This window comes from Lathyrus oleraceus, chromosome 2, assembly GCF_024323335.1.
Source record: "Lathyrus oleraceus cultivar Zhongwan6 chromosome 2, CAAS_Psat_ZW6_1.0, whole genome shotgun sequence".
Taxonomy (NCBI): domain Eukaryota; kingdom Viridiplantae; phylum Streptophyta; class Magnoliopsida; order Fabales; family Fabaceae; genus Lathyrus; species Lathyrus oleraceus.
Window position 1 is genome coordinate 491955443 of NC_066580.1, and position 72089 is coordinate 492027531.

Below are 72089 nucleotides of genomic sequence, written 5' to 3' on the forward strand. Positions count from 1 at the left end.
GTTCTTGCCTTGAATTGATGAAACAGTTCTTCAATGATGATTGTAGAAGAGGATCCAATCAAGAACCAGCCAAATCGATGCAGAATTCAAGGAGAAATGATGAAAAATGTGTGTGAAAATTTTGGAGAATTTGGAGGTTTTGGAGGGAAAAGTTGTTACAATCTTGAAATGTGCAATCTCATTACCACTTTCTGTTACAATTACTGTTATATACCAATGCCTTAATCCATTCCTTAATCACAATTAGCAAAATTGGATTGGATTAGTGAAAATGAGTTTTAAGTGAAATGTCAAAAATGTCTTTTCATTATGCATCCAATGGAACAGTAAAACCATTGCAAGCAAATTCTATTTGGCATTTGTGAAGTGTTGGAATTGGTCTTGTGTGCATAGGCCTTGTATTTTGAAATTTCACTATTCCACACCAAAAATGCTAAATAGTCCACTTGAAAAATGACTTTTTGCCATGACCATTTTTGATGAAATATGACCATGCATCATGAAATTACATGTGAAATGTGGTTTGCTCAAAGAAAGATCATCCAATTTGGCCATTCCATGTGAAAGTTATGCCACTTTGAATTTAGGCATTTTTGGAAAATGATTTGATCACAACTTGCCAACCATACATGAGAATTTCAAGTTCTTGGACTTTTTGGAAAGGTGAGAGCAAGATCTACAACTTTCATGTTGAACAAAATTTCATTTGAAGCATTCTTGGACATGTAATTTTGAGGTGAAAAACTTTCCATTTTTGGAAACTTTCAATTACAAGTCACTTTCCATGTTTGGAAAGTTTTCTCCTGACTTTATTTTCTTCATTCTTGATGTTTGAAATGTCAAATGAAACTTGTTTCAACATGAATGAAGTGTATCCAACTCTCTCCCACCTCCAAATCCATAAAATCAAGCACAGTTGACCACAGTTGACTTTTCTGACTGATAGATGAATTTGGCCATGCACTGGTCAAGTTGAGCTTCAAACTCCCGATGAAATGGCTCAATGATGAAACCCTAACTTCCATAAGCTCAATATAATCACATGATGATCCCCATACCCATCGTAGACCCCATCTCCTTGCCAAGCCCTGATTAGCCCTATGCAGATGATTAGGGTTGACCAGTGGTCAAAACCCTAATCTCAAGGTATCTGATCAATCTCTTGAATCCCTGGGATGATGACAAAACCATGATGATGATGATGTATCATAGCAACCAAGATCAAGCTCAATCTCCTTGAGAATCAAAACCCTAATTTGAATTACACATCCTCAGATGATTAATGATCAATTCAATGAAAACCCTCAGCTTGCATCTTTCAACCTCTTCATCTTCTGATCAAGACTTGGGAGGAGGACTTGCACAATGTTACCACATGATATGCAATTATGCAACGCCTGATGACCTAAGAAATGATATGCAATATGTTAAACTAGTCCCAAGAGAGGAGGGCAAATTTTGAGGTGTTACAGTTGGCCAAAGGTTCAATGTTCTAAAAGGTCCTTAGAGTCATGGACCCCTTCAAAATGTTGAAGCTTACGAAGTATTCACCTCGGACGATAATATTTGCAAAAGGATATACTCTAAGTGAGGTTCTCATACCGACTCTTACGAGGTATTCACCTCGGGAGTCTGTACTACTCAACCATCATCCTATCTTATGTTTTTTCACTCTAGACTCGGGTATAGAGTCTTTGCAACAAGGTCACAATCAGAGTATCGAAGTATCACAACATAATGGAAACAATAGAATAGATTATCAATATGACAATAAAGATAAATGGAAGCAATAAAGAAAATCCACACAAGTAAACAAACAAAGGCACACAAACGACCTAACTAGGCTTGACCCATTTAGGGAATTGTTTCCCCAACAGAGTCTCCATCTGTTGCACCTCAAAAAAAATGAGAGAACACGATCTAGCGAAGCGCAATTGCACGCTCGCAATGATGGACTGGACAAAGTCTTCACCGAACTTTATTTATTTCCTAAAAGGAAAGGGGAAATATCAATGAAACCCAAGAAAGTACGACAATGATTATGGTCGTCACAACCAATATCAGGGTTCGGGAGTCGATTACGCGAGGGGAAGGTATTAACACCCCTCACGTCCGTTGTACTCAATGGAAACTGTAAGGTTAGTTGTGTGCGTTAGTGTTAGTTTGAAATGTTAGGCTTCTCGAGTTATTAAGTGGGAAAGAAATAATAGAAGAGAGAAGAATGTTTTTGGACTTTTAATGAAGGGGATTAAACCTAAGTTTTTTATTAATGGGCCTGACAAGATTTACAAATCCTGCTGCTACGTATCTCCAGGTGCAATAGAGAACTCGAGGCTTACGTAGTTCTGGGTAGGAAATGTTTATTTGTTGGTCGATTTTAGTGAAATCTACTTTGTGTCAATCGATGGAAACATTGTTGGACTACCCAAAACAAGTGGAGAATGGGATGTTCGCATCACAACTGAATGGATTTACAAACCAACATTGGTGGGCAATGTTGCGGGCTTACTCACATGTTCAAGTGAACGAAACATTTATTTGCATTGTCTTGAAACAAAATACCTTTAGTTTGAGAAAAAGGGTTTAAGGGTCGATCGCACGACGACGAGAAAAGAGTTTGATCAATTTGAATGTGTTTTGAGTAATGGAGAGAACTTGGACGTGCGAGATATCCATCTCAAATCCTAGTCTCGGGAGTGTGTGGTATCCACCATGTTCCATTTCCATCTTATTTGCAAAAGTATTTAATGAGAATTAAGTTTTTTTATTTGATTGAGAAAGGGTTTGAAGAAACCGCATTGACAGTTTCGAATGATGGCGAGAGCTAAGATGGATGCGATATCCATCTCAAATATTAGTCCCAAGAACTCGTGGTATCCACCCCGTTCCATTTCCATCTTTATTAAAGAATGTTGATTAATGGTTAAGTATTTTTGAGTTTTTATTGTAAAAGTGTCTTGACGTTGGATCAAGCAATTGATGAACGATTGAGAAAGATTTGAATGAAGTGGTTTGAATGAAATGGAATGGAAGGAAGAAATGGATTGATTTGTTTTTTGGGAAAATACTCGACGTGGATCAAGCCTTTATTTTTTTTAATTTTGGAAATGGTTGATTTTATTCTTGTGTTAGTACTAACTAAACAATCAAGCAAATAAAGAAATAAAAACGTTAAAATTATTACACATCATGGGAATGGGGTACATTTTGTCGAATAGGGATTCAAGATAGTGAAATAATCGGTCCCAATCAACAAACAAACAATGCATGAGTGTAGGTGCGAGAGGATGGTCTCATTGTAAGAAGGCCCAAGAATAAGCCACGTGAAGAAAAATAATTTAATGCAACAAGTTAAAATTACGAGATATTCAAAAATTAAATTGAAAAAAAGTAAAATCAGGACGTGCACAGATTAAAATCGGGATGCGAGGATGTGAATCAAAATCACATAACGCAAAGACATGCAAGGAGAATGGGAAATAAGGAACAAGAAAAAACATAAGTAATGTGCTCAGAAGCCGGTTTGTGCATATTGGCAATAATTGGAATGTTATATGCGATTAATTAAAATGCAGTGAAATACTATCAATATATCGATGAAAATAATCATGGATAAACGACATGGGAATTGCCGAACCCATAAATTAAAACTTGATGTTTAAATCAATGAAAATAAATCAAAGATTATCATTAAAAAAAACAAAAAGTGTCGGAAAGCAGAGAATAAAACCTAAAAGATTAAATGAAAAAATAGGAAATAAAAATAGTAACAAAAATATTGAAACAAATAGAATGTGAATTGTACAAAGGTCAAACCCATGACCTAGCAGGAAGCACCAGATGCCTCTACCGTTAGGTCATGGATGAATAGTCATAAACCATATGACCCTATTAATATGTAATATGAATCTCGGAAACATGAAAATAAAATGGAAATCAAAAAGGGACATAGGGTATTGAACCCGCAACCTGGGGTTTGCCAGACCACACCCTTACCGACTCAACTAGGATCGCTCGTTGATATTAACATGCAACATAATAACATATGTAAAATAGGAAAACCATAAAACAAATGAAAACAAAACACAACAATCAAAAGAAACAGTAGCAGCAAAACAAATAAATTCTACCATCTTCGGCAAGTCATCGCGAGCAAAAATACAACACAGTTAAAACAATGAAAATGCACATGGAAACAAATTGAAAATGCAAATCCATAAAATGCAAGGGAGAAAAGAATACCAAGACAAATAATACAAACAAAACAGCAGCAAAATGCAAACGGGAAGACCAAATAAACGAACATGAGTTAACCTCGGATGCTACTACTTGGAGCCAAGCTTCTTAAGTTGTCGTTGCGATGTTGTTGGATAACGCGCAGTTGTTAACTCAAGGGCATATAAGACTATTGTGCTTGACAAATAAATAAAACAGTGGAGTCCTCTTTAACTCCAAGGGATTCAACAATGTTTCGTGGTGGTCGGCACCGACAACAGAAGGTGGTGCGAGTGTGAGTGATGGATCCGACGACTTGAATGTGATGTTTCGAAAGGTGGCGTAATATTGTTTCTTAACGAGAAGAGATTGTTGGGTTTTAGGAAGCAAGGTGTTTTGCGTTTTGCTTGTGAGGAGTTTGCAGCGGATGGTATGTGTGTTTATGGATTGAGGGAAATATGAGTGACAGTTTGAGTTTCTCACAGAAGGAAAGCGGAAGAAGGTTTTGTCCGACTATATGGTGCGGTGAGGTTGTTGTTTTTAGATGATGAGTGAAGGTAGGGATTTTTTTTTCTTTTGAGAGAAATGTTAAGGAGAGAGAAAGAGATGATAATGATGATGAAGCCCCCAAATGGAAATACTATCATCTCCCTTCTTTAACGTCGGCCGCATAACATGGGTTGATAAGTTATTATAAAAAAAATCCTTTTTCCTTTCTTCAATTTTTTTTCAACGTGTCTCCTCCTCTTTTTGTTTTTTTATGTACATTTGCTAATTTTTTTGGGTGGAGGAAAGGATATTCCCTTTTATGAGTGATCCACGCGCATTCAAATTAATGGGAAGGGGCAGTTGTACTATTGGTGCTAGTTGTCCTCATCACCCAATTGCAATACCGAAAAAAATGGAAAAAAGAAAACCTTAACAACTAAAGGCCATGTTCCTCTCTCTCAATTAGTGGAAGTCCTTCAATATTTTTCTTCATGAGACGCCTCCAACATTTTTCTTCTTCCAACTAGGCTAGGACACACGTCCTTTTTTGGAAATGAATAAGGATGCAATGCATAAATTATCACTTTGTTTTATTTTAAAATTATTAGAAACAAGATTTACTAATTAAAAATAAAACCAATTTCTCAAAAATAAATTTAATCTAAATATCCAATAAATCCTAATTAGTTACACTAGTTATTCCGACTAAAAGAATAAAAATAAAAGGACAAAAAATGAATAAAATTGGGCGCAAAAGTGCTCGAAAAATCAATATGATTGTAGCACAATGATCAGTGTGAAATAAACGACTCGGAAACATACAGGTTTTTGTCAAATTTTGAAATGGAAAACGCCCGGTTAAAACGCTCAGACGGGTCAAAAAGTGACCGAAAAACTAGCCGAAAAATAAATTGAGCATACCGGATTAAACTACACGAAACGTAGAATAATAAAATTGATGTCTGCAAGCTTGATTTTAAAATTTTTCACCCACTGATTGACGCACATCTTTCAATTAATCCAACCGGTTTTCCTGTAGATCCGAAAAAATATTTTGATTGATATTCTAGGAACTATGCGGTATGGAATGCATGTATGCGATGCAAAGATGCAACAACTATGATGAATGTAATGGATCGGTGAATCAAGGTCAAAATCGGGGTGTGACACTTGTTAGTCAAGATTCAAATTTTGCGACATGAGCCTTAAGTAACAAAGAATGATGAGAGTGAAGAAATCCTATCCTTGTCTAGGGTATCCTTGGATACAGGACGGATGACCCAGTTGCTCAAGGTATTCGCCTTTGTTCATAGACTTTAGTATGATTCAAATCAAATGATTATCAAGTCTCCCTTCACAAAGCAGCAGTGCAACAAATAGAGGAGTCTATCAGCAAATTATCAATCATAATTCAAATTGTGTGACATGAGCCTTAAGTAACAAACAATGATGAGAGTGGAGAAACCCTATCCTTGTCTAGGGTATCCTTGGGTACGGGACGAATGACCCAAATGCTCAAGGTACTCGCCTTTGCTCATAGACTTTAATGCAATTTAAATTGAATGATTGGTAAGATCTTCATCATCAAAAAGAGCAACAAGGATTCTTATTCAACAAATTGAAAGTTATGATGAGAATAATAAGCCAAGTGTTCTTCATCTTCCATTATCAAATATCATACCTCTTGCCTCCTCGGTCTCTAGCTGTTTTCAATCGTAGTGGACTGAACTACGAAAGCTCTGACTTTCTCATTGCATGGTGAGAATACGCAGGCACGAGGATTCGGATTCTCCGCGAGCTACCTTATTTATCATTATTCATTCATCAATCAATAATATCCTTTTGAGATTAAATACATTTTTCCTGGATTCCATGTACATCCTTTTAGGAAGACCTAGTCAAAGTCCACCTTGTGAACCAAGAGATGTTTTCCTTAAGGTCAAACACCTAATTCCTTGTTTTTGGTTATGACAATAGAGTGGGTATGCCTGGTTTCCTCCATATCTTAGTCTGTACCTCTTTTACTCTTTGGTTCAAAGTTTATTCCTTCATGGATCCAATATACCATTCTTCTTTGGTTTGAAATTGATTGCTCCTTACAGTGATATATTGTTCCTTGTATCAAACAACACTTTCTTGTGGGTCTCATACCTACCCTTTTAGGACATTTGTCCATCTTGTGAACCAAGAGATATTTGCCTTGATGCCAAACACTTAATTCCTTGTTTTATGGTTATGACAACAGAATGGGTATGCCTAGTTTCCTCCATATCTTAGTTTATACCTCTTTACTCTTTGGTTCAAAGTCAGCTTGCCTTTACGGTTTCCCATGTTACCATTATGTTGGTACAAGTTATATTATTCATCACTACAGTCATTCCCTTGAAGTTGTGTTTGTCTAGTTAGTCCTAGTTGCGTAGGAAAACACATATTTGTTTCTTCCCTTTGTTTTTGTGGATCCACGAACTACGAATGCTCTGACTTTCTCATTGCACAATGAGAATACGTAGGCACGAGGATATGAATCCTTGGCGAGCACATTCCTAATTATTCCTTCTGTCTTAGAGCACCATCCATATCTTTCATGATTCATCAATTACCTTCAATCATCAAACCATTCACCTCAGTGACATAGTATTTCTTTGAAACCAAATACAACTTCTTTGGAATTTCATATACACCCTTTTAGGAAACTTGTCCACCTTTGTGCCAAGAGATGTTTGCCTTGATGCCAAACACTTAATTCCTTGTTTTTGGTTATGACAATAAATTGGGTATGCCTAATTTCCTCCACATCCTAGTCGTACCACCTTTACTCTTAGGTTGCAAATGCAATTTCCTCTATGGGTTCCAATACACTTTTACCTTTGGTTTCGAACCATACCTTTCAGTCACTTTCACCAAATACCTCATTTCTTGAACTTTGGTTATTTTTCTATATTCCTCCATTCATCTCCATGACGAATTCATAATCTTCTACCTTCATTCACTTCATGTAAAATAATCTCTCTTTGAGCCAAATACACTATTTCTTTGAGCTCCATCCAGTGTCCATCTTCTGAATCAATATCCCTTTATTTTTGGCTTGATGTTAGGGTACCCCTTTTGTTTTGGCTTGATGTTAGTTTTCCCGTTGGTTCAGACATACCTAACTTTTTGGGAGTTCAAACCATATAATCCTTTGGTTCAGAACATACCTTAATCACATTTCTTTTCACCTCCCACCATTAGTTCTATGAACTACGGAGCTCTGAATTCCTTATTGCACTATAAGGATACGTAGGCATGAGGGTCTCAATCCTCACCGAGCACTTTATCTAATCTTTTTCTTTTTCCCCTTTCATGAGTAATATTTAGATATAACACTCATTCAAGCAAGAACAATTAAAACGGTTCCGGTTAAGTACAACAGATGTAAAGGGTGCTAATACCTTCCTCTTGCATAATTGACTTCCTTATCCAGTTTCTCTTTCCCTGGGTTTTATCGATGTTTTCCCTTTCCTTCGGGAATAAATAAAGTTCGATGCCAACTTTGTTGTATGTTCGAGTGTGCGATGCGTTCGGGTATATTTTCGCTAACTTCAGTAGTTCAACTCAAATTTGTTTTTTGTTGTTTAATGAAGTATGTTGTATTATTTATTTTTGGTATTATATCTTAATTGTTTGAACTTTATTTAGTTATTATATTCTATTATTTTAATTTTGATTTGAATTAGTTTAACTTATTTTATTGTAATTCTTTAATTTGGTCAAATTATTCTTAAATAAAGGTTGAAATGAAGTGTAGAACTATGTTATGTTATTATATGTATTATCGATATTGTTGTCTTAACTTTGTAATAGATTTTTGAAATATTTATTTTATTAAGTTGTGAATGTATGATTATGTGTGATATATCTATGAAATTTAGTTTCATAATATTAGTTTATTTAATAAATGGTTCGACCGTAGGTTTAACCGGTTGAATAAATTAAACCTTAAACTGCAAGTTTCACCGGCTTGATCTCCGGTCCGGTTTTTAAAATACTGGTTGTAAGGGTCTCATCATTAATGTACCAGGTCGATATTATTCGCCTATGACAAAGAAATTGATACCTTTTGTGGTGCTCTTCTTTGGTGAATATGAAGCCATGGGGATTGATGTTTAATGAATCTCACCTTCTTCTTTTGGGTCTTGAGCTTTCCAGTTTCTTTCCTTTATCTGCCTTTTTGGGTGCCATGGTTGAACATTTTTGAATAATTTTTCAAAGTACTTGGAAGTGAGGTTTGTTTTTGGTATGTGGTTTAGAAGATGATTTTGGGAAGGTTTTTTTGAAGTGAGTTGGTGATTTGGATAGAGGAAGGTGGTAAAGTTTGAAGCTTTGTTGTTGGGTTTTAATGGAGTTTTTAGGGATTTATGTTGGACATGAGAGATGATAAAGATGAAGAGAGATGATTATTTTTGATAATGAGTGGAAAAAAGTCAAAAATTCAGACTTATGGGGGCGTGTGAGGTTGTGTAGTAAGTGATGATTGGGCTAATTTATGGGTGGTGGATCCCATGGGAAGAAAAGGAAAAATTTTGGAACAAACGTGAGTGTTGACACAGGTCGTGTCTGGTAACACGGGTTGGTTGTGTCAGCCCCAGGTTTTACTATGGGCGAGGTATTATAGAGGGGGCATACTTCTTGGGATGACATAGGTCGTGTCCCTTTGACACGGGAAGGCCGTGTCAGCCTCAGTTTTCTCTATGAGGGCCATTTTTCTTTGTTTTTCTGGCCATGGTTCGTTGGTTTGACTTGCACTTTGATCAATTCTAAAAAGGTCCTTCCTCTGATGGCTTTTTCATGAGTCTCCCTTTTATTCAACCCTCCAAAAAACAATAAAACATAACTTAATTATAAAAATGTGGGTTGCCTCCCACACAACGCTTTGTTTAATGTCGTTTAAGCTCGACGGAGTTGAGTGTATAGACACTCACGATGGTTCATCCTTTTTCTTAGGGCTCCACGCCTATTTTGCAATCATATTCTCATATCTACCATTCTCTTTTTCTTGTGTAAGGTGATAAGTACTTCTCACTCGTTTTCTCATTCATCCATCCATCTTCTTCTCTTGTAATCCTCTTGTCCAACATTTTCCTCCCAATTAATTTTTTTCTCCTGACTCTGGTGGCTCTTGTTTTGCCACCTCAATCAAATAGCAAGATACCTCCATGTAGGGGTCTTCCTTCATGGTGGTCATTATAAAATCCAATATCTCAATCCCTACTTCCATACTCAAAGTCCATATCTTAACATCAATAATTGCACATGTGCTACATAAGAATGGCCTACCCAAAATGATAGGCACATAAGGGTCTTCCCTAATGTCCATGCCAATGAAATCAATGGGGATATAGATATGTACTACCTTGACAAGAACTCTTCTAGCATCCTGATTAAAAACTTGACAGATCTCTCTGCCATTTGTAGAGTCATACTCGTAGGTTTGATTATCATTTCACCTCCCAATTTCTTGTATATAGATAGGGTCATATTCCGCTATCTATGACAACAACTATCAAATCACTCTCAATAATCAGATCTCTTTTGATTGTTTGAGGTAATCCAATAAATTTCTAGGATCATGTCGTTTGTATGTGAAAGTTTTGATTTTGGGAAGCTGAGACAACACCTTTCATGCTAACAAGTTTTTCTCTTTGTTGATCATTAAGTATCGCAACAAAACCATTGAAACTTCTCTTATAATTTTAATTAAGAAATCTTGTATATTGCCACCATCAAAGACTTGTTGCAACATGTTCAAATGATGAAAGGTTGGAGAATATGATCCTTCTTTAGGAAGTTAGCCCATGTATACAATGTATTCATTACCACTTTGAGTGGCATCACAAACCAAAAAAATTATAGACACACATAAAAAGAATAGAAAATTATTATGTTTAGTCATTTTTTGTAGTTTCGAAATGATGAATAGTTAGCTATAACCCAAGTTATTATATACACGCATAAAAAGCAGAAAAAAGACAAAAATATATCTTATATCCAATAATAGTAATTTGTTTAAAATTCTATCTTAAATATAAAATCACCAATTAAAGAGGCTAAATCAATTTGTTTTATAATATAAATGAAATTATGTTCAATTGGTTAAAAAATAAAATTTTAATAAGTATTTTTCTTTTAATGAAAAAATACTAAAACTATATATATTATAAAATAGTTATAATAGCTATTTAAGCTATCCTAATTTTCATTGACAGTTGTATCATAAATCAATTAAATATGATTTAATAAATAAATAAATATTTAAACTTTAGAAGAAAAATAAAAACCTACTAATATTGTGAGGTATATTTAGTAAAATCTATTTTTGAGACATATAGTTGTTAACAAATAACTTATTACCTAGTATATAACAATTGAGTTAAAAAAGTATTTGTGATTAGTAATTTTTTAAAATCACAAATATAAAATCCACTCCCAAATCATATCATTATGCAGCAAAAATAATACTTTTTGTCTATTAAGATTTTGTCTAGGATAAGTCTTGACCTTGACTTCTGAACTTCTAAGAACTTTATATATAACAACTTTGAGTACTGAGTTCTTCAAAACCTTTGAATTGAGGGCCTTAGGTTCTAATTTACTTAGAACTTTTGACCCTTGAGTCTGAGATCTTAAATCCATCAGAACTTGTGAGTTATCTATCACATGTTCTAATTGGTTCAGAATTCTACCATTTCAGCAGCATGCATAAAGTAAGCATTCACCCCCTTTTGAGCAGTGCTTGAAGAAGAACAGTCTGATGGTTTCATCAAGACATCAGTCCTTAGATTGTGATGTTTCTGATGATAACCAAGACCTTCTCCTTTGCTCTTACTTACTCCATAGATCATCGAAGAAAGTTTTCTTCTTTCAAACCCAAATATAATGAAATCTTGAAGAGTTAATTCATTTTTATCCAGAGATTTGTCAGGCATATCTTTTATTGAAGCAATTTATTATTTTTCAAGTTTTTTAATTTTTTCTTTAGAAATATTTAACTCGTCTTTTAAAAGATCATATTGCTTCTTTAATGTTTTCATATATCTGGATTTCTATTGGCATTTTCCATAAGATCATGACAAAGAGTACTCGAATTAGTTTTAGAGAGTTCAGAAAGTACATGTTCTTTGTCTTTTGACTCTGAGTCAGAACCAGCTTCAGACTATAAGTATGAAAAAGTTGAGGCCATCAAAGCAAAATTATATTTTTCATCCTCTCCTTCTTTGTCAAGTTCTTCCCATGTTGCCATGAGACTTTTCTTGAACTTGCTTCTAAAGTTGTTCTTCTGGAAGCTTTCCTTCCTGCTTTTATCTTTTTGAAGATCAGGACTTCAGCAATTTGAAATAATCAGGCTTCTTACAGTTGTAACAACCATCCTGATATTTACTCCCGGAACTTGACCCTTTGTAGCCATCTCTTCTACCAGAGAATCTGTTTTTCTTCCTAGCCAAGTGTTGAATTTTTTTAATGATAAAGGCTAATTCATTATCATCAGATTCTTCATCAGAAGCTTTATCATGAGTGGCTTCTTTGAGCTTTTTAGTTTGAGGGGATTTCTCATATCTCCTAACAAAATTTAAAGCCACAATTTTAACTTGCTTTTCAGGCTCATCGCCATTTAACTCCATTTGATGGCTTTGGAGATTGATAACAAGAACTTCAAGACTTAATCGGTTAAAACCTTTAGCTTCTTAAACAATAGTTACTTTGGGTCTGTATTTGGCAGGAAGGCTCCTAAGAATATTCTTGACATAATCCAAAGTAGTATAACTCTTGTTCAGGACCTGAAGCCCAGACACAAAAAATTGAAATCTTGAGAACATTGATCCAATGTTCTCATCATCTTTCATTCTGAATAACTCGTATTGCTAACCAGAAGATTTTCTTTAGCTTCTTCAACTTGTTGATTACCTTCGTAGGTAGCACATAAAGATTTAAAGTTAGTCTTAATAGTAGACTTATCAATAATCTTTATATACTCAGAATGAGGAAAGGCATCAAGAAGAACTCCTCTCACTCTATGATATTTTCTATAAATCTTTTTCTGATCAGGAGTGAGACACTTTCTGTCAGAAACCATTCCAACACCATTAACTTGAAAGTCAATGCCATTTTCCAAGATATCCCATAACTCATCATCCAAACCAATGATGTGAGTGTACATCTTGCTATTCCACCATTCAAATTCAGTAGAGCCGCCACTGAATGTTGGTGGTCTATCAATATAGTTGTTTTGACCATATGTGCTTTGATCATGGTTTTTAGTACCATGAGGATAGCCTCCAGCAAGGCTAGTTACTTCAGAACTATCAGTCATGATTGAAAGATTAATTTTCTCAAGATCTTTTCTGTACCACGGTTAAGTATTATAGTATAAACCAGGCCCTGATACCAACTGAAGGTGAGAGAAATAGACAATAAGGAGGGGGGTTGAATTGCGTATGCCAAAAATTGTTTTGCTTCTGATAATGCAACTTCAGAATCTGAACAATATTCAGAGTATGATATCAAAAATAGTAACATCAACTGGAATAATAATTACCAGAAGTAAAAGAAAGCAACACACAAATATTATCCTGGTTCCTCTCCTCAATTGAGAGTAGTCTAGTCCCCTTACCTCAACAAGAGTTTTTCACTATAATCAATAGCTTACACTTTGCTCAAGCACACTTGCAAGAGACTTCACTTGCTCAATAAACCTAGAAAAATACTTTTAATCAAGCAACCTTGTAAGAGAATTATGCTCAATCAACCTAGAAAGAGACTTCACTGCTCAAGTACATAGACAAGAGACTTCAATGTTGGTGTAAGCCCTAGAGGCCAATACTTTTGGTACTTGTATCGAATTATTTATTAATAATAAAAGGATTTTTCTTTCTTATGTTTGTTTAATAAAGTCCTTAGAATAGCTAGTTCGTCTAATGTATCAAGTGTGACTTGATCATGAGATCCCATTAAACATAAGGACATTATTCTTAAAGTGTCTGTAGTCGAGCTTTATTGAGAAGTGGGATAACATTAAAGCTTTAAGAATATTATGTATATAGACTGATGATCACATCTCATGGATCATGGATAAGGAGTTATCAAGTCTTAAACATAGGTATGAATATTAGGAGTAATATTTATACTAGATTTACCTGCTATGAGAATACTACATAGAATATTATGCAAAGTGTCATAAATTATTCTCATGGTGATAGTGGTGTATACCACCCTTCGACCTGAAACCACTATGGACCCTATATGTAGAGTCGAGTGCTTTATTGCTAATCAAATACTGTCTGTAACTAGATGACCATAAAGATAATGGATGGATACTCCACAAAGTATGTTAAGAGACATGAGTGACCTAGATAGAACTTTCCCATCCTGCGTAACAGGATAAATGTCTAAGGGCCCAATATTGAACTGGACAAGGATGACATGGTTTATGCCTTGTGTTAAATATAGGCATAAGGGCAAAAAGGTAAATTGTACACACAAGTATTATCACAAAAAGGGATTTGTCATATCACATGATATTTTCGTGTATTAGGTAGCAGTGATGTGTTGCTAGATATCGCTCACTGTTTATTATGTTAAATACGCGATTTAATATAATTGCCAATGTCGTAAAAACCTACAGGGTCACACACAAAAAGGACTAATTGATGAGAGATAGAGTAAATAAGGAACACCATAAGGTACGGTGCACTTAAGTGAATTGTAGAATATCGTAAGGTACGATGCACTTAAGTAGAATACGAAATAAAGTAAGATACCACACGCTTAAGTGATTTTTGGTATACCATAAGATAGGGGCCACATACACTTAAGTGGGATTTTTAACTTGAAGCCCACACAAGTGGTTCTATAAATAGAATCCTTGTTCATAAACATTTTGTAGTGGTAAATTCGTGACCATCAAGTTATGGATAAACTTGACGTCAATAAAACCAGAGTCGCCACCGAGCTTTTATTGTTTCCAAATGAAGAGGGAAAAGCACGAACAAAACCCAAAGATAAGAAGTTATCAAATTAAAACTAATAAAGAGATTACATGTAAGGGGGTTGGTTACACAAAGGTAAGGTGTTAGCACCCAAAGTATCCTAGGTACTCCTAGGGTGCCCTTTTTTATGTGCAAGTGTTTTTGGTCTAAATGATGTTTGATAAAATATAGAATGGGGGGATGAGAAAAGAATGCATTAATTATATTTTTGTGTTTGACAAGACCTTCGATCTTATGCCTACGTACTAACATAAGAATATCAAAACCCCTTAGTTCGTGGTAAAAATTTCAAAGAAATTGGTGAATTGATTTTAACAAAAGTTTAACAAGAAAAGGCATAAAAGGCCAAATATTTGAATGAGGTTGTTAGTTCTTTTTGTCCTTTTGAAATTAAAGTCAATATGGTTAAGTTTATTCATAAATTTGTTTTAAGAAATTTTTAAAAAATTCAATGGTATAAGGCCAAAGTTTCTAATCTTTAAAACATGTCTAAGTTTGAAATCACAAGCAAAATAAGGTTTTTGAAAGGAGGGAGAAATTTGAAATTTAAGAAGTGGGAGGAGATAAAGGGGCTATCCTAGACCAAAATTAAAAGTTAAGAGTTGAAAAGATTTGGCCAATGAGATGCAACCCAATAGACAAGAATGTCATATAGAAACCTATTTTCCTTTGGACTTTAGCAAGTAACAAGCATAAGCAATATCCAAGCAAACCATATGAAAACCAAGGCATCAAATAAAGATATCCATAACATTCAAGCAAGAACTACAATAGCTAGCAGTCTTCAAATGTCTTCAAATGTATCAGATGAAATATTCCTTGGTAAACTCAGAAGCAATCATCAGACATCAACAATAATATCGGTATAACAATTGAGCATAAAGAGGAAGTGACAGATGAATCAAGGGCACTCAAGGTCTTACATCAGATGAAAGGTGTTGTCAAGGATAACTCAGTCTTGTATAGTGGCATTGGCCAAGTCCTTTAGCATAGGAAATGTTGTTTGCTCCTAAGTCCAAGAGTTCAGATCAAGTCTAACAGTCCACCAAAATGTTTTTTAGGGTGTTTGTTGATATTAGGTGTTTTAAGGTCCTAAGACCACAAACAAAAACAAAGACAAGCAAATAATATATACAATCATAAGATATGGCTCAAATGAGCAAAGTGAAAAGGACTTGAAACATAAACAAGTTGCATGAAATATAAATGGCAATGAATGATAAAGGTACTGAAATTTAAAGTGCATAAAGTAAATGACTTTAAAGTAAAGCAACATTAATGAAAGCTAGTCAATGGTTAGTCAAATGTTAGTGAAGAGTTTTAATTGTTTAAGTCATTCTTTGGAGAACACCCAACCATTCATTCACAAGTATGAATCCATGAACCAAGATATCATCCATGAGAAGAGCTCCAACTTGGTTAAATCCACAAGTATGCCACTAGCTCTCATGAATGGAAAAAAGGTTAAGTTTTCACACAATGCCATGAAGAATGGGAGACTTACAATCTCACTTACTAGAATGTTATACCTTGCGGGACAAATTTAGCTCTATGTTAAGCAATCATAATTGGACCTATGTAGAAGTCACAACTATCTGAGATCGGGCAATAGAAATATGTGTTAATGCATGTTAGAGAATTGGTACAAAGAACCAAACTCCTAAAACATACCACACATTAAAATAAATGGGAATGACCTATCTCAGTTAGGCTCATGTTGATTCATATGACACAAGGTCATTGATGAATCAACTAGCATTTAGACATAAAGAGAATTCATTGGTCAATGATGGATTGGGGAAGAATAGGGATGAATATGAATAGGGAAGGGGAAATAGAAACCCAAATTGATCATAGGAGGAATTTCATCTGATCAATACTATCCATTCATTTTGGGAGATGAAATGTACATTTCATCAATCCCCTAAATCCAATAGTATTGGTCAAACAAAAGTCAAATCAACCATGATCGAGGCCAAACAGAAATTCAAACATTACAAGACCAATTAAATGGCTCAACACAGTTTTTAAACAATTATTCAATTAATAATCAATTTTTAAAATGAATTAAAATGCATTTTTAAATGGTCAAAACCCTTCAAAACACCAAATAAATGGCCAAGGGATTTATCCTAGGTCAAACAAGGTCAAAGGACCTTAGACAAAAAAATTCATAATTTTTGGAAAGTCATAAGTATTTTAAAATATTTAAAAACAAGTAAAAAATAATTTAATTCACAAAAAATATCAAATTTAATCCAAAAAATAATTTTAATTCAAAAAATGGAAGAGGAAAATATTTAAATCTTTTTGGTGAAAGTCCCATATTTTTTAGATTAAAAATGAAATTTCTATGAATAAAATAAAATAAAAGGATTAAAAGAAAAATCAGAAATTAAAAAGAAAATAGAAAAAACAAGGGTCATCAAATCTCCCTCATTAATTGAGGTGGCAGATCTGATGGTCACACGCGCGTTATCCACCATGGTCTCTAGTCAACACGTGGGAACTATGGTAATGCAAACCAAAGACTGAGATTAGATCCTTGGACCAAGATCAGATGGATGAGAGGAAGCCAACTCACCACCGGAGCTAGGGCTCCGGTCATTTTCTCCGGTGGACCTCACCAGACTGGTCCACCACCAACAATCAAGAAAATGAAAACTAAGGACACTATTTTAAAGGAAAAAAGCTCAAAAGCTCGAATATGGCCTCAATTTCTCCTAATTCCAAGTATATTGAAAGATACGAGGATTTGAATTTTGAGGTACACGATCTGAGTTGCTTCAATTTGACCTCTAAGCAACTCAATCTTGTTGCCTACATTGGTAGGACTTCAGACAGCTAATAAACAAGCCAAATAGTTGAGAAGTGAGGGAGAATCGAAGACGAGAAAAATCTGAAAATTCACCTTCGGTTTGCTTCAATTGAGCTTGATCTTGCTTCCAATTTGCTTTGGCTTAACTCTACTAACTTGCAGAAAGTGAAATGGATCAGTGAAAGGCTTGGATTCTTGGAGTTTCAATTCCAAAGCAGAATGAGAATTGAAACTCGATTTTAAGTGAAATCTTCAAGTTTATCCTTTAATGAAGGTTAGGGAGGCAATGGTGCAAAGCTTGGGCAAGCGGGATACATTTTCTGAGCAGCAAGGCAATGTATTTATAGCATGAGAGTTTCTTTCCACAACTTTCCATAATTTGTCCAAAAATAGTAATGTGGTGTGCATGGGTGCATGGACATGCATTAGGCCCAAAATGATGATTGCATTGAGTCCAAATTCGTGCATAAATTCTATTGATTTCATAACATGGATCCATGCAAAGGTAATTGGAAATTGAGTTCAAAAGTTGTCAAAACAAGTTATGAGAAGAACCCATGCGCAAGTCCCTCAATTCTTGTCCAAATGAAGCGATCTTTGACTTTTTAGAAAGGTGGCATGAAGGGGAACAACTTTGATGCTGAATAATATTTCATTTAGAACTTGGATCATGATGAAATTTGATGTGGAAGTTGGAGTAATCAAACATAGTTGAAAATTTTCTAAGTACAAAATCAAATGACCACTTCTTCCATCTTGAATAACTTTTTCTATGAGCTTCAAATGAAAATGGTTCCTTCATAAATGTTGTATCTATTTCATTCCTATTAAATTTGGTCACAAATTTTAAACCATTTGGATTTTTCATGAGGGAATTATGGATTTTAGAAGTTGAGGAAAATTGCTTGTTCAATGGTAATGGCCCAAAATGACCTATAATGGTTCCTCTTGGTACATGCCCTTGCAAGTAGAATTTGCCATTTATCAAAGAATAAAAGTTGGAGAATACATCTTGAACTTGATCATGAAACTTAAATGGCCTTAATATCATAAAAATTGAGTAAGTTATGGTCCTTGGAAGTTGACCTCCTAACTAGGGCACAAACAAAATGACCTATAATCTTTCACCATAAAAAATGACTTTCCAAGCAAAACTAGATCTTGATGCCAACATGAAAGTTGTTTGGAATGTCATACATAGTAACCTTTATCTTGGAATCATTTTCGTATGACAAAAATTATAGGAGATAGGGTCTAGGGAACCCTAGATTTGACCAGTTGACTTTCTCTGGTCAACCTCTTTGAACCAACTTGCAACCTTGAAGCTATCTTGCTCTTTGGGGATCATTGAGGATCATATATGCGTAATATTGTGTATAATGAAGTATCCCTTAATATATTTGACCAAATAATGAAGAAACTTGTTAAGGAAGTCACACAAGATACTCAGATGAATTAGGGCTTCAAAGGCAAACAAGCTTCAAACTCTTGGTGAATTCTTGATCAAAATGAAAAATAAATAACATAGGGATCCATATATGATGTTTATAACCATTGTTAACCTTTCATTGATTGATCCCTTGCATTGAGGGTCTCAAACCCTAGATGTGAGCTTGATGAGGCGCAAGTGGACACACACACACACACACACTACCTACAAAAGAAATAAAGTTGCACTAGACATATTTTTGGTATTTTGGTTAGTAAACAAAGGAAAATGAAGTATGATACAATAAAAAGTTCTTGGTGATATCTCTTAATGCAAACTCAATGAATGAGGGGTGAGGAGGATACCAAGGTGTGATCCCAAAGCCCATGCAAATGATGAGATAACATGAGGGATCTTAGGTTCAGAATTGGGGTCTTACACATTTCACATGATGAAATTTAGTTTCTCTCTCTCTCTCTCTATCTCTCTATCTCTCTCTCTCTCTCTCTCTCTCTCTCTCTCTCTCTCTCTCTCTCTCTCTCTCACACACACACACACACACACACACACACACACACACACACACATATACACTCAAAGCCTTCATTCGCAGCAGCTAGCACTGAGACTGAAGGAATCTGTTCGTGTGGACTGAGTAGAGGCGTTATCACCATTCAACGCTCGTGATCAATCCTTAGATCTGCATCAAAGGTTTCAATCACCACAAGAGGTAACAGTTTATATCACTAATCATGCCCATTTGTAAGGATCACTAAAGGAATTTTTTTAATTTCCACTGCATTTTGGATCGCAATTTTTCTTAATTCACTACTCAAGCACGCAGGCAAGAGACCTCCTCTACTTTAAACAAACAATTTGTAGAAAAGATAACCATTATACTTAGATATACAATCATAAGTATAGTAGTTGTGCAACAACCATAAAGGTTCTTAATCTCTTAATATTTCTAAGATAAACAAAGATAAGAAATATTAAGATCTTATGAAATAACAGTTACAAATGAAAGCTCCGAGTTATGCTTAAGATATTATATTGTATTATTGTAACCTTTCTTCAAATCTTCAACTTCCTTTTATAGAGTTAGTGAAAGAGTCGTCAAAGGGTTGAGCATAAGAGAAAATTTAGTGAAGAAGCATGCCAAGAGAGACGTTGGAAATGTATCTAGTTAGAAGCATTATCCATAAAATAATGGCATTATTCACAACACCTTTTGAAGTACTAGGTATCTACCAAAAGATAGAACAGACTGAAGAGGTCACATCACCATTCCTTAAGCCTTGCAAAATGAAACCCTAGTTGACTTTGTCCATAAATCTGGCACTTTTACAAGACTGGTCTGCTATGGTACATGGTACAAATCAGAGGCTCCTCAAGCTTTCAGAGTCTGAGTTGTCACCAGAGGCTGGAACACATGACCAGAGTCTGAACCTTTAGAGGTTGATAAACACATTTAGAGTTATCAGATTCTGATAAGTCAGAATCAGAGTTATCAGATTCTGATAAATCAGAATTAGAGTTATATTGCTTCTCAACATATGTTTTCAACATGATTAACTTAGAATTATTTCTATGCTTGTGATCCTGCACACTTGAACATATGTTAGGATACCCATTTGTTTTGTAAGTACTTTGTTATCATCAAAACTCAAGGTATATGAACAATCTTGTTCCAACATACTTTTTGACTTGGGAACTCGATTCAGGACATAACAAACATTCAACAAAGTTTCTCCCCACCAATGAGGTGCAACACCATAATTCAACATAATTACAACAAGAAGTTCAGTAAGAGTTATATTTTTTCTTTCTTCTTTACCATTCATTCCAGGAGAGCATGGTGTAGTCATTTCATGTAAAATTCCATGTTGTTTATAAAATTCATTAAATAAACTAAAATAATATCTAGTTCCCTTATCACTACGAAGTATCCTAATCTTGTTACTAAATTGAATTTCAATTTCATTCATAAAAGTCTTAAACATGGCAGTTTCATAAAAAAAACATTTTTAATGATTGCGTACAAATTTACCCCAATAGACTGGCTAAACCCTGCCTTTTTCAGAAGAAAACCAGAAACAAAATTCTTTATAATCTCAGGAGTATGCATGGCATACATCAAGATTAAAAAAATCAGAGGTGGGTTCAACTCCACTTCTCCAATATCAACAACATTAGTGGTGTGGGCAACTCACAACAACACTTTCTTATTCGTGTATGTTTTGAACATTGCACGATCATAACAAGCATAATGAGAGGAGCCAATGTTTATCCATAAACCATCAGATTCACCAATCATGTTAGTCTTAATGATCAAAGCAATAAATTGCTCATCAATCAGGTTAACCTATGCATTAGGGGAAAGACAAGGTTTAAACTTGATCTTACATTTTTTAATCATATGACCTAGTTTTCAACAATTTAGGCAAAAGAAAACACTGGTGTCATTATCTTTGTGGTGGCGGTGGTTGTTTCTTATCAATTGGAGTAACTCGAGCCCTAGAGGGATTCTCATTCTAAATTTGGCTCACAACTTTGTGGTTCTAATTCTTTAATCATTTTCAAAATGGCTTCAGAACTACATCGAATTTATATTTGTTTTTAGAAACAACCAATAGCTTTCTTTTTTTTATCTTACTATAATATTTTTATTCAATTCAAAGGCGAATAATCAAACTTTCAGTTAAACTTTCTTTTGTTTTGTGGCGAATCAATTTTTTTAAAAACTTTCAAACTAGGTGGCTATTTGTCAATAACAAAGGAAATTTGAAATGGTTCATCTAAACACATACCTTTTGGGAAGATCCCATAAGAAGTCTTTTGAAGTTTGTGACATTGAGTCTCCAAGGATCTTACATCTATACCATCTGATACTTGAGGTAGCGACTAACTGCATACTCCTTGAGACGTTTTGCGGCACTGCCTAAATTATGCAAAGCAGTCGAACTAACACGCTGCCTCCAGGATAAAACAACTCAATTCTATATTGTACGATTACTACTTTCACAATAGATATATGGTCTATAAATACACCCGATGGTACAAAGATCATTCCAATATGGTATAGATACCATTCATAGTATCTGGCATAACGAGCTATCATAGTAATTTCTCAAACCAAGAGAAATTCCAATAATTCTCCTAAGAGAATTCATGATGATCATTTGACCACTCAAAAATATTTCTCAAACACACAATGTGGGACTTAAGGAACTTTTTCAAATTCATCTCCCTATATTGGAATATTGACATAATGTTCCAACACTACCACTTTAAAGAAGATAAATACTTAAAATGTTGGTTATCATATTTGTTTGTAGTGAATAAATAGTTCATTCCTGTGTTTCTTATATTCTTGGTGTTTCTTACATCTATCATCATGTCAGAGATTATACTCATTTGTGTTGGAATTAACCCCAATCTTTTAGATAATTCAAATCAATCTTGATTAATCGAGAATCAATCTTTATGATTTATCGCTCCTCTCATTCCTCACTCTTCACTCGAGTGATTCAACCACTCCTTGGTTTCAAGATGATTCTCGTGCACAATGATTTGAGAAGAAAAGAAATTTGTGAAAGTAAATTGGGAAGAAAAGAGAAATTAGGGTTTGGGAGAATGGGAAAGAAGTTGGATCAAATTCTGTAGAGTTTCTCTCTGCGTTTATTCTTACTAAATTTCTCCTATTCAACCAATTTCAAATAGTAGGGTACATCCCTATTTATAATGAGATTATTTTCCCACAAAGTAATTCTCAAAGTGACTAACTAACTTAAAGTTCAACAAGATGTATTTGACTTTCCGTCGAATATAGTTAATATAGATTATGTTCGAATCTATCGAACACACGCTAGTTTGACTATGTCGAACGCACAGTACTTCGACTTTGTCAAACTTACAATTATGCTTGACACAAATAATTACATATTTAACACACCACCTAATTGATTGTGTCTAAGTAGTTTACATTCATCATTATTCTTAATCATTTGAGCAATTCGACATGCACAACCTTCATTATAATGTCCGCAATATGCTTCTCAATTTTGCAGTGTTCCAAGTTCAACTTCTCATTTTCTATTTGCTCTCAAAGATAATGGAACCTCATATCTATGTGTTTTCTTCTTCCATGTCCTAATGGATTCTTCTACGGATTAATAGCAAGCATGCTGTCGACCTTCAAGGTTATTTCCCCATGAATCCTTCTTGTAATTTCTTCGATTAGATTCACCATCCGTGTTGCTTGACACATACATAGTGAGACATCTATGTATTTAGCCTCACATGATGGTAATTCTACAACAAGTTGCTTTCTTGAAATCCAAGCAATTAGTGCACCATCTAGCATAAACACATAACCAAATGTGGATTTTATATACTCAACATCACCATACTGTCGTACCCCAAAAAATTTCCTCCCTTTTTCATCTTTTCGCTCAACTTATGACTTAGGATTCACCTTACACATTCATCTTCATTGATAGGCATCATGCATTCATATTAATACAAGCACCATATATACAAAGCTTGTGGTTAATTAAAACTAGGGTTTTGCCTGACTATTGCAGTTTGGCTCATCATATGAGGGGAAACTCTAACTTCATTCTCTTTTAGACTTTGGTTCAAAAAGGTTACAATCATGACACTCATTTATGCATTCAAACTCTAATTTCTGACTTTATTGTTCTTTGGTCTCATGGGCTTTCACCTATGCATCATGAAACCCTAGTCAGGGAGATTTGGCCTTAGTACACCTTTATGGCTTGATTTGTCACTATGTGCTTGATAGAAACCCTAATTCAGTGGGGAAAAATGTTTGACTATCATATCATGCATCATCCATTATCCACATGCCTACATATTAGGTATTTCAGCTGATTCAAGTCTTGGCTCAAGCATTCATATGTGCAGATGGTCAAGGAGGATTAATTTATTCTTATATTTATTCCATTGATTCATGCATTGTGGCTTAAACATCAGTTTTGTTCATGTGGATCGTGTCTTGATTGCATTATATATGAAAATCCTAATTCATGCCTCACATTTGACTTTGGTCAACTGTTGAATTTTTGGTCAACTAGTTGACCAAAGTCAACCATCCATCCGATAGGCCCATTTGATCCAAATCACACCTTAAAATTTGTCAACCATTGATCTTTCCATTTATAATTAACTTTCAAATTTTAATTTAACCATTTAAGTTGAACGTTTAAGGGTCCAAATCATCGTTAATGATTAAGTTTGTTTCAATTTGTTATTCATAACAATATTCAAATCATTTTCAACTAACAATTTTCAAGCACTCATTCAAAAATGTATTTTATTTTCCAAATCGAACTTTACTAGCATCTCAAACTTAACTAACATTTACAAATTAACGTTGAAACATTTCAAAACCATTTCAAAACCATATCAAATAGCTTTCAAATCCATACAAAAGACCATTCATGTATATTATTTAAATCCCTCTTAAAATCAACTTTTACTACAATGAAGAATCATTTCAAGTTTACTAAATTAACATATAAATCCATCCACTTTCATTAATCCAAATATCACATGTTCATTCATATTTTTTTCCCAATTTCAACTTCAATTTTACTTTCACATTCAAGTTAAACCATAAACAATATTTTGATTTTTCCAATTCAGATTATATTCTAATTTGCAATTTAGAATACATCTTAATTTGTACTCCAATTGTGCTTCCATTTCCTAACTTATAAAGAACAAGTCAAATCCATAATATCCAATAGGGATCAAAGCTATACACCACAACAGACCCTGGAACTGCATCCTAGGACTCAAAATGTATCACCCTGCAGTACTCACAGCAGAACACCAAAACCAGCATTCAAGGCAGTGATATTCACTTTAAATACATAACATCTAACTACAATCTTTTTTTCAACCATACAACTTGAAGCTAAGCTTCATTAAATATGAATTTTACCAGGCATAATAGTAACATGGACAAGATAATTAACATTGCTGCAGTTTTAACAAAGTAAAAACGAAAATAACATACTTGGAAACCAAAAGCAAAGTTGAAACTCTACCACAGGCTAACAGAAACAGAACTCAGCAATAACATCAAAAGAAATGCATTGCAACCCGCTTTGATTCCTAGCCTAACTAATTAAATTAAACTAACTGTTAATATAAGTTCCAACAGAATTAACATCTTCAAACCAACGAGTCAATAACTGAATCTCAGGGAGTTAACATTTGGGTCTCTCATTTCTAACTAACTCAGAATGCTATAAAAACGTTTTGACTCTTTATATGCGGCTGCAGTGCACTTTGCGTTTTGAAGCTTTTACTTAGAAACGTTTTGACTCGCGTGTTACCATGTGAGGCTTGGGCTTAAGGCCCAACCGCCGCACCCTTGCTGAGATCTGTCACACGCCCTGATTTGCAGAGTGGGCCCTTGGTTTGGGCTGGCCCCAGAGTATGCTTGCTGCACCCCTCATTTAGTATTAATTTTGTTTAGATTAATATTAATTTTGTTTAAATTAGTATTAGTTTCGTCTAAATTAGCTTAATCAATTTCTAGATTATTGCTTAACATAATTAAGCATGATTAATAGATTAATTTAGGCTAATTATGTTTTAAGTGGTTAATTGTTATTTAAGAAGTTAATTGTTATTATTATAAATAATTGTGAGTAATTGATTTAATAAAAATCATTAGAACTTTTAGGTTAATTAGACTTAGCAAAACTTTTCTCATATATCTGTGCGTTATTTTTAATTCATCAGTTGATTTTAGTTTATTCTAAATAATCTTGTTTTTATTCCATTTTTGGGCATATTGACCATTTTACCCCTAGGGCTTAGAATCTTGATTTTAACACATGTTCCCTTAGTTTAAGACTTTAATTGGAATTGCCTGATTTTATTTAGTTGATGAATTCAATAGGTTTATTATTGTACATAGTTCAACTAATTTTTCAATTTCACTGATTAGTGTTGATCAAAGGTCACTTTGGTTAACCAAATCTTTTGTATTGTGTTGTAATTTCCTAAACCTATTCAAGTGATCAAACGACCCTTGGTCACTTGATATGACAATTTCATTTTGCTTAAGCTATAATGGATATGGTGAATCTCAAGAGCTCAAGACCTCAAGGTTCGAATGTAAGATCAAGATTTTAAGTCAACATCAGTCAAGCATAGCTAGCAAAATGGACTACTTCTCAAGCACATCAAAGGATATCAACACTTGACAAGTGTGATTCAAACTGTAAGCCATAAGCCTTAAGTAATGAGTAATGATGTGATGGAGTTTCTCCTACCCTTGTCTAGAATGACTTTGCGTACGGGGCATAGGCCCTGGCTATTTAAAGCATTTGCCCTCATTCATAGGATTTAGCATAATTTGAATCAAACAATTGTTAAGTCTTCTCAACACAATAAATAATATGGCACCATCAAGATCAATAATCAGAAGCCTCTAACAACACCTGTCAATCATGATAAGGGTTACACACTATGAGTCTTAAGTAATGAGGAATGATGAGACGGAGTTTCTCCTACCTTTGTCTAGATTGACTTTGTGTATGAGGCGTAGGCCCTAGATAATCAAAGCACTTGTCCTTGTTCATAGACTTGCAGTCATGTAAATTTTTATTTTTCATGAAGGCACCAAACTCAAACACAAGAAAGAGGCCTTGGTGTTTATATGGTTTAATTAGCTACCTACCCTGGCTTTATCTTCTGCAAGTAAAAGTTTCTTTCAACGTTCTTTGTTTTTTGTTTTATGCACATTGAGATTTGAATATTTGAGAAATCAACATAAACATGAAAAATTTATTGATACACATAATCATGATTTATTGGATACTTAAGAATCATTTATGTAACTTACAAAAGATTCACATGTTTATTTTTCCATAACAATGACATGGTTTAAGACGTTAATTGTGAGATGATTGGACTCTTGACATTATGGGTGACATCTAACCAAACAAGTGACGAAGAGAACTCAGTTTGATTCGATCTTACACTCCCAACAACTGTGACGACAAATGATTATTTCTCATTTAATGATTCAAAGGAGAGGAGAATTGGCGCCACGATAATCTTGACAATGGAATTGGAGTGACAATAGCCTTGTAGGTTGTAGTAAGAGAGCCAACATTGGTAACAATTCTAGGAAACTTGATATTGAATTATTTTTTAGGCGCAACAGGAATCACTAGTGCGGGATAATTTAGATCTTTTACTAATGATGGGTTAGGAGTTCCACGACTTCTTGAGTTTTCACCACTAATTTGTTTTATGTTTTCATCATCGTAACCATAATTGCAAAGCATTTGCACATAATCATCCTTTGTAATGTTATAAATAAGTCATGGGTTAACTGCTATTAGTGGATTGACATTCCCTGATCCATAAGAAAACTCCCCGACCAAATTATTATAAGTATCACTCACATGTTTTGTTGTGGTCATGATAGTAGATTTTATACCAGTGAGCGACCAATATGGATGAAATGATTTCACATATGCAGTGATTCCACCAATGTGGGGACACGGCATGGAGGTTCCAAAGTCTATGTTGTAGTCTACCTTTCTGGTGTCACCAACACAAAAAAGGGTGGGGCAAGAGGTGAATATGCAGCCAAAATACCCAATCCTAGGGCACTTATATCCGGTTTCATAATTTCTAGAACTACTAGATTTGGATAATGAGAAGTTAAAGAAGCAACTATATGTGCAATTGTGTCATGTAAGATCTCACTCTTTAAAGTTTTAGCTTCAAGGGACCTACTGGAATCCGCGTAAGATTGAATAACTTTAAAGTCTTTTGAATTCAAGTTGGTTGAAGGCATATTAGAGACAAAATCCACTTCATTCAAAGACTCTTCAACATTTGAGACTATACCATATGCACCACTTAGAGAAACCGAATTTTCAAACCTTGTGTTTCACACAAAACAATCTTACCTTCCTCCAATGTTTTATCTAAGACGTCTGAGCAAGTACGCTTAACTATTGGAATTTTTGTTCCATTTGAGGGGACAGTATTAATTGAACTACCAATGAAAGTTTTCAATTTCCTAGAATGAGATTATTAACGGATTTCCGATCTATGGTAGTTGCTGCAACACTCGAAGTAGTACTCACATCAGGACCAAAGTTTCCTACAAAATGTGACGTGAGTATTCCATTCTCCGTGGCATGAAAAGAAGCAATAGCAATAGGATCATTCAAAAAATTTAGTGCATCTCGACCCCAACTGAGAGTTAAATGATGTCAACATCATCTGTAATGGCTTCGTAAAATGCACCAAATATACTAGCACTACTGCATGCACCATCTGAACCACATACTTTAAATTGCTCATAATTTCATCTCGCACTTCATTTAAAAACCTTCTTGCATCGTCATACATGATTAGCTATAAAATATTCTTCATCTAATTCTTGTTAAAAGTGTTTGTACACAAAGTTATGTGAGAATATTATGATATTCATTTGTCTCCATATTGATTATATGATTGATCATTAGCAATTAGATGAATGGAATTTTAGAAACAAAGGTTTCTAACTTCCACATTCATGATTAATGATCTTGGACTAATTGACACACTCATGGGGATCCCAAAGTAAAGTGAAATAGTAGGGGTTATAAACTTAGTCAAACACATTATATTGAGAAAGTACTTGATAAATTCAAACACTTACATTTCAAGAAAGTGAGTACTCAATTTGATCCTAGTGTCAAACTTCAAAAGAATGATGAAAGAGTTTTAGCTCAATTGGAATATGCAAGTGCATGCAATGTACTAGACCCTACATAGCATTTGCAATTAGTAGAATGAGTAAATTTTACTGTCAATCCAAAAGGTGTGCACTGGAAGGCCATAATTAGGATTTTCGGCTATCTTATGAAAACCGAAAATCTCGGTTTCCATTATAGTATATTTTCTGCCATATTAGAAGGATATACTAATGTGAGTTGGATATCGAGTGTTGAATATCACAAATCTGCATTTGGATGGATATTTGCAATAATAGGGGGTGCAATTTCTTGGAAGAGAAAGAATCAAATGTGAATCACTCTCTCAACCATATAATTAGAGTTCGAGACTCTTGCTTCCGCTAGTGAAAAAGTTGAATGGTTGAGGGACCTTTTGTGGGAAGTTTGATTGGCTAAAGATAATATATCAAAGGTGTTGATACATTACTAAAGTCAAGTCACTTTACCTAGAGCATACAAAAAGTGTATAACAAAAACTCTAGGCAAGTAGGACTTAGACAATATTTTATGAGAAAATTGATTAAAGATGTAATCATTTCACTTACATACATACGATCGATCTATAATTTGGCTGATCCAAATACTAAGTCATTGGCTAGAGACTTAGTAAAGATTACCTCAAGAGGTATAAGATTGAAACTCTTTGAATAACGATTCCGACAACGGTAGCAACCTAATTTGAAGTTAACACATTTTAACCAAAGATTCAATGGGTAACAACAAATCGTTGATTTGGATGTTTGTGCAACATTTTGAGAAAATACTGACTATTACATATTGAGGGTTGAGTTTTTTCAAAATCTTAATGAAGTTCTATATCATTGATATGTATCTCAAGAAACAAATCCAAAATGAACTTCACCTATATGAATTTCGAGATGGCATCGTATTAAAGTGAGAGTTCAAGTTTCTCTCATGAAATTCACGAAAATAGGAAAAACACATGGTCATAAATAGTGATAGGTGAGAGATGTAGGTGAAGAACCATTAAAGAATATGTGTAAGGTAATTCAAGTATAATCACAAGGGATTATGGTTCAAAGCATAGCTAACTAACATTCTAATTAAACTTTAAGTTATCCTTACTAAGATTAAGTTCAAAACGAAAGATACTTAATTTTATTAACATTTTTTGTTTCGTTTTTTTTCTTCTAGATTTGGCCTTGTTATTATTAGAACAAGTTGGGGATTATTGTAAATTATTAACAATTAATAATCTTGAGTGTATTTCAAAGTGACAAGAAATTATGTAAGTGAAAGGTTAATTTTTTTAATTCAGAAATAGGCAACACTTGTGAAGTGATGCATTATGCAATTTGTATTTTGAATTCTGAAATAGGAAATACGTGTGAAGTATTGATGTATGTAGTTTGTATTTTGAATTCAGAAATAGGAAATAGTTTGTGAAGTGTTGCAGAATGCAAAATAGTACAACCTTTAAAAACTGTTGCTATAGGCGAAACAATACAATATTTGGTAAATATGATGTTGTAGGCGAAACAGTACAACATTTGAAAAGTGTTGTTGTAGGCGAAACAGTGCAACATTTAGCAAAAGTATTGTTGAAAGTGTGTGTTTCATCAAGGGTCGCAACCTTATGAAACAACACTAGTTTGACCTATAAATTGAGCAGTCCACATTCATAAAAATACATTTAGAAAATCCTATCATTTTTACACAAAATTCCAGATTTTATCTTTCCTACATTCGAGTTTTTATCGATCTTATGCAAACTCAAGTATAAGTTGAATTATTTTAATTATTCATGCGTGCAAACTCTAAGACGATTTAAGAGTGTTTAAAATACTAAAATCAAATTAAATCGAACCGCGATTAATAACCATTAATAAGATATGGTATTACTGTCACTCAATTGGTATTATGCATTAATATTGGTACGGTTTAATATAACGTACTTGCTTCAATGTTTTAAACATAACTTAAACTTGAAATTTATTTTAAACAAAAAAATTACTATCATACAAAAATCAAATTTCATTTAACGATTAACAAGTGAATTTAAATTCTAAATTTTGTATTACTTAAACTATATTTAAATAATAGAGTATGAATTACTTATTTTTATTTAAGTATAATTTTATATATATATATATATATATATATATATATATATATATATATATATATATATATATATATATATATATATATATATATATATATATATATATATATATATATATATTAGTATAAATGTGTGTAAAATACTTAAAAAAATAATTTTTATTTTAAAAATAGAATGGCTGTTTTTATTAATATTAAATTATCATTTTATTATATAATTCTATATTCAATTATATAAAAAAAATGCTTATAGAAAAATATTGAAATGAAAAGTTAAAAAGGAGTTTTTATTAAAAAAAATTGAAAAAGTATAATGGTCCAATTCACGGTTTTTTTAATTAAAAAATTTAGTAACGGTTCGATACGGTTTAAAATTTAAAACTAGTGCATCAAACAAATAATTTGGTTCAGGTTGATTCCCTTTTATATTGGATTAGCACCCCTTATTGAAAAAAAATATCAAGTGAACTTTTGTTAAAGCTCGGTTAGGTTGGATTTGGTTTTGATTTTGAAAAGACTGTACATGAACATTTCTAATTTATATCGTCTAATGTTTTTATTTATCAATTATCTTTCCCAAAACATGAATCTTGTGTCTATGTGAATCTGAGAACATTGGTTAAACAATATTAATAATTTATGATTATATTGAAAAATATGTTCATTTAATATTTCAAATAAGAAAAAACAAGAATTAAAGTAAACTAAAGATTAAATATCTTTATGTATATATGTTTAGAATGATAACTGCTTCAAGCAAACCCCACCCCCATAAAAAAAACAAGAACCTTGTCAGAGTTAGAACCTTACGAACACACATTCTATTCATGATCCGTTAATAGATTATACCGACATTAATCACAATTTCACATAAATTTACATTTATTACATTCAAATACTAATATCAATTACATCAAAAAAATATGGAAATATTGATGTGGGACTAGAATTTTCATGAAGAAATGAACAGTTTCAATACAAAACTTTTTTTATTTCTTAAAGAAGGAATTTTTCACATGTATATAAATTTTCATTTTTCATGAAGACAATAAACTCAAACACAAGAAAGAGCCATTGATGGTTATATGGTTTAATTACAAAAGAATCACATGTTTATTTTTCCATAACCATAACATGGTTTCAGACCTTAATTGTACGATGATTGGACTCTTGACATTGTGGCTGCCATCTGACCAAATAAGTGACGAAGAAAACTCAATTTGACTTGATCCTACACTCCCACCAACTATGAAAACAAATGATTGTTTCTCATCTAGTGATTTGAATGAAAGGATATTTTGCGCCACTATAATCTTGGAATTTGGAGTTGGAGTGATAATAGCCTTGTAGGTTGTAGTAGGAGAGCCGACATTGGTAACAGTTCTAAAAAACTTAATGTTGAATTGTTTGTTAAGGGAACAGGAATCACTAGTGCATGATAATTTAGATCTTTTACTAATGATGGGTTAGAAGTTCCACGAAATCTTGAGTTTTCACCACTAATTTATTTAATTTTTTCATCATCGTAACCATAATTGCAAAGCATTGCATATAATCATCCTTTGTGATGTTATTATTAAGTCTTTGGTTAAATGCTAGTGGTGGATTGGCATTCCCTGATGCATAAGAAAACTCCCGGGCCAAATCATTATAAGTACCATTCACATGTTTTGTTATGGTCATGATAGCAAATTTGATAGCAGCGGGTGACCAATCTGAATGAAATGATTTCACATATGTAGTGATTTTTGCAATGTGGGGACACGACATAAAGGTTCGAGATTCTATGTTATAACTAACCTTTATGGTGTCACCAACACTAGAAGAACATTGGGATAAAAGGTGAAAATGCAGCCAAGATATCCAATCTTAGGTCACTTATATCTTATTTCATTATATCTATAACCACTATATTTGAACCCCGAGAAGACAATGAAGCAACTCTAGGCGCAATTGTGTCATTTAAGATCTCACTCTTCAAAATTTTAGCTTCAGGGGATCTAGTGGAATCCGCGTAAGATTGAACAAGTTTAAAGTCTTTTGAGTTCAAGTTAGTTTAAGGCGTACTAGAAACAAAGGCCACGTCATCTAGAGACTCTTCAACATTTGAGACTATACCATATACACCACTTTTAGAAACTGAATCTTCGAACCCCCGTAATTCACACAAAATAATCTTACCTTCCACCAATGTTTTATCTAAGCCGTATGAGCAAGTACCCTCAACTATTTTAATTTTTGTGCCATTTGAGAGGAAAGTATTAACTAAACTACCCACGAAAGTTTTTCTATTTCCTAGAATGAGCTTACTAATGAATTTCTGAACTATGGTAGTTGTTGCAACACTAAATAACCAAGGTGCTACACTCGAAGTAGTACTCACGTCAGGACAAGAGTTTCCTGCAGAATGTGACGTGAGTATTCCCATCTCCATGGCATGAAAAGAAGGAATGTGAATAAGATCATTCAAAAAATCTAGTGCATCTCTACCCCTAACTGAGAGTGAAATGATGTCAATAACATCTGTAATGCCATCATCAAATGCACCTAATATACTAGCACGACTACATACACCATCTGAACCACATACTTTAAATTGCTCATAATTTCATCTCTCTCTTCATCTAAAAACCTTCTTGCATCATCATACATGATTAGCTAAAAAATCTTCTTCATATAATTCTTGGTACAGGTGTTTGTACATAAAGTTGTGTGAGAATATTGTGATATTCATTTGTCTCCATATTCATTATATGATTGATCATTAGCAATTAGATAAATGGAATTTTAGAAACAAAGAGGTTTCTAACTTCCACATTCAAGATAAAACATCTTGGACTAGTTGACACACTCTTGGGGATCAAAGGAAATCAAAATAGTGGGGGTTATGAACTTAGTCAAACACATTATGTTGAAAAAGTACTTGATTAGTTCAAACACTTACATTTCTAGAAAGTGAGTACTCCATTTGATGGAAGAATTGTGGCTCAATTTGAATATCTAAATACATGCAATGTACTAGACCCTACATAGCATTTGCAATTAGTAAAATGAATAAATTTTACTAGCAATCCAAATGTTGAGCACTAGAAAGCCATCATTAGGATTTTTGGCTATCTTATGAAAACTGAAAATCTCGGTCTCCATTATAGTAGATTTCCTGCCATATTAGAAGGATATATTTGTATGAGTTGGATATCGAGTGTTGAATATCACAAATTTGCATTTGGGTGCATATTTATACTAGCAGGGGGTGCAATTTCTTGGAAGAGCAAAAACCAAATGTGGATCACTCTCTCAACCATATAATTAGAGTTCAATACTCTTGCTTCCGCTAGTGAAAAAGCTGAATGGTTGAGAGACCTTCATTTGGAAGTTACATTAGCTAAAGATAATGTTTCAAAGGTATTGATATATTGCGATAGTCAAGTCAATTTACCTAAAGCATACAAAAAGTGTATAACAGGAAGTCTAGGCAAGTAGGACTTAAACATTCTTTTGTGAGAAAAATGATTAAAGATGTAATCATTACACTCACATACATACGTTCGATCTATAATTTGGCTGATTCAAATGCTAAGCCACTAGGCGGAGACTTAGTAAAGACTACCTCAAGAGGTATGAGATTTAAACCCCTTTAATAAGAATTCCGACAACGGTAGAAACTCAATATGAAGTTAACAAACATTAACCTAAGATTTAATGGGTAACAACAAATCGTTGATTTGGATGTTTGCGCAACATTATGTGAAAATGTTGACTATTACATATTGAGGGTTGAGTTTTTTCAAAATCTTAATGAATTTCTATATCGAGGATATGTATCTCAAGAAACAAATACAAAATGAAATTCACCTATTTGAATTTCGAGATTGTGTCGTCTCAAAGTTATAGTTGAAGTTTCTCTCATGAAAAATAGGAAAACCACATGGCTATAAATAATGTTAGGCGAGAGATGTAGGCGAAGAACCATTAAAGAATGATTGTAAGGTAACGCCGGTATAATCACAAGGGATAACAGTTCAAAGCATAGCTAACTAACATTCCGATTAAACTTTACGTTATCCTTACTAAGATTAAGCTCAAATAGAAAGATACTTAATTGTATTAATATTTTTTGTTTCTCTTTTTCTAGAATTGGTCTTGTCGTTATTAGAATAAATGGGGGATTGTTGTAAATTACTAACAATTAATAATCTTGAGTGTGTTTCAAAATGACAAGAAATTATGCAAGTCAAGGTTAATTTTTTTTTAATTTTGAAAATAGGCAACACTTGTGAAGTGGTTCAGTATGCAATTTGTATTTTGAATTTAGAAATAGGCAACAGTTGTGAAATGTTGCAGTATGTAGTTTGTATTTTGAATTCAAAAATTGGAAACACTTTGTAAGGTGCTGCAGAATGCAAAACAGTATAACCTTTGAAAACCGTTGTTGTAGGCGAAACAATGCAACATTTGGTAAAGGTGATGTTGTAGGAGAAACAATACAGCGTTTGAAAAGTGTTGTTGTATATGAAACAGTGCAACAACAAAAGTGTTACTGAAAGTGTGTGTTTCATCAAGGGGCGCAATCTTATGAAACGACACTAGTTTGACATATAAATTGAGCATTTCAGATTCAGAAAAATACATTCATAAAAGTCTATCATTTTTACACAAAATTTCATATTTCATCTTTTCTACATTCGAGTTTTCATCGGCCTTATGCAAACTCAAGTATAGGTTGAATTATCCTAATTATTCATGCGTACAAACTCTAAGACGATTTAAGAGTGTTTGAAATACTAAAATAGAATTGAATCAAACCGCAATTATTAACCATTAATAAGATATGGTATTAGTGTCACTCAATTAGTATTATTGCACTGCATTATGCATATATGTTGGTACGGTTTAATATAACTTACATGCTTCATTGTATTAAACATAAATTTAACTTTGAAGTTTATTTTAAACAATAAAAATTATTACTCCCTCCGTCCCATAACGAGTGACCCATTTGGAATAAAAGAGTTTTCCAAAATGAATGGCTCATTTTAATATCCAATACACTTTTTCCAATTTTACTCTCTAATTAATATTACTTTCATCATTCTCAATACATGATAAGAATAGTTTAGTAAAAATATCATTCTCTCTTTTTTATTTATTCTTTTTCTTAATCTGTGTGAAATAGTCAATTGAATCACTCATTGTGGGACGGTAGGAAAATCATACAAAAGTCAAATTTTATTTAACGATTAATAAGTAAGTTTAAATTCTAAATTTTGCATTACGTAAATTATATTTAAATAATAGAGTATAAATTACTTATTTTGATTTAAGTATAATTTGTTTCATATTTTTATTTAATTTTTTTATATTTTATCATAATTGTGTGTAAAATACTTTAAAAAATAATTTTTATTTTAAAAATAGAATAGCTATTTTTATTAATATTAAATTATCAATTTATTATATAATTTTATATTCAATCATATAAAAAAATGCTTATAGAAAAATATTGAAATGAAAAGTAAAAAAGGATTTTTTATTAAAAAAATTTGAAAAAATATAATGGTCCAATTCACGTTTTTTTTTAATAAAAAATTTTAGTAACAGTTTGATACTGTTTAAAATTTAAAACTGGTACATTGAACCAATAATTTGATTAAGTTTGGTTCTCTTTTGTATTGGGTTATCACCCCTTGTATTTTATTAATAGAAGTATTTATTGAAAAAAATATCGAGTGAACTTTTGTTATAGCTGAGTTAGGTTGAATTTGTTTTTTTTTATAAAAGTGTACATTAACATTTCTAATTTACATCGTCAACATTTTTATTTATCAATTATATTTCTCAAAACATGAATCTTATGTCTCTTTGAAAGTTAAACAATATTAATAATTCATGATTATAATGAAATATTTGTTCATTTAATATTTCAAAGAAGAAAAAATAAGAAATTAAGTAAATTAAAGATTAAATATCTTTATGTATATATATGTTTAGAATGATAATTACTTCAAGTAACCCCCACCCCGATAAAAAAAAAGAATCTTGTCAGAGTTAGAACCTTACCAACACACACATTCTATTCATGATCAGTTAAGAGATTCTATCGTCAATAATCATAATTTTACATCAGTTTACATTCATCACATTCAAATACTAATACCAATTACATCAACAAAATGTGGAATTTTAAAGTGGAACTAGAATTTCCATGAAGAAATGAACCGTTTCAATGCGGAACATTTTTTATTTCTTAAAGAAGGAAGTTTTTCATGAAGGCACCAAAGTCAAACACAAGAAAGAGCCCTTGGTGGTTATATGGTTTAATTACAAAAGAATCACATGTTTATTTTTCATAACAATAACATGGTTTAAGATGTTAATTGTACGATGATTGGACTCTTGACATTGTGGGTGCCATCTGACCAAACAAGTGACGAAGAAAACTCAGTTTGACTTGATCCTACACTCCCAACAACTGTGACGACAAATGATTGTTTCTCATTTAATGATTTGAATGACAGGAGATTTGGTGTCACGGTAATCTTGACATTTGGAATTGGAGTGACAATAGCCTTGTAGGTTGCAGTAGGAGAGCCAACATTGGTAACAGTTCTAGGAAACTTGATATTGAATTGTTTTTGAGGCGCAACAGGAATCACTATTGCAGGATAATTTAGATCTTTTACTAATGATGGGTTAGAAGTTCCACGACATCTTGAGTTTTCACCACTAATTTGTTTAATTTTTTCATCATCGTAACCATAATTGCAAAGCATTTGCACATAATCATCCTTTGTGATGTTATAAATAAGTCCTGGGTTAACTGCTAGTGGTGGATTGGCATTCCCTGATCCATAAGAAAACTCCCCTGCCAAATCATTATAAGTACCATTCACAGGTTTTGCTGTGGTCATAATAGCAGATTTGATAGCAGCGGGTGACCAATCTGGATGAAATGATTTCACATATGCAACGATTCCGGTAATGTGGGGACACGACATGGAGGTTCCAGATTCTATGCTATAACTAACCTTTCTGGTGTCACCAACACTAGAAGAAGGTGGGGCTAGAGGTGAAAATGCAGCCAAGATATCCACTCCAGGGGCACTTATATCCGGTTTCATTATATCTGGAACCACTAGATTTGGACCACGAGAAGAGAAAGAAGCAACTCTAGGCGCAATTGTGTCATGTAAGATCTCACTCTTCAAAATTTCAGCTTCAGGGGATCTAGTGGAATCCGCGTAAGATTGAACAAGTTTAAAGTCTTTTGAGTTCAAGTTAGTTGAAGGTATACCAGAGAGAAAAGCCACGTCATTTAGAGACTCTTCAACATTTGAGACTATACCATATGCACCACTTTGAGAAACAGAATCTTCGAACCCCGGTGATTCGCACAAAACAATTTTACCTTCCACCAATGTTTTATCTAAGCCATTTGAGCAAGTACCCTCAGCTATTGGAATTTTTGTGCCATTTGAGGGGAAAGTATTAACTGAACTACCAATGAAAGTTTTTCCATTTCCAAGAATTACCTTACTAATGAATTTGCGATCTATGGTAGTTGCTGCAACGCTAAATAACCAAGGTGCAACACTCGAAGTAGTACTCACGTCAGGACCAGAGTTTCCTGCAGAATGTGATGTGAGTATTCCCTTCTCCATGGCATGAAAAGAAGCTATGGCAATAGGATCGTTCAAAAAATCTAGTGCATCTTGACCCCCAACCGAGAGCGAAATGATGTCAACACCATCCGCAATGGCATCATCAAATGCACCTAATATACTAGCACTACTGCATGCACCATCTGAACCACATATTTTATACATAGCAATCCTTGAAGATGGGACTCCACCTCTTGCAGTGCCTTTTGCAAGATCAAAAAAGCTTACACCTTGCACCTCTCTTCCACCTGCAGTTGATGATGTGTGAGTTCCATGACCAGCCTCGTCTCTTGCACTATCCGTGTTACCATAAAATCGTGCTCCGATGAGTTTATTATTGCAAGTGAAGTTAGCACCGCCTTTACAAACTCCCTTCCACTTTTTGGGAATGGGACCAAGACCTGATCAATCATAAAACTCAATGGCTTTAATAAATAAATACACTTAAATATATAAATATTGTTAGTCCTCTAATCATTTATTATTTCTTCCTACCATATAAACAATAATTTTACTCCATGTTCTAAGTTACAAACACAATTTATAAATATGATGATGAAAAATTGGCTTAATAATTGAAACAGATCAATGTTATGGAAGAGTGATATGGAAGTTAAAGGTTTAATCTTCGTTCAATACATATATATACCACTAATAAAGATAACATATAAAAAAAATATACATTGATAAACAAATTTGCATACAATAGGAACTATTAAGTATAATAATTAACATATAAAGATAATTACACTAATATGTTTTAATTTGACTGATAAAATATATACCTTTATCATTGAAACTTTGAGACTCTGGCCATATTCCGCTATCTATGACTCCAACTATCAAATCACTCTCAACAATCGGATCTCTTTTGATTGTTTGAGGTAATCCAATAAAATTCCAGGATTCGGTCGTTTGTATGTGAAAGTTTTGATTTGGAAAAACTGAGACAACACCTTTCATGCTAACAATTTTTTCTCTTTGTTGATCATTGAGTATCGCAGCAAAACCATTGAAACTTCTCTTATAACTTCTAATTAAGAAATTTTGTATGTTGCCACCATCAAAGACTTGTTGCAACATGTTCAAATGATGTGAGGTTGGAGAATACGATTCTTCTTTAGGAAGGGAGCCCATGTATACAATGTATTCATTACCACTTTGAGTGGCATCACAAACCAAAAATACTATAGACACACAGAAAAAGAATAGAAAAATATTATACTTAGCCATTGTTTCTAGTTTTGAAATGATGAATAGTTAGCTCTAACCCAAACTATTATATACACACAGAAAAGATAAAAAATATATCTTATAATAATAATTTGTTTAAAATTTTATCTTTAATATAAAATCACCAATTAAAGAGATCAACTTTGTTTTATAATAGAAATGAAATTTTGTTCAATTTGTTAAAAATAAAATTTTAATAAGTATTTTTCATTTAATAAAATAATACTAAAACTAAATATTATAAAATAGTTATAATAGCTATTTATGGTATCCTAATTTTTATTGACAGCTGTATCATAGATCTGTTAAACATGATTTAATAAATAAACAAATACTTAAAGTATAGGAAAAAAATAAATACTTATATTGTGAGGTATATTTAGTAAAATCTATTTTTTTGAGACATATAGTTGTTAAACTCTTTATATATTTTTGAAAAATACTAAAAAATAATTTATTTCCTAGTATATAACAATTAAGCTAAAAAAATATTTGTGATTATTAATTTTTTAGAACCACAAATATAAAATCCACTCCCAAATCGTATCATTATGTAACAAGATCATATATATATATATATATATATATATATATATATATATATATATATATATATATATATATATATATATATATATATATATATATATATATATATATATATATATATATATAGATTAATTACTATACACTGTCAGTGTAAAAAGTTTTACACCGTCGATTCATCATCATCATCCGTTTGTATTACTTTATAGATTTTTAAAATAAAAGTCAAACTTCTTTTAATATCCGACGTCTATAATTAACTGATGGTGTAAAACTTTTTACACTGACAGTGTATAGTAATTAATCTATATATATATATATATATATATATATATATATATATATATATATATATATTAATTTTAAATTCATTAAATGCTATAACTGTATGAACATAAAATCTTTTTAGAATCTTAAATATCTAACTTTTAATCCAAAGATTTTTTGTTCTAATATTACACTACATTTTGAATTCTCACGACACAAATTATTAAAAATAGATATATTTGAAAAATTATCTTGTCAATTAAATCGGATTCTCTTAGCTGTTAAAAAAAAGCTTTAAATTACAGTCAAAGCTTTGAATGTTATTATTTGGGTCAATTTTTTTAATGTCACAAATATTTTATTTAGTCTAAAGTAAAGAAATCTTTAATTAATTGAGATTTGTTTTTAATTATTTTTTTATTTAAATGATTTTTTATAATCTTTTTTCAGTTTTTCTTTATCCGTAAATAAATAATGTGATTATATTAACAAATTTAAATTATTTTTCCATTTCACTGTAACCTTTTGTTTTTGATCTATATATAAACATAATACAATCATATAAAATAAATGTCTTTAGTGTGTATATATATGATTTGATCCATAGTATCCAGATTTTTTATCAAGACTCATAAACACCCATTATTTTTCTCTAAAAGTAATCAAACATCATATGACAATATTTTTGACGTAATGTACTTCATTTAATAAAGAATAAATTTATTATTTATATCACTACCATGGGTTATAAATATACTCATTTACACTATACAAATATAAATGGAATGTCTATAATAATTGTGTCGTTACCATGTCAAAAGAGATTTTATGTTTGAAAAATATCTTGACAGATTAGAATTTCACAATTTGAGGAATTTTTATGAATATTTAGAATTGAATATTACTAAATGACAAAAAAAAAAGTTTAAATAAGTTAATACAAAATTTTGATATAACATTTTAAGATCTTTAATGACATGTCCTAAAAGATGTCACTTGAACATACAAGACAAAAAGTTGATTATTAAATTTTTTAAAAGATTATGTAGCAATTTTTAAAGATTATTTTGTTTTATCTTTGGATTCTCTTTCTGGTTGTATGTGATTTTTTTTTATTTCACCTATTTTTCAATATGTTACTTTTTCATTTAAAAAATATATATAAACAAGATAAAATGTATATTTGGTTTTTATATTAAAATTTTTTTACTGATTTATAATCATAAGTTCTATATTCGAATTCAATCCAAAAAGTGTTATGATATAATCCAAGTTAGTTAATTAATTATCTAGATTGAGATAAATATTTAGAGAAAATGAAAAGTAACTATATTGATCGATTGATTTTGAATATATATATATATATATATATATATATATATATATATATATATATATATATATATATATATATATATATATATATATATATATATATATATATATATATATATATATATATATATATTACTGGTATCTCAAGTAACTACCATAACAAACTAACTTGTTAATCAAGTAACTTATTAACTTAGATTATATCACAACATATCCCTTTATAATCCAAGTTGCAGAACACAAATTAATCATAACCAATTTGAATTATTCTTAAATTCTTTTTCAAAGTCAGGAAACTGTCGATCTTCAATCCTTTGGTAAAAATGTCGGTGAACTGTGCTTCACTCGAGCAATATCCCACTTCAAGTTCACCTTGATTTACCTTCTCCCTTAGGAAGTGAAATCGAGCTTCAATGTGCTTACTCCTTCTATGCGGAACTGGATTATTTGCAAGATAGATGGCTGACTTGTTGTCGACCTACAATGCTAGAGGTTTCTTCAGTTCAACCTCCATCTCATCCAGCACAAATCTGATCCAGATTGCTTGACAAGCATCATAGGATATTGGTATATATTCAGCCTCACATGATGATAAAGCCACCACAGGTTTCTTTCTCGAGCACCATGAGATCGGGGCACCAAATATTTGAAAAAAATAATCAGTTGTGCTTTTTCGATCTTCCTTATCTCCACACCAATCAACATATGAATAACAATTAATCACAACTTCATTGCTTTCAAATTCTCGTGGAAACAAGAGTCCACAGTTTATCGATCCTTTTAGGTATCTCAAGATTCTTCTTGCAACCTTCATGTGTGACACCTTTGGTTCATCCATGTATCTTCTTACCAATCCGACTGAGAAACATATTTCATGTCTGTTATTGCAAACATACCTTAGAGATCCCACAATTTGTTTGAACAATGTGACATCGACTTTGTCCTCCTCTCCATGTTTCTCCAGTTTCAGATTAAGTTCGACAGATGAGGATGCAAGATTCGAATCATCCATCCTGAATCTCTTGAGTATTTCTTTGACATACTTCCTTTGATGCAACATCATACTTTTCTTGGTAATTTGAAATTCCATGCCTAGAAAATACGACAAGTTTCCCAGATCCGACATTTCAAATTCCCTCTTCATTAACTCTTTAAACTTCGATAAGTTCTCCATGTTATTTCCAGTTACAAGCAAGTCATTGACATATAAGCAGATAGTGGTTATATCTTGTGCCATGACATATACATAGACACCATACTCAGACCTACATTTGATGAATCTCAATTCGACTAAGTATGAGTCAATCTTCTTGTTCCATGTTGTAGGTGCGTGTTTGAGACCATAGAGAGCTTTGTGCAACTTGTACACTTTTCTTGCTTCCTCCTGTATCGCAAACCTAGGAGGTTGTGTGACATACATGACTTCATCTAAGGGACCATTTAAAGATGTTGATTTCACATCTAAGTGAAATATCTACCAACCTTACTTGCATGTCAAGGCAACCACCAATATGACAGTCCAATCTTGCTACTGGTGCATACACCTTAGAGTAGTCGAGTTCCGCTCTCTAAAGAAATCATCGAGTTATTACTCTTGCCTTATGTCTTTCGATCGACCCATTAGAATTTCTTTAGCTTGAACACCCACTTTACTTTGATAACTTTTATGTGTGTTAACGATTTGACTAGCTCCAATGTATTGTTTCTTTCGATCACTGTAACTCTTCAACCATAATTGCCTTCCATTGTTTATCCTGTAAGGCCTCACTGTAGTTGATTGGTTCAGCTCTTGCAAGTAAATCTAAATGAACCAGATCTCCATATGGTGCGACTTCATCATCACCAACCACTTCACAATATTTCAACCTTCCTGGGAGAACTCTAGTTCTTTGAGATCTTTAGTTTGTGCTAGCCACACCCTCTCTATCATCTGCTTCGACTTTGACTGTGACTGGAACGTCATTAGCTGAAATTTCTTTGTGTTCCCTACTTTCTTCATCAAAGACATAACTCATCAATGACTTGTTAGTTGCATCACATGAATTCAAATCCCAGGCAGAGTTCTCATCAATCACAATGTCTCAACTCATTACGATATTATCATTGATTGGATTGAATAACTTGTATGCTCCAGTCTTATGATATCCTACCAGGACCATCAGTTCACTTTTATCATCAAGTTTCCTTCCTCTTTCATCAGGAACATGCTTGTTGTAAGTAGAGCCAAACACCTTCAGATGATTCATTGATGGTTGCTTACCACTCAATAATTCTTCATGAACCATGTTCTTCAATTGCTTGGTTGGGCATTTGTTTAGAATATAAACAGCAATGGTGATTGCTTCACCCTGTAATAATTTTGGCAAGTTCTTCTTCTTTAACATCCATCTACCCATATCCAATATGGTCATGCTCCTTTTTTCTGTAATTCTATGATGTTGAGGCCTGTAAGGAGTAGTTATCTCATCATCAGTATCATATTCGGCACAAAACTCCTCAAATAAGTTGGATGTGTATTCGCCACCACCATTTGTACACATAACGTTGATCTTCTTTTCACTCTTGTTTTCAACAAGCATTTTGAATCTCTTAAAGATTGAAAATAATTTGTCCCTGCACCTGATCACGTAGATCCAAAGCTTTCGACTATACTCATCAATAAATGAGACAAAATACATGTTCCCACCAATGGTATAGTCCTTAAATAGGCCATATACATCTGAATGTACTACTTCTTATATGCAGGAGGATCTCATTGGCATAGTCAAAACAAAGGACTTCCTGGTTTGCTTCCCTACTAAGTAACTTTCATAGAGTTTTTTGGGCATCACAAGACTTGGTATACCAATTACCATATCTTAAGTAATCATTTGATTGAGTGACCTAAAATTCAAATGTCCAAACCTCAACTGCCACAACAAACTATGCTTTTGGTTGACATCTATTTTTAGGCATTGTACCTCTGTCGAACTGATCATGGTCTTAAATGCTCTATTATTCGACAAAGGAGATTTTAAGACCAAATTATTCGGGGTGTCGAACAATTATAAGGCTCCATCTTTCATAACCACTGAGAAACCTTTTTCGATCAGTTGTCTAACACTTAGCAGATTGCACTTCATTCCAGGTATATATAGTACAACTTTGATCATAAATTTTGCTTCATTACACCTTTGAATAACTATGTTTCCAGTAACTTCTGCTTGTAACAAGCTATTGTTTGTAATCTTGACCTGCTCTTCTTCGACTCGTCGAGATATGCTAACCACACTCTTCGACCAGTTATATGATTCTAGGAACCTGTGTTGAGGAACCATATCTTGGAGTCAACATGCTCATCTGCTACTGCAGCCATAAGCACCATACCTTCAGAATCTTGACGTGCAAAGTTTTCTCCTCAAGAAGCATTGTTAAATTTTTTAAGGGAGAATTTTTTCGTCTATTATGATCCTTTCCAACCGGAGAGTTAATCTTTTCAATTGCATGTCATACTCGATTCATACTTAAAAAACATAAAACAAAAAGTCGAATAGAGCCAAATTTTAAAAAATGATATCCTTACGCCAAAAACATACACTTCATCGTACTTACTGTTCACCAATACGGTGAACAGTGTTTTATTATAAGTAAATAAAAATATATAAAAAATAATATTTTTACATTTTTATATTTTTTTAATTTGTTTTTTTTAGATTAAGGAGAATTGATATAAAAATTGTGTGATTAACCAACTTCATCACTTCATTAACTAATACTTTCCACTTCATTAACCAACTTTGTTTTACTACTAAAAATTACTTTTAATATATATGCACTTATTAACCAACTTCATCACTTCATTAACCAACATTTTACACTTCATTAACCAACTTTATTTTTCTACTAAAAATTATTTGTAATATCTAAGTGTTTATGAACCAAACTATAAACTATAATAACCAATTTTATTTACTATTGTTCATGTCACTATTCACGATCTTTGTTCACATTTATGTCATTGTTCATGGCACTGTTCATGGTATGTATGAATACGGAATATAATGTAGGTGTAAGAAATGGTGTAGAAATAACATAGGTGTTAAATTTATTGATCATTGGAAATAGATATGTTACATTCAACACACTTTCTTCAATAAACTGTTGGTGACCTTCTCATAAATTATGCTTGTGGTTTAGATTTTTAATCGGTGACATTTTATTTGAATCTCTTCATGTGAAAAAGTTATAAAAGAGAAAAGGAAATAAACTCCTTCAATTCTGAATTTAGGGTTAAATTGTTTACTAAATGATTTCATAATATAACCAAATATATAGTGTATATTTGGCCATGCGGGGATAAAATTAATTTTAAATTAGTTGATTATGTAAAAAAAAAATTATTAAAAATAAGTTTAATGAAAAAAATATGTTTAAATATAATATTTAAAAATGAATTGAATAATAAATTTTAATAAAAATTATATTTGAATTATCTTAAATTCAAATTAAAATCAATTCAACCCGAGAATAACTAAATATATTTAATCAATTTTACATATTTAAAATTAGTTTTATTTTTCCTTTCAATTTTGTTCTGTTATGGAACCATAATTGTTTAAGAAAATCTTGGTGTGGTGGAGCAACCTTTTGGTACAACGGAGAACGAATGGACCTACAAAGTTAGCACTTCAACCCTCAAATCAGTTACTGATTGAAAAGTAGTGTGAGAGTACATTATGGTTAGAACATACCTTAGATCTTGTGTGGGATCCATTATATATGATGAGCAATTAAAGATCTCATTGCTTTTCAGCATGGTATGTTGGGAACTATTGGATGATATTCAACGACGAATAAACGTCTGTGGTGTGGATCGAGTACGAGTCTCTAGATAGTGGGTGCACTCTTCCTCTAATACCTTATCCCTTTGGATTGATGAATGTGTCTTTGTGCTAGTGATCCTCTAGCCGGCCCATAACAGTTTCCATAGCATAGTAATGGGAAGCTTTCTAGAATACTGAATCGGTGTCGCCCTAGGTTATGATACTTAAGACATGTCATTTGTTTTTATAAGTGAAAAAGATATACAAGGTCGGAGTGAGTGACAATGAGAATAGGAACACTAAATGCTAATGTCATGATTGTGAAACTTCGTAGGATTGGCCTTTACAAGTGGCCCATATGTTCTAAGTTATGATGTGTCTTTCCCGTCTAGGAAGCTCAAGTGCACTGGAGTACTGTGGTAATTTCAAGGCAAAATTGATAGTTGTTTCTCATCTTCCCATTTTACTTCATTTTGGATTGTTGTTTACCTATTTCTTTCCATTATATAAATGTTATTCCACTTTGTAAGGAACATTTATATTCTTCGTGTAAATTGTAACTTCTCTCTTCTCTTTATAAACTCTTATTTGTCTTCCCTAAACTTCAGTGAATCCCATTTTACATTCTACTTTCTTTATTTTGATTTCACACGCCCTTATATGGAGGGGTCTTCAAGGGGAAACACGACTCGTGTCATGGGACATGGCCAGACCGTGTTGTCTTCAAACATTTTGCATTGGAAGTGCTCCATTTTGTGCAATCTTCTCCTTTTTTCGTCCTAGTTCGTTCCATTGGCTTCTTATTTCCTGAAAACAAACATAGGATACAAAATGCATAAAAACGAACTAGAATGAAGAAAACACACATGAATCCAAAGGGAAAACAAGCAAGAAACATGACATTTTTACCTCCTATTAAATACCCCCAAACTTGAAATGTTGCTTTTCCTCAAGCAACAAGCTTCCTTAGGAAGAATTAGGATCAAGCAGTTTTTCGTTCCTTTAAAAACTCATAAATATGAAATCTTTGTCATTACTTATATGTGGTATGTCACTTTAAACGACTAAGATTTAAGTTCCCTTGTACTCACCAACACCAAAGGCATTACAGGAACACAAAACCATAAAACAAATACAGTCAATAGTTTATTACTTTGGTCACCTCTCTAGCTACACTTTGATCTTAAGTCTCTTATCGATTTTCTTCCATTTTCATTTTGATAATCAATTTAAAGCACTTTGAATTATGATAATCATCACACGCACACGATTGATTGATATTTTTGTTTTGTTTAGACACCATAGAAGCAACAATTGTCATCTTTATTTACTGATGAAATTACACACTTATGTATGTTTATTTATTGTCCACTTTAGGATGATGTTTGGGATTCAATCACCGTTGGGATGAATAAGCAGGTGAGGGTTACCCAACTTAGAAGGTGCAATTGCCTTTTACCGTCTTTTTCATCATTTTTGGTGCTAAGATTTTTTTTCTCAACCAATCATACATACGTGTGAATCTAAAGTGTGTCGTACTACCATAACAAATTACTCAGGAAATACTTCTCAAAATTCGAATACTAGGTACAAAATACGTGTTAATTCGTGACACTTTTGGGATACTAAGGGTGTTCGAGTAATAACGATTTTAGCGATTTTCTACGGACCCCTAAACTTAGCCAATCTTCCTAACAATCCTATATACTTTCTCAACAAGTTATTAAAATCATGAGTCTTTTCAGAGAAATTTTTTTAATGATTCAATTTTGGGGTGTTTCAACAGTGGTATATGCAAATTTATTCAAACAAAAATAGAAAACACGCAACAACCAATAAATGCAGAAAAATAATTAAGTAACGAAAATACCCCCCAAACTTAAATCGGACATTGTCACCAATGTTCCAATCCAAGTAAGAAGGAGATAAGAGAAACTCAAAACATGCCTCACTGAGGAGGTGGGAAGCGATAATAGGTCATGTAGTGACTTTTGAATGTCTTCCACCATAGCACCTTTTCGTGCTTATTTGGCCCCCTATCTCCTATGTTCCTCTCCTTGCCTCTACTGTCCTGCTTACAGATACTCCATTTCGGAGTGCATCCATCCCCACTGATCCTGATATTGACTTGATTGCCCAGTTTATTGATAGGTATGGGGCTTGGTTCTCACCTTTGTCCTCAATACCACCTTCATGGTTAGTTTCATATCTAGGAAAACCATTCTCCCCATATTCCTCTTTGGAGGGGTTTCCAACAGTATACAACCATTTTTTTCTTAGCTCTTATTCTTGTTTTCCTTCTTGGGAGGTAAAGTCTGATCCTCATGTGTATCATTAGGCCATATGATTCACTATCGCGGTAAAGTATCCCCATGTTCAAAAGGGACTCTAAATCACAGCGTGAGCATCCTAAAATAGGGATCTCGATGTCCTCACAAAAAGCAACATCAATATGTTATGTTATGGGGGAAATCAACCCCTTATCACTATATCTCTCGTGGTGGAGTTAGCGACACGGCTAAGGTGTTTGGCCAGAAAAGTAGGAATATTAACAGAATAGTCATTAATCATGGCATGGAGGAGATACAACTATCTAAGGGAAGCATTCCATATTCTATCTCCTATAGCAAATAGGGTGTGTGTAAGAACATTATGAATGTATCTAAAAACAAGATTTTGAACGTGATAAGCCTTGGCACTCTTCGTAATGTAAGGGGTCTCACCAGCAATCTAGGCCCATAATTGATTTCAGTTAAAAGACTTGGGGACATCGCATTCCTCATCAGTAAGGACGTGAAAGATATCCTCTAGAGTCTCAATCAAGATTTCATAATTCGAATTGTGGAACTGGAAACTCATTGTGCTAATGGTTTTCAGTTTTATAGCTTCATCAGTGGGGTCATCTGATACCTTATATATGTTAACCTCTAAAGTACAAAGAAAGTCTAGGGTAAGGTTTGCAAACACCGGGAAATCAGAATGCACAAGATAACGCAGCCCCATATTATTCAACAACATATCAACACCATTTTTCAAGCCTAAGGTTGTAAGCAACGTTTTAAAAACCGAATCGAACTGGCCGATTCAAACGATTGGACCGGGAACCGGAAATGAACATGGTTGGATTAACCTTTCAAAATTGTTAGTGGGTCAAAATCGGAGTAAAATAAAAAAAACTGGATTGAATCATCCAAAACCATTTGAACCAAAGAACCGAAGTTGGTTTTGTAAAACCGCCCGGTTAAAAAAAAGGCATCAAATTAACCTTTTTTTTATTTTTAATTTTAATATGTCAATATCAAAACGTAACATACATTTCTCAATCACAAAAAAGAAATACAATTTTTGTTTTACAACCATACAAACTTCTATTTGTCACTCAATTATAGTTTTTCTTTCAACCACACTTCATCATCATCACACCATCTCTTTTAAACATAGTCACGATATTCAACTCAATATTGGTTGTCGTTCAAGTCAATATTGTTTGTTGTTGTCAAGTAAGACTTGTTTGTCGTAGTTGTCATACCCCAAAATTTGCCCTCCCCTTTTCACCTTTTCATCCAATCCTTGACTTGAGATTCATCTATACTCATTCATGCCTAATTCATATGCATAATTCATTCATGATTAACACCTTCTAACAAGCATCATGGATTCAAGGTTTATGGTTGATAAAAGATCAGGGTTTTGCTTGAAGATTGTAGTATTGCTTATCATGTGGGATAAAACCCTAATTTCTTGACCTTTTGGGACCTTGATCCTTGAAGATTACACCATGACATTCATTTGTACATCCAACCTTAATTTCTTGATGATATGATTAGGGAACATTGTGGATACTCTTTGGGCCTTGTCTTGGCTATCAAAACCCTAATTGAGGGCTCATACATTGAATATTTTCTAGTGAAGCATCTTGTTTCTTTCAAGGTATTGTTTGAAGGGTATGCGCCATTGAAACCCTAATTAGGGAAGATTTGGTCCTAATGTACCTTGTGGATACTCTTTGGGCCTTGTCTTGGATATCAAAACCCTAATGGAGGGCTCATACATTGAATATTTTCTAGTGAAGCATCTTGTTTCATTCAAGGTATTGTTTGAAGGGTATGCGCCATTGAAACCCTAATTAGGGAATATTTGGTCCTAATGTACCTTGTGGCTCGACTGTTCATCTAGAGATAGTGGAAACCCTAATTAATTAAGGAAATATGTTGGCTAGCATGTCATGCACCATTTGTTCTCAAATTTGCATATCCTACTGTTCGCAGTTGAATTGGTGAACAACCTCTGGTTTTCCAATACTTGTCAAATTGGGTTACTTGTAGGATCAACCACACAAATCCTAGGACATGTGCAAATCTAAATAACTTTGTAAATCTCTAGAACAACTTTTGTATCTTTCATTATATTCACTAAGTCTTTCATGTCGAAAGATATTGATAACAAATGCTTAAATAAAAGTAAACTTAACAAGATTAAGATAAAATGGCGGAATATGACTGGCAAAGTATAAAGTGTCGAAAAGGAAATGCAGAAAGATAAATGACTGGTAAATGTAAAGGAAAATTGGTAAAGAACTTTGAATTTTATAAAATAAAACTTTGAAAGAATTGGTGTTTGTTTACACGTACATGTTCCAAATATGACTCTTTTCTCTCACACGGGTACTTTGAGTATTTGCAGGAATTTTGTACAAGTTTTCACACACTTTTTCTGATAACAATTATCCTATTTATATACAAACAAAATAACTGTTACTAATAAACAAATCCTAAAACTGTGACACTTGGCTTTCTTTCTTTCGCCAGATGCTTCCACGCGTCTTCTGCCAAACGTCACAACTCTTTTGAATTTAAAATTTCCCTTTATTTCGAAATGACGTCTCTCTCCAGACTTTGTCGAATTGTCGAAATACTGTAACATCATCCATGCCTGTTAAAGACGTCTTTCCATCTGCAAATATCTTGTCGAAATGTCGAACCATCATTTTGTCGAAGTGTCGAACAACACTTATCAACTAAACTGTTAATTCCATAGCGTCATTTGTCAAAAGAATCATTCTGCATGCTAAATCTCATGGCGTCAAAAATGCACGTATACAAATTGCCCCCCCAGCAAAGATGTTTCGACTTGTTTTGGAGAAACAGTCATTTGTTGTCAACCAGTATTTTGATGCCATGTCATTTAATTTCATTATTTCCAAGTTTTTGTAATCTCAATTTCCAATACAGATTCATCATTACACTTTCTCCAAGATGTCACGTCTAGCCCACGTTCAGACTCTACCTCCATCATTTCCTAACATCATGGCCTCTTTTCAACTTCCACCTCTTCAACATCACCATGAAAATCGGCCACGTGTCCACGATCATCATTAACATTTCAAAGCATTTTTATCATCTTCCTTTTATAAATACCCATAAATCATTTTCCCTGAACTCTTTTAACGCTTCAGAACTCCTTTCTTCATACCCATTTCTTAAATTTTCAACTTTTCTGAGAAAAATTCCTTTGTTCTTCCCAACAATGGGTCCTCACAAACCTTCCAGCAGCAAACATTCCAAGAAGAATCAAGATTCAGCTCTTTCTCCTGCGCATGATTTGAAGGGACCAATGACTATTGGAAACCAACAATATGTTCCTGAACCTCCAAATCAGAGAGAAAAAGAATGTATCTACAAATCCCAGGTACTAATTCCTGTTCTTGTTTCTGGAAACTGTCACGCTATGTTAGGTCCACTTCCGAATCCAGAGATTAAACCAGATCGTTTAAAAGAATTTTTTCCAACTTATTTCCATACTAAACCCATAGGTGCTGGAGTGAAACCCCAACCTAAAGAGAAAATGGTAGAACAAAAAGACCCATCAAGTTCGACTGATGACGGAGAGTTGAACTTAACTTATTTGAATTACACCAGGATATTTAGAACTTGTCCATGGTCGAAAGACCCTTCAGACTACTTATCTTGGCTAAATAAAGTTGAGAAGATTAAAGGGGATTTCTGGAAAGAAGTAGGTATTTTCGACCTTATTCAACTGTCGAGAGTAGGGCCCAATATTTGCCCCAATATGCTTTTAGCTTCGCTTTATTTTTGGGATAGCACCTACAACACTTTTCATCTTCCTTGTGGGATGGTTACGCCCACTCTCTTCGACGCAGCAGCCATCGTTGGCCTTCACCCCAATGGGATAGATTTCGACCCCACTATCCTAAACGAAGATACCATCACTTTCGACACCAGCCTTGCCCCATACTCTTTATTTACGTCTTACTATCATGACAAGAGTACCACAGAAGTTTCGGATGTCGAACACATAGCCTTTTTGACTCTGTGGCTATCCAAATATGTGTTCTGCTCTCGTTCCCTCCAAGTTGCCAAGAGATTCATCACCATGGCCAATCAGCTTCACGCAGGCACCAAACTATGTTTGAGTGAAATGATTTTGGCGAATCTTTATGAATCTCTGAGTGAGAGTGTACATCTTTTGAAAACCATCAAAACCCAAGGTAAAATCAATTTATCAGGACCTTTCTGGATTTTACAATTATGGCTCAATGCCACATTTGAAGCTTCTCTCCCTGTAGAGCCAGAGGTGGATGAAGAAGAAGTGAAAGGCAGGACTGTCGAATGGCCAAGGTTGGTGCAACTAACGCCAACTGATGAAGGGATTAGCCTTCGACAAGCTTTCAAAAGTTATGTCATGATGTTTGCCAAAAGGTATCAGTTTACTTCGACCATGGCACCTTTTGCTGATAGAAAAATTGGACCTAAATGGTTTACCCAACAATTGCCTTTGGAAATGCAGAAGGATGAAAATATATTTCTGAATGTTTGGGAATCATTTTTAACCCCTAGGCTCCTTTTTTCTTATCGTAGCGCCACTAAAACCCAAATCGCTTTGATAGTCTATCAACCCAATCTTGTTTCTAGACAGTTTGGCCTGATCCAAATAAAACCTCGACCCATATTCCCCAAGAAAGGATCCATCATTTTTTATAACTCCCTTCATACTGAAGATGAGGGCAAAGAACTGTCGAAGAAACTGACTGATGACTCTCTTGACATTCGACCAGTGATCTTTCGACCATCTTTCCTATGTACTCCTGAGTTTGATGAGTGGTGGAAGGATTATTACGCTACCATATTTTTTGACGTAGTTGCCTTCGCTACACATTTAACAAACGCTTTTGCTTTTGTGCAGGGTCGGACCAGAAAAGGTATTCAAAGACATATTAGAGAAATACAAAAATTTCAAAAATATTTTGAAACTGCGTATAGACCTGATGATCTTAGTCGAACCATACACGAAGCAGCAGCAGAATTAAAACGTAAATTGACGGAGAAGTTTGAAAAATTGTCATTGCCTTCAAATGTTCGACCAGAGGCGCGCTATGACCTGGCTTTCAGTTGTCATCCGCCAAAATTTCCTCCTTTGCCAACTGCTGAATTTGGCGTGGCATTTAGCCCTCCATTTCCAGATTGGTTCGTTTGTGGGGACTTTATGAAAATTCTTCGTCAACAGTACAAAAAACCTGTTGAGCGTGTGGTTCCGACTAAGTATCATCTGGACGAATACCAAGGACACCTTCATATTGGAATAGAACACGTTCGCGTGGAAGATCCCATTCTTGAAGGTGTTCACAGAAAACATGATTTTTCCTTTTGTTAATCTAACTGTATTATCATGTGTCTCTTATATCCATTTCTAAATCTCCTTTCTTTTCTTAGCCGTAAGGATTCCCACCAAGAAAACTTTTGTCGAAGCGTCAGCAAGTGTTGCTAAGAAACATTCGACAAAGGTACAACACTTTAACTCTTCTCATTTATTCTTTTCCCTTTTAAGAAACTAACTGGCTTTGGTCTGCATGACTAGGCAAGTCGAAAACCCCCATCAGTCCAAAAGAGAAAGAGTGAAGAGGAGAAAGAAGAGGATAAAGTTCCTAATGAAGAATCTGGTGACGAATCTCCAGAGGTAATCCCCCATTCTCCTCAGAAGAAGAAAATCACGAAGGTCTCTTCCCAAAGATCCATTATTAAATCAACTAGGAAGGATTCTGCAAGTACTCCCACTGCTAACCCTCAGTCGAAGGATACGGAGAGTGGGAAATCTAGCTTTAACACTGAGATTCCTGAGGTAAATCTTTATTTCGGCCGTATATATTCATCTTCTTTGCATCTCTTTCTTCTAACTTAGAATTATTTTCAGAAACAAGTGGCTGTCGAAAGAACACCTGAGAAAATTCTCGAAGAAACAGTCCAAGAAGAAAATATCCCCACATGTGATCATGACAGGCAAACTGTAGCAGAATTCGACGCTACAATGGGTGACGCTTCTGAATATGAATCTCCTCCTCATCCAGGGTTAGATGCCATGAATTAGGGTGACGATACTGACATGGAAGTTGGGGTCGAAGATGACCATGAAGACGAAACTGCCAAAGATGGGGATGACCAGTCGAAGCAAACAGAGGTTGGGCAAACTTCAGGGCGAAACACTCAACCCGCTCCTGACCAGACTCAAGGAAGTGGTAAATCAACTAGTTCGACTAGTTTCTCTCGCGAGGAGCTTGAAAGTCTCAAAGTGCAGAAGCCCTTAGAGTATCTGAAGGTTATGCTTAGCGCTCATTTTAATTTTCAAGATTCTTCGCAGAGCAGTTCGACTACTTCTGGGGCCACTTCTGAAGCACCATCACTTGGCAACATCTTGACCAAGATTAAGACGAAGATCCTTGATGTTGATTTGTTCAAAGTCTTGGAAGAAAACGCCCTTGCCCACATTGAACTCAAGAAAATTCTGAAACAAGTAAATGTCTTGAAAACTTCTACTGAGGTTGGCAGTTTTGTGATGGAGCTGATGACCCTTATTGACTTGGCGACTGCAGACCTTCATCGTCAAAGAGATCTTTCACAACAAATCTCCTCCAAATTTGAAACTCAAACTGCTGAATGGGATGCTGTTGCGACTTCGACTGACAAAGTTTCAAAGCTGCAGCAGCTTTCTGAAACTTACATCAAAGAAGTTGCTGCTTGTGATGATAATATTCAGAAATGGGAGAAACAAATAGCAGCACTTCAAGAAAAGATCTCCCAAGAGAAAAAACGCAAAGCATCCATACAGCAACCTAAGCAGAATGAGATTGACAACGAACTGAAGGTGGGTATTCGACATGCAGAAAAGGCCCAGCAACTTAGTCAAGAGATTGAGACTCTCTCTACTCACCAAAGTCTTTGTGATCATCGACTCCAGTTTTAGAGGAAGAAATTCACCACGTTGAAGGAAACTTTTGCCAGTATCAATTTGTAGTCGAATTAATTTAACAATTTTCATCCCTTTGAGGCTTTCTTTGTAATAACTTCAGTGCCATTTTTATTTGGCAAGGCTATCACAATTATGTTTACAATTATTCTACTGTTATTTTTACTTCTTGCAATATTGGCTTATATTTTTTCAAATACTTGCCATTTATCTTTAGGATTCTCTCATCTTTTCCTATTTCTTCAATCTCATACGCGCCATTTGAAAAACTCTGGAAAGGTCCTTCCAATTTAGGAGACCATTTTCCCATTAACTTATATTTTCGATCCATAGGAAGGATTACTTTCCAAACAAGATCACCAATTAAGAAGGTCTTGAATTTTACTTTCTTATTGTAAAACTTTTCGACTCTTTCTTTTTGTCTCTTTATTAAATCTAGCGCGCGCAGCCTTTCTTCGTCTAGATCAACTAATTCGTCCATCATCATACTCCAATATATATCTGATGGGATTTCATGATGCCTTTGCACTCTAACTGACTGCAAATATATTTTGACTGGTAAAACTGCATCATGTCCATAGGTCAACTTGAATGGAGTCGAATTTGTTGCTTCTTTTGGAGACGTTCGACAAGCCCACAAAACTTGATCTAAAGTTTTATGCCAGTTTCTAGGTTTTTTCCCTACATGCTTCTTGATCAAGTTTATCACTACCTTGTTGGCTGCTTCAACCTGCCCGTTGGCTTGAGCATAGTAAGGTGTCGAAGTAAGGAGTTTAAACCCTGTTTCTTGTGCAAATTTTTGCATATTTTTACCAGTGAACACAGATCCTTGATTTGTTGTTATTGTTTCAGGTATCCCAAATCTGTAAATTATGTACTTTTGGATAAAATCTATAATTGCTTCTTGATCCACATTTACCAATGGTATAGCTTCAATCCACTTAGTGAAATAGTCTATCCCAACCAAAATGTACTTTTGCCCTTTTGAAGAGGCTGGTCGAATTTCACCAATCAAGTCTAAAGCCCAACCTCTAAATGGCCAAGGCTTTATAATTGAATGCAACTCACTTGCAGGAACATGGGGTATGCCTGCATGTACTTGACATTCCTGACATCCTTTTGCAAATTCGACACAGTCCTTCAGCATTGTTGGCCAATACATTCCCTGTCGAAATAATAACCACTTCATTTTGTGACCTGCTTGGTGTGCACCACACGCTCCGCTGTGCACATTCGACAATGCTACGTAAGCTTCATCTTCACCTAAGCATTTCAACAAGACTCCTTCTACAGTCTTTTTGAACAATTCATTTCCAAAAAGTACATAACTTAAAGCTCTGTATTTTATCTTTCTTTCTGCTTTCTGATTTGGGTCTTGTAGATAATTCTTGATAGGCTTTCTCCAGTCTACAATTCCTGAATCATCTATGTTGAATATCTCAAAATTTTCTTCGTCACCGTATCCTATTCTTATTGACTCCAAATATGATGGGGACAACTTGGTGGATACGACTCTTCCTCTGACTTCAATATCCTCTTCTAACTTTTCCTTCGACACTTTGTATCCAGACGCCAGTTGAGCAAGATCATTTGCCTCTTGATTCTCCACCCTGGGAATGTGCCTGAAGGCCACATTGTCGAATTCCTTGAGAAGTCTATTGGCTATTACAAAGTACATGATTAAATTTTCTTTCACACATTTATACTCTTTAGTCAACTGCTTTATCACCAGTTCAGAGTCGCCCATTATTTCGACTCTTGTTGCCCCCAATTTCAACAAGATTTCAAGTCCAGCAATCAAAGCTTCATATTCTGCTTCATTATTTGAACACAGACTTTCCACTTTGTACTTGAATTTTGTTGGAATTTTGTTTGGAGAAATAATCAACATCCCAACACCAGTTCCATTCTTATGACTGGAACCGTCGAAATACAATTTCCATGGTTCTAATTCGACATACTCTACATTCTCATCTATAGAGTGGTCAGCTATAAAATCAGCAACCACTTGTCCTTTCACAGCCTTTAAAGGCAAATATTTCAAGGAATATTCTGTTAATGCTAAAGCCCATTTTCCAATTCGACTATGTAAAATAGATTTAGATAACATATATTTTATTACGTCGAAATGGGAGGAAATGTATACATCAACAGGCTTTATATAATGCTTTAACTTCATACAAGAAAAATATACACATAAACATAGTTTTTCTATAATACTATATCTAGTTTCAACATCATTCAGGATTCTACTGAGATAATATATGGCCCTTTTGACGCCATTCCCATCTTCTTGACATAGCATACTTCCTAATGTTTTGTCTGATGCCGAAATGTACAATCTCATACTTCTTTTTCTGCAAGGAGACATTAGAATTGGAGGACTAGCCAGGTATTCCTTGATTTTTTCAAAGGCAACTTGTTGTTCTTGCCCCCATGCAAAGTCTTCCTTCTTTAGTCGAAGTAGAGGAGAGAAAGCTTGCGTTTTTCCACTAAGGTTGGAGATAAATCTTCTGAGAAAGTTGATTTTCCCTAGCAGAGACTGCAACCCCTTTTTTGTTGATGGCGCTTTCGCCTCCATTATGGCTTTGGCTTTGTTTTCATTTATTTTGGTCCCCTTCTTGTGGACCACAAAACCTAAGAAATCACCCGCCTGCACACCAAAAGCACATTTAAGTGGATTCATTTTCAAACCAAACTTCCTCATTCTTTCAAAGGATTGTCGAAGATGATCTATATGACTTTTTCCTTAAACAGACTTAATCACAATATCGTCAATGTACACTTGCATGAAAGTTTCAATAAAGTCATGAAAGATGGAATTCATAGCCCGTTGGTAGGTTGCTCCAGCGTTCTTTAAACCAAAAGGCATTACTACCCATTCGTACGTTCCTATTGCTCCAGGGCAACAGAAAGTTGTTTTAGGAACATCTTCTTCAGCGATAAAAAATTGATTATAGCCAGAGTATCCGTCTAGCATACTTAGATACTCATGGCCTGCTGCAGAATCTATAAGCATTTCTGCCACTGGCATGGGATATTCATCATTTGGGGTAGCCAAATTTAAGTCTCGAAAATCAATGCATACCCTAAGTTTGCCATTTTTCTTAACTACAGGAACAATATTTGCGATCCATTCGACATACCTGGTTGTGCGGATGAACTTGCATTTTAAAAGTCTTTCGACCTCTTCTTTTATTTTCGACAGAATTTCTGGTGCGAAGCGTTGTGGAGTCTGCTTTACTGGCTTCTTTCCTTCCATTATTGGTAGCTGCAGTTCGACCAAACTTCTGTCTAGGCCAGGCATCTCGTCATAATCCCATGCGAAACAGTCTTTGAACTCTTTCAGCAACTGGACTATTTCGACCTTAAACTGGGGGTCCATTTTTGCGCTTATGTAGGTTGGTCTATTTTCTGCCCCCATTCCTAAGTTTATTTCTTCTAATGGATCCTGCGCCACCATCTTCTCGTTAGTTGACACTGGATCTTTCTCGAATCCCAGAGGTTCGTCATCATAAATGGCGTCAAGCTTTTGGTGTTGCCATTCGCCCATTTGGTTGTTATCATGATCTTCTGCAACGTCTCTTTGGGGACATTGTTCGTTGGAATTTTCTTTATTGGCTTTGATAGCCATATATTTTACTTCAGCCTCAAGGGCCTCTTTGAGTTTGTTTTCGGCTATGTAAGTTGTAATTCTTTCGAGCGCTGATTCTTTACTTGTCATCGTCAAATTCGCTTCCCCATCCTGTTGGCGCTATATGAGTAGTTCCCCACATGTAAGATTCTCCAATTACCTCTTTGTCCCACTGAAAACCATGTGTAGGATGAAGGTACATGGAGCAGTAGACGTTGTCTGTTGCTTTTAAGTCGAATTCGGCTGGGCTGCATGGAGGTATGTGAGCCAGGTTCTTGTCGAAGCTTTGACTGTTGACATTGTTTACTTCTGTCATGAAATAGCTTTGATCAGCCTCAATGTTTTCGACAATCCCGTCTGGCATCCAAATGGCTATTCGCTGATGCATTGAAGAAGGTACGACTCCTACACCATGAATCCATTCCCTTCCAAGTAGTAGGTTGTAATTCGCCCTTGAAGCAATGACCATGAACATCGTTGGCCTTGTTATGGTTCCAACGGTCAAATTCACCTGGATAACGCCCATAGTGGTTCCTACTTTTCCTTCGTAGTTCGACAGCACCATGTTGTGAGGTTTTGCGTCTGAATCATCCTTCCCAATCTTCTTTAGCATGAAATGGGGCATCAAATTTACTGCTGCTCCGCCATCTACCAGTATCTTGTTTACACCAACATTCTCCACCTTTCCTTTTATGAACAAAGGCTTCAAATGTGCTTTCATGGAATCATCCGGCCTTTCGAAGAAAGCATTCTGCTCTTAGACGCATCCATTGTTCATGACGTAGTAGCAAACGGGCCTGTGTGCCATTGTTTCCTCTTCCATTTCATCTTCCTCGTCTTCGACCTCCATGACTCTATCATAATCTCTAGGGAGGACATAAACCACATTGCAGATTACATTAAAGGACGCTTTTGAGTCAGATTCGAAGTTGTCCGTTATTTCATCATCTTCTTGAATCTTCTCTTTCGACGCCACTGGTTCGACAATGCTGCCATGATTGATCTGGTGGGAAGTCTCTTTTCTGCTTACTATCTGAAGATTGTTACTAGATTCTACTTTATCTTTGCTGTCAGTGTCTTTCCATTCACGCTCTTTTCTGCAGCCTCTTTTTCTGCCCTCTTCTGCCTCTGGAATCTTCTCCATTGGGATCTTGACATAGGGTTTTTTCCTTTGTAGTTTTCTGAAGGATATGGTCTTGGCTTGTGCTTTTCTATTTCCTTCTTGCCTTCCATCGAAGCGCCTCTCTGAACCTCAAATTTTCTCCATTTTTTCTGCCCTTGGGCATCTCTAATGGGTTGAACCCATTTGTCATCAGTTGCTTTTTTAGATGGTTTGTAAGTGTTATGGTGTCTTTCTCCATGCCTCCATTGATGATGATCACTTCTCCTTGGATCATATCTTGTTGTCCCCCAATTCTCTTTCCTCTTGGCCTTATCCACTGCTTCCAAATTGGTTGCTGCCTTCCTGTCGAAGATTGCACTGCAGCGTGGGCATAACATCACTTCAGTCTTAATTTTTTGGCACCTCTTGATGAATTCCACTAGATTTTCCTCTTCTTTAGGGTACGCCAGCCTTTGGTACTCCTTTCGACGACGATCTTCACCCACTTCTGCTTACTATCTGAAGATTGTTACTAGATTCTACTTTATCTTTGCTGTCAGTGTCTTTCCATTCACGCTCTTTTCTGCAGCCTCTTTTTCTGCCCTCTTCTGCCTCTGGAATCTTCTCCATTGGGATCTTGACATAGGGTTTTTTCCTTTGTAGTTTTCTGAAGGATATGGTCTTGGCTTGTGCTTTTCTATTTCCTTCTTGCCTTCCATCGAAGCGCCTCTCTGAACCTCAAATTTTCTCCATTTTTTCTGCCCTTGGGCATCTCTAATGGGTTGAACCCATTTGTCATCAGTTGCTTTTTTAGATGGTTTGTAAGTGTTATGGTGTCTTTCTCCATGCCTCCATTGATGATGATCACTTCTCCTTGGATCATATCTTGTTGTCCCCCAATTCTCTTTCCTCTTGGCCTTATCCACTGCTTCCAAATTGGTTGCTGCCTTCCTGTCGAAGATTGCACTGCAGCGTGGGCATAACATCACTTCAGTCTTAATTTTTTGGCACCTCTTGATGAATTCCACTAGATTTTCCTCTTCTTTAGGGTACGCCAGCCTTTGGTACTCCTTTCGACGACGATCTTCACCCACTTCAGCTTGGTCTCTCTGAGATACTTCCACCATATTTAACATTTCGTTCGTCAGCAATGCTTAATTCGTTCATTTTCTTAATGAGTCTTTCTTCTTCGACTTCGACACCTCTTGGTATCTGGTCAAACTCCTTTTCTGGGCAGCAACAACCAGACATGTTCCCGGGACTATGTTTGCAACAACACTTGTTCCAACTTCTTTTGGGGTCCTCCATTATTCTGTGCAGGATTCCATTGGTCACAGGCTTCATAGGACCATTCACAACTTCTGCTTTGATTCTTGTGACCTCTTCACTGAAAGGTCCCATAGTGTTGACGCAGTTTGCGACATCACTTGTCTTCATTTGATCAGGATCAAGGCCTTCAGTAGCCTTGTTTTCAACAGTGAGGTCTTCAGTGACCTTGTTTTTGGTAATAGGGAGATTCTCAATTGTCTCAAATGTTTTTTCATTGTTGCTCAAAGGTACATCTCCCCAACCGGTTGGTTGGATTGTGTTGATGTCGATATGAGAGCTTGGCGGCGCATTGTATTTCACGAGATAATCGTACTTCCCACTTGGCTGTCCCAAGCAATCCCAATTCTCTTCTTGTCGAACCATAACATCTTCAGCAGTATCGTCACTGTCCTTTTTGTCGAAACCTTCAGTAGTTTCCATCTTTTTCTGGTCGCCAAAGCATTCAGTAACTTCAACTTCGTTCTGGTTTGCGAGATCATCAGCAATCTCAACCATGTTGATATTTATGTCGAAACCTCCAGCAGCTTCCACCATTTCGAGATTGCCATCAGGAGCAATTTCAACCTCCACCAAGTTCACAATGGATGGTTCAGCCTAATGGGCTTCAACTGGATGCATGGGATTTGAATCAATCCGCATCTGTTGTTTTGGCTTATCACCAAACTTCAGCCTTCCGTCACGGATAACATTTTGAACGAGATCCCTGAAAAGGAAACAACGAGACGTTTTATGGCCCAAAAAATTATGGTATTTACAAAAACCTCTCTTTTTCTGTTGTTCCATAGGCGGTTCTTTAGCGCCTGGTGGTTTTATTAATTGACCATCTTTAACCAACAAATCGAAAATTTCGTCACATTTGGTGATGTCGAACGTGTAAGTTCTTTTGGGGAACTTATCATTGGTTTCGACTGGGTTTCCGTTCGACGGAGTTAATACTTTACACGAATAAGGTGCGCCTTGCTTTAGTTCTGCTAAGTCAATCTCTTGTTCGTCGAAGTTACTTGGTTCGTTTTCGTCGTATTTATCATTTTGACAAACCCCTACATAGGCCACCCTTTCTTTTTTGTTCTTATTTGCTCTGAATTTTTCGTCTCTTAACCTTTCGACTTGTCTCACCCTATCTGCTAATTGTGCCATATCCCTTAGATACTGGGTGTCTAGTTTCTTTCTTATAGAATAATCTAGTCCCCCTGCGGCCATTTCGACTAACTCATGTTCTGGCACCGGAGTGAAACATCTAGCCTTTAGCAATATGAACCTATTTAAATAATCATCTATTGGTTCTGAGTGTTTTCTCTTAACATTGGCTAATTCCTTCAGACTTATTTTGGTTTGTCCCATGTAAAATTGTTCATGGAATAACCTCTCTAATTAGGTCCACGTATACACTGAGTTTGCAGGCAAAGATGTAAATCAAGTAAACGCGTTTTTCGTCAAGGAACTAGGGAAGTATTTTATTTTCAAATTTTCATTACAGGCTATCTCTCCTACTTCGATCAGATAACGTGCTATATGTTCTATGGTAGACTCACTAGTATCCCCTGAGAACTTGGTGAACTTAGGAACTTTCCATCTTGGGGGCAATTCCTCTTGCAGAATATACTCCGACAGTGGGGAAGCGTAACTGGGCCTTTGTAATCCCATGTTCACCCCATTTTGTGCCATTATCGTTTCGACCATGACCGCTAAATTGTTTTCGACAGGCAAGTGATTATACCGGATTCGCTGTTGCAACACCGCATCCGCGTCTTGGCCTCTATGGATTACTATCCTTCTAGGCTCTTGTGGAACAGGGATTTCGACACGAGGCTGTTCGACCACATCCTCTTGGTTTCTGACGTTTGTCTGAGGATTGTCTAACGGTATTTGGTTTATCGTAGGCTCTTCCTGGACCGCTACCGCTGGGTTCTGAACCACTTGTTCTTTGTGTCGAGTTTGAGGGACCCCAAAAAAGTCAGCAATGCACGTCATTTGTGCTGCCAACAATTGGTTTGTTTGGGTGGTGTTTTGTATTAGAGGGTTAAACACCGCCCTCAATTGTTGCGTCAACACTTGGACCATATCATGATTGCTCTCGTCCATTTGTTGCCTAATTACTTGCGCAGAGTTATTCGTTATCGCTTGCATGTAAAGTGGTTGTTGGTTTAGTCTATTCATATTTCCGCCATATCCCGACCCTTGTAAAGGTGAAGACATATTGGCCATAGAATCAGAATACACTACCGGAGAATTGTGTAAATTTTCCATTACCGAAGTTGGCATTCCAAATGGTTGTTCCCTACCAGGCGGAGGCATGGTGAAATTTGTCACAAAAGGCCTAGAAGTGTTTCCCATAGGAGGAGGCGTCCCAACAAGCATTTGTTGCGCCCTAATGGACGATTTAGGCGCATTTTGCGAAATTGAAACCGCCGGTATTGACCCTGTTGACGAAGGCACAGCCTCTGACATAGGGACTGATCCCACATTTCCTCCTGTCGAAGGGATAGGGTTGGATACTGGGATGGCTTCACTTGGATTGGGATTATTTGGAATATTTGGATGACTCGCCATTTTTCTTACTCTTGTTCTCTTAGGTCTTTCTACGTCAGATACGGCTAATTTACCGCTTCTTAGTCTCATGCAACGAAGAGAAAAACCTTGACTAACGCTTATCTAAGTTTTAGATTTCTGCACTGTCCCACTGGGCGTGCCAATTTGTTCGCAGTTGAATTTGGCGAACAACCTCTGGTTTTCCAATACTTGTCGAATTGGGTTACTTGCAGGATCAACCACACAAATCATAGGACATGTGCAAATCTAAATAACTTTGTAAATCTCTAGAACAACTTTTGTATCTTTCATTATATTCACTAAGTCTTTCATGTCGAAAGATATTGATAACAAATGCTTAAATAAAAGTAAACTTAACAAGATTAAGATAAAATGGCGGAATATGACTGACAAAGTATAAAGTGTCGAAAAGGAAATGCAGAAAGATAAATGACTGGTAAATGTAAAGGAAAATTGGTAAAGAACTTTGAATTTTATAAAATAAAACTTTGAAAGAATTGGTGTTTATTTACACGTACATGTTCCATATATGACTCTTTTCTCTCACACGAGTACTTTGAGTATTTGCAGAAATATTGTACAAGTTTTCACACACTTTTTCTGATAACAACTATCCTATTTATATACAAACAAAATAACTGTTACTAACGAACAAATCCTAAAACTGTGAGACTTGGCTTTCTTCCTTTCGCCAGATGCTTCCACGCGTCTTCTGCCAAACGTCACAACTCTTTTGAATTTAAAATTTCCCTTTATGTCGAAATGACGTCTCTCTCCAGACTTTGTCGAATTGTCGAAATACTGTAACATCATCCATGCCTGTCAAAGACGTCTTTCCATCTGCAAACATCTTGTCGAAATGTCGAACCATCATTTTGTCGAAGTGTCGAACAACACTTATCAACTAAACTGTTAATTCCATAACGTCATTTGTCGAAAGAATCATTCTACATGCTAAATCTCATGGCGTCAAAAACGCACGTATGCACCTACATGGTGGAGGTTTCATCTGATTCATGGTTTGGTTCAAGCCTCTATATATACATCCTAGTCAACATTCCTTAGGCCATTGACTTAGGTCTCTTGATGTTTTCAATTGCATAGGCTCATTGATCCTTGATTCCTAACTTATGATTACAATATATCATTGACCTCTTGATCCATTTGTTTGTATTTCATGAGGATATTATGGGTATTTGATCCCTAATTCATCCATGTGTCCTAATTCACTATATTCATGTGATTCAGATGATTAGAGATGATTGGCTTATCCAAGTCTGGTTCCATCTTTATTCATTCATTGATTCCTAATATTGAACATTAATCATTGTGCCATAAACCATGTCTTGTTTACACATGTATAATTTCAAAAACCCACAGTTGACTTTGGTCAACTATTGACTTTTTGGTCAAACAAGTTGACCAAAGTCAACCATCCATTAAAGGGTCGATTTGACTAATGCACCATTGACCATTTGCATTGTTTTCAAGCCATTTTGGTTTAGCCAATGTTCAACTTCATAACCATTTAATCCAAGGGCATGACATAGTATTCTTTTTTCATGTTTGATTCATCCAATCCAAACTCAACCATTCAAGAACCAACTCATTACAAACTTTCATGATTCTTTATGCACAAAACTATCAATACATTCTCCATAAAATGTGAAATTTATTTAATACCATTTCATAAATCTCCGTACAATTTCTAAAGTTCCCATTTTAAGTGCATAAGTTTACATGTTAAGCAAATTACAAAGGTAAATCCAAACAAGTACAAAATAACATGTGATTCTAGTCTTGGCTTTCAATCATTAAGATCCATCTTCATGATCATGCCCTCCATGCTTCATGTCATTTTCCTTCAAGGCCAAGCTATTTCCTCTTCCATGGAATTACCTACGAAACCAAGAAAACCATATTTTAAGATCCACGTTCATTCCAAGTCATGGCATATGCATCAATTCGAAAACATTCCAACATCAAGCCAATATTTTCAAGTCATTACTAATTGAAAATTCAAGTCCTAACCAAAACAACATCAACCTTAAATGCCATTAATAAGTCAGCCCCATTTCATCAAGAAATCATGTTGAACCCAAGTTTCTACTGAGCATTATGGCAGCCATTTCTTTTCTTCGGGCAAACCTTGACATGAAGGTCAACCTGATTCACTTCTGAGCATAATACCTGCAGCACATGCCTTTCCATATACAACATTCAACATATATTTTCATACCATAAGCATCCTACATATTATTTTGACAGCAAAAAGGATTTCAATACCCTGCATAATTGAACAGAAAAAACACATCAAATGCACTCCTATAACTGCTGCATTTTTACAAACAGAACTGAGTTTAAATCTATATTTCACAGTAAATTTCAAAATAATTTCCCAACTAACATCCCTAACCAAACTACACTAGCAGAATGGATTTCATCATATTTTCAGTTAACGAATTCAATGACTAATTCTCACACTAATAGAATTCTCAGCTAACTGATAACTTCCAATAGAGTTTCAATTCAAACTAACCTAACTGCATTCAAACCCTGCTAACTAAACAACTAACTCCTATAACCGAATTTCCATTAATATAACTAACAGAATGTACATTTCAAAAGAGGATGAATTGGATCTGGCATTTCATTTGAATTTGATTCCAACTAACCATCTCATTTACAATAGAATACTACATTTGAAATTGAATTGCATGTAAATTTCTAACAGAATTTTTTAATCCTATATATATTCACTAACAACTTCAGAATGGGGGTTGAGAATTCACTTTTTTTCACACTAGCTTTCTATTCGCGCTTCAAAACAGAGAGAGCATGAAATCAGCAGAAAGTTTCTCCATTCATCTTTATATATAGCATAAAACGCATCAATAATTCACTCCAGATCCACAAAACGCTCCATCAAATTCATACACAATTCGTACAGAAGAAAAAGAATGGAAGTGATTCCAGAATCAGTTCATACCTATTCGTGATTGAAACTTCGAATCCGGTGATTTTTCAATTCGCTTTCAAAAGTCTTCGTTTTTCTTCTTCTGTTTATGCGCAGATGGTGGTAGCATGAGCTGAAGCATCGAGTCTTGGGAGCTTTGAATGGAGGCGAACAATGAAGACCGCGCGGTTGGTGAACGCCACGGACCTGCAAATCGGCGAACCTCTGGAGCTTCGAATGAAAGATGAAGAATGTGAACGCATCGTTGTTGAAATCGATTTTCTCCTCTTGCTCAAACTGAAGCAGGATACAAACGCCATTGATGATAATGAAGATGCAGGAATGAGAAGCGTTCGTCGTGGTTCAAAATTTCTTCGGCTTTGTTTGTGGCTGTTTCAGCTGCATCGCGATTTCCGGTAAGTTTTCTTCTGCTTCTGGTCTCTGTAATCAACGTAAGGTTCTTGAAGTCGCGAGTTTGGATTTTCGTATGAAGTTCTTGGCTTCCATTTAAGCATTCTGAAGTAAGAACAAGGACGACAGAGGATGCGAACAGGATCATGGCGTGGACGATTCCAGATTCGCTCTGGTGCCTGGACTCCGTTGAAGCTTTGGATGCCGAAATGCGTGTTTGAGCAATGGAAGCATGGACTCATTTGCAGCATCGTATTTGGACTTGTTACTATGCATTCCCTTGGTTTAATTCAGGCTGAAGGCCGAAACGGTTTTTCATGGACACCTCCCTCAACGTTGCATTGGCTCGGGCTTCAAGCCCAAGCAGTTAGCTCACCACACCACCAATTCCAGGTTTGCACCCTATGATTATTTAATTAATTCATGTTAATTAGCTTATTAAGGTTTTAGAATTAGGAATAATCATTATGATATTCCGCTTGATTAGGTTAATTAGGATTTTAGGAATAATTAGGATCTTGGATTAATTAGATTTAGAATTTTAGTATTAGAATATTAGGATTATAATTAGAGGTTAATTAGAGTATTGTTTTTAGGTGATTTAGAATTTTATTAGATGTTAATTAGAATTTTAAGAATAATTAGGTTTTTAGAACTTGATTAAGTTTTAGAATTTAATTAGGTTAGTTAGTTCTATAACTTTATTAGTTTTTTTTTAGAATTGTAGTTAGATTAATGATAAATAGATTTTAAAATTGTTAGAAATTAATCCACATCCATGTAAATTGACATTTTTACCCCTAGGTTTCAATTTAGATCTAGAATATCATGTTCCCTTAGGATTAGGAATTGATTTAGAATAATTGATCTTTTAATCATTAATTTCATATGATATTTTGTTAAGTATTGCATGTCCCCAAATTGTGGCATGTTCCCCTAGTTAGGACTTTTACATATTATTGACCTTTAGATTAGATTAACCATAATTCTCAATCTAATTATTTTCCTTTGATTAAGTTGATCAAAAGAAATTTTGATTAACTAAATCTTTTGATTCATGTATAATCCCACAGTCTATTCAAGTGATCAAAAGTCTCTTAATCACTTGATAAGACTATTTCTGTAAAGCTGTGGATCTCAAGGCCTCAAGTCCAGACTTTCATGCAAGGTGTCCCTGGAAAATCAAGTAGCGGATTATACAAGACATATCAAAGGTGTTTTTTCAAGAGCTTGTCAAGATTCAAATTGTGCAACATGAGCCTTAAGTAACGAAGAATTATGAGAGTGGAGAAATATTATCCTTGTCTAGGGTATCCTTGGGTACGGGACAAATGAACCAGTTGCTCAAGGTATTCACCTTTGTTCATAGGCTTTAGTGTGATTCGAATCAAATGATTGTCAAGTCTCCTTTCATAAAGCAGCAGTGTAACAAACAGAGGACTCTATCAGCAAATTATCAATCATGATTCAAATTGTGTGACATGAGCCTTAAGTAACAAAGAATGATGAGATTGGAGAAATCACATCCTTGTCTAGGGTATCCTTGGGTATGGGACGAATGACCCAGTTGCTCAAGGTATTCGTCTTTCTTCATAGACTTTAATGCAATTCGAGTCGAATGATTGATAAGGTCTCCATCATCATAAGGAGCAACAAGGATTCTTCTTCAACAACTTGAAAGTTATGATGAGAATCACAAGACAAGTCTTCTTCATCTTCATTATCAGATATCTACCTCTTGCCTCATCAGTCTCTTGTTATTTTCAGTTGTAGTGGGTTGAACTACGAAAGCTCTGACTTTTTCATTGCACTGTGAGAATACATAGGCATGAGGATTCAGATTCTCCGCGAGCTACCTTATTTATCATTATTTATACATCAATCAATACCATCCTTTTGAGATCAAATACATTTTTCCTTGGATTCCATGTACATCATTCTAGGAATACCTAATCAAAGTCCACCTTGTGAACCAAGAGATGTTTGTTTTGATGCCAAACACTTAATTCCTTGTTTTTGGTTATGACAATAGAGTGGGTATGCCTAATTTCCTCCTCATCTTAGTCTCTACCTATTTTACTCTTTGGTTCAGAGTTCATTCCTTCATGGATCCAATATACCATTCTTCTTTGGTTTAAAATTGTTTGTTCCCTACAGTGATATATTGTTCATTGTACCAAACAACACTTTCTTGTGGGTCTCACACCTACCATTTTAGGACATTTGTCCATCTTCTGAACCAAGAGATGTTTTTCTTGATGCCAGACACTTAATTCTTGCTTTGTGGTTATGACAATAGAGTGGGTATGCCTAGTTTCCTCCACATCTTAGTCTTTACCTCTTTACTCGTTGGTTCAAAGTCAGTTTGCCTTTAAGGTTTCCCATGTTATTATTATGTTGGTACAAGTTATACTATTCATCATTGCAGTCATGCCCTTGAAGTTGTGTTTGTCTAGTTAGTCCTAGTTGTGTAGGCAAACACATATTTGTTTCTTCCCTTTGTTTTTGTGGTTCCACAAACTACAAATGCTATGACTTTCTCATTGCACGATGAGAATACATAGGCACGAGGATACGAATCCTTGACGAGCACATTCCTAATTATTCCTTTTGCCTTAGGGCACCATCCATATCTTTCATGATTCATCGGCTACCTTCAATCATTAAACCATTCACCCTAGTGACATACTGTTTCTTTGAAACCAAATACAGTTTCTTTGGAATTCCATATACACCCTTTTAGGACACTTTTCCACCACTGTGCCAGGAGATGTTTTCCTTGATGTCAAACACTTAATTTCTTGTTTTTGGTTATGACAATAGAGTGGGTATGCCTAGTTTCCTCCATATATTAGTCGTACCATCTTTACTCTTGGGTTGCAAATGTCATTTCCTCCATGGGTTCAAATACACTTTTACCTTTGGTTTCAAACCATACCCTTAAGTCACTTTCACCAAATACCTCATTTCTTGAACTTTGGTTATTTTTCTCTATTCCTCCATTCATCTCCATGATGCATTCATAATCTTCTACCTTCATTCACTTCATGTGATATAATCTCTCTTTGAGCCAAATACATTATTTCTTTGAGCTTTATCCAGTATCCATCTTCTAAATCAATATCCCTTTATTTTTGTCTTGATGCCAACTTTGTGGCCTGACGCCCATACACCCCTTATTTTGGCTTGATTTTAGGGTACCCTTTTTGTTTTGGCTTGATGTCAGTTTTCTCGTTGGTTCAGACATACCTACCATTTTTGGAGTTCAAACTACATAATCCTTTGGTCCAGACCATACCTTAATCATAATTCTATTCACCTCCCACCATAAGGATACGTAGGCATGAGGGCCACAATCCTCACCGAGCACTTTATCTAATCTTTTTCTTTTTCCCCTTTCACGAGTAGTATTTAGATATAAAACTCATTCGAGCAAGAACAATAAAAACAGTTCCCGTTGAGTACAACGGATGTAAGGGGTGCTAATACATTCCCTTTGCATAATCGACTTCCTTACCCAGTTTCTCTTTTCCCGGGTTTTATCGATGTTTTCCCTTTCCTTCGTTCGAGTATGCGATGCATTCAGGTATATTTCCGCTAGCTTCAGTATTTCAACTCAATTTTGTATTTTTGTTGTTTAATGAAGTATATTGTATTATTTATTTTTGGTATTCTATCTTAATTGTTTGAACTTTAGTTTAGTTATTATATTCTATTATTTTAATTTTGGTTTGAATTAGTTTAACTTATTTTATTGTAATTCTTTAATTTGGTCAAATTATTCTTAAATAAAGGTTAAAATTAAGTTTAAAACTATGTTATGTTATTATATGTATTATCGATATTGTTGTATTAACTTTGTAATAGATTTTTGAAATATTTATTTTATTAAATTGTGAATGTATGATTATGTGTGATATATCTATGAAATTTAGTTTCATATTACTAGTTTATTTAATAAATGGTTCGACCGTAGGTTTAACCGGTTGAACAAATTAAACCTTAAACTACAAGTTTCACCGGTTCGTTCTCTGATCCGGTTTTTAAAACATTGGTTGTAAGGGTCTCATCATCGATCTACCAGGTCGGCATTATTCGCCAATGAGAAAGAAATTGATACCTTTTGTGGTGCTCTTCTTTGGTGAATATGAAGCCATGGGGT

General features: G+C 34.6%; 1 protein-coding gene, 1 long non-coding RNA gene and 2 pseudogenes across 2 annotated transcripts; all 4 read right to left on the reverse strand.

Moving 5' to 3' along the window:
• Window positions 1–26902: 26902 nt before the first annotated feature.
• LOC127123939 (subtilisin-like protease SBT4.4) lies at window positions 26903–28912 on the reverse strand (annotated as a pseudogene).
• Window positions 28913–31937: 3025 nt separating this feature from the next.
• On the reverse strand, window positions 31938–33495 carry LOC127123940 (subtilisin-like protease SBT4.8; annotated as a pseudogene).
• A 3548-nt stretch (window positions 33496–37043) lies between these two features.
• LOC127120953 (subtilisin-like protease SBT4.3) lies at window positions 37044–39749 on the reverse strand. The gene is made up of 2 exons (XM_051051579.1): window positions 39290–39749; window positions 37044–38905 (listed from the first exon to the last, which is right to left on the reverse strand). Exons 1-2 carry the CDS (start codon window positions 39735–39737, stop codon window positions 37209–37211), a joined length of 2145 nt encoding a protein of 714 aa, XP_050907536.1. The 5' UTR covers window positions 39738–39749; the 3' UTR covers window positions 37044–37208.
• A 26463-nt stretch (window positions 39750–66212) lies between these two features.
• LOC127120954 (uncharacterized) lies at window positions 66213–68262 on the reverse strand. Its single transcript, XR_007803280.1, has 3 exons — window positions 67550–68262; window positions 66607–66847; window positions 66213–66459 (listed from the first exon to the last, which is right to left on the reverse strand). It is a non-coding gene; the product is annotated as an uncharacterized LOC127120954 (long non-coding RNA).
• Window positions 68263–72089: the final 3827 nt, after the last annotated feature.

What these genes read in the sequence shown, in the direction of transcription:
- LOC127120953 (XM_051051579.1), bottom strand. Translation starts at nt 39,737, where the DNA reads ATGGCTAAGTATAATATTTTTCTATTCTTTTTCTGTGTGTCTATAGTA. An exon ending in TCAAAGTTTCAATGATAAAG is followed by an intron (nt 38,906 to 39,289) that starts GTATATATTTTA and finishes ATGATTGATCAG; the next exon opens with GTCTTGGTCCCATTCCCAAA.